The sequence below is a fragment of the Electrophorus electricus genome, chromosome 17 (assembly GCF_013358815.1).
Source record: "Electrophorus electricus isolate fEleEle1 chromosome 17, fEleEle1.pri, whole genome shotgun sequence".
Classification (NCBI taxonomy): Eukaryota; Metazoa; Chordata; class Actinopteri; order Gymnotiformes; family Gymnotidae; genus Electrophorus; species Electrophorus electricus.
Genome location: NC_049551.1, coordinates 4,952,961 through 5,015,413, shown reverse-complemented (window position 1 = coordinate 5,015,413; position 62,453 = coordinate 4,952,961). Strand labels below are relative to the sequence as shown.

Sequence of the window (62,453 nt, the reverse complement as noted above, 5' to 3'; positions counted from 1 at the left end):
GTTCCAAGGGTCCAGACAGTGTTAATCTAAGGGCCTTAACTGCTCCCTCCTCTTCCCTTGGCTTGTTTGTGTCCCAGAAATTTGGGAGACCGGTGTTCCCCCACCCACTGTACCAATTTTTATTCCCTCTGCTGCATGCGTCTTCCACTCTCCTTCACACACACACACACACACACACACACACACACACACACACACACACACACACACACACACTCAATATCAGAATCATCTCATTCTCCACCGATACAAGCCATTTATAATGTAAGTTTAACCATGAAACGAGAGGGAAAGCAGGATGAGAGAGAGAAAGAGCATCACATTCTGACGAGAATGATGAGTTCTGTAACATCCCCTTGGTCCTGCATGGTGCATGACTGCTGACCTACGAAATCTTAGTCAGTCATATTTTTGTCTTTCTGAATGTCATGTGGATGGGCCAAGGGACTAGCCAGTGAATCAGCAGGAACTTTAGCAATGTATACAGCCTGAGACAGAGCTTGAAGTTGAAAGCTCTTGTAGCTCACCTGGAAACACCAAGGTCATGGGTTCAGCTTCCAGGAAGCACATGCACTGTCATACTGATAAACATGTAAGTCACTCTCGATAAATGCCACAATATCTGCCAGTGTGCTGCTAAATGAAAGCTGCTTCTCACTTCCTCCGAGCAATGAACTTTATCTTGTCTGAATTCATCAGAACCTGCCGACTACCTTATGGGCTTGGAGAAGAACCCTACACAAAGAAGGTTATTTGAGCCTGATAATTAAAAGGCCGATGGAGAGGATTGAATAGAACAAGAGTGAAGAAAGCCTTTCATAACTGCTTCTCTTGGAAGTGTCCCAGGGGCAAAAGAACCTCCTGCATCCATAAACACATCGGCTCCAGGTTTTACAGCAGCAGCCGGAGGATTTGTTTCTTGCTCCTCTATCCCAAGGCCCTGAAACTGAAATTCAGTAAATCTTCACAGATGCTGAGAGACCATACAAAGGACAAGGGAGGCCACTGGCTTTTCTACCAGGCTCAAAGAAACAAACCTGTTTTTCACTTATTTGCTTAGCCAGTGACACGCTCACGTAACTCGATAACTTCTCATGGGACTAGAAAGGAGCAGAGGTATAACGTATGCATGACCTGGGCCCCAGGAGCTGCTCCCATTTCTAAAGTCACTCAACTGCCAGTAGACAAAACACTCTGAAACAAGAGGTGATGTATGTGTGTGTGTGTGTGTGTGTGTGTGTGTGTGTGTGTGTGTGTGTTGAGACGGTAGAGTGCCCACTGACTAGACTGTTGCCTGCTGGCATGAAGTGGCATGACATGACCTTGGATCTGTAGGCTGGAGAAGAGCTTTCTTAGAATTCTGCCTTTCACTGTGAGTAGAATTTCATCAAAACAACACAATGTCACAATGATGGGCATCACAGTGGAGACAGTTACCTTCATTTTCTACTTTCTGCTGTCTCCTCACTCCTTTCTGTAGGAAAGAAACATATATTTGTAAATATTCACTATGAAGGCTCTGTGACAAAGGCTGTTAGGTACTCACCATTACCCCACTCTAAGAACATACTGCCAAACTAATTCTTTATTTGAACAAAGGAAAGGTACTGCATCTTCTGTCCCAGGCTGCACTAAGTTCTGCTTTGTGCTGCTCTGCACAGCCTTTTCACTCTATTTGGCTTCTTTGCCCTATTTCATACTTGTCTTGTCTTTCAGGATGCTGTACTGTACTGGTAATGAAGTAAGCACTGAGTGCTGAAGCCCATGTGGGAGGTAAATTTACATTCCAAAGCTTCACTTACAGAACAGCAGAGAACCAGATCCACAGCTGGGAAGTGGGACAAAACCCAGGAGGATGTTGCATTTAATGGTTTAATCTGCTCCATTGGTTCATTTTCAAATGTAGTTGCAGTAAGCAACTACATTAAGTGATTGCATATTACATATTGGGAATATGTGCAAAATCACATAGTGATGCAGATTGTGAGTTGGGTAAATAGACCATTCCTGAACTACATTTACATTTACTGCATTTAGCTGACTTACAATTATGAATGAGTACAACTTAAGTAATTGAGGCTTAAGGGCCTTGCTCAGGGGCTCAACAGTGGCAACTTGGTGGTGGTGGGACTTGAAATGGAAACATTCTGATTACTAGTCTATCACTGAGCAACCACTGCTACCACTATATATGAAATACATGAACTATATATTAAACATTTACAACATGTATCAGATGCTCGTGTCCAGAACAGCTTCTGAAAATGCCTTGCTGTCTCAGTGGAACCTGATGTCCCTAGGTTATTGTAACTAGTCCTGAATCTATGTATACCACTGAGCTAAAGGCAGGAGAATACATACAAAGTACAATGGTTTTGTGTAATACATGAAGTGCAAGACTGTGTGCAAGACCTTATTATTAAAATTCCAAAATTAAAGTCCAATGGCAAGATTATACATTTTTCAAGTTCCTTCTGAAGAGGTGGATCTTCAGTCTGTATTTGAAGATAGCAAGGGCAGTGATGACAGGCAGTGGAGAAAAGTCTTGAAGGTTGCGATTCAAATTGAGCTGTACTGGAGAAATGAAAGGTGTGTGTTGAATAATGCAGGCTGTGACCAGTGCTTTCCTGTCTTTGGGGGCTGGTGCTTGTTTGGCTGTGTAGGTATGCATTAGATTCAGAAAACTGGAAGCCAGTGAAGGGGACAGAACAGTAGAGTGTCCAGTTCTGGTCATTTGTCAAACATCTGACCAGCATTGAGTCAGTAGGAAAATAAAACAAAACAAAAACTCCACACTATTACTCATTGTGCTTTAATTTAATCTTTATTGCTAGTTCTTCCCTGCCCCCATTTACACCTCCATATACTTAAATACTCCGCAGAAGACTCTCATTTTGAGTTTCTGAGAGAAGACAAAACCACATCTCGGATCTCAATATGCCTCACACTTATCTATGACGCCAATGGATCCTTTTCATGTGAACTCTATTGTGGTAAATACAATGGAACTCCCTTTGACTTCTCGGTGGAACAGAACTGAATATACACAAAAATTTATTTTTATATCAGCATCACAATCTAAAAAAACATTTCTCATTTTCACTTGCATTGGATCATTGTGGTATTCACAACTCCAGTGGCATCAGCTTCTGGTTGAGGAGAGTCCATGCTAGTTATGCAGTTCCTTACCGGCCCACACAGCCTATAAGTCTGTGCCAGCACCTGGGCCCTTTCCTTGTTCTCGGGCTCATTAGGAGACATGTACAGTTCTCAAATTGGTTCAGCAGGCTATTTTGAGATCTCTTGAATACTAGATTTCAAGTTCCATGTTTGTCCTTGTTTCTTAGCTGCTGGGGTTTCCTTGTAGTGATCACTGTTGTGTTCTTTATCATGGCACAGTTGGCCTGTAAACTGTTTACTTGCTTTGCATGTTCTTGCTAAGATTCCTGGAAACACCCTAATAAATTTGCTCAGCACTTTCATCCTTGCGCCAAACAGTCCTGCTCAGTTGGATTCTAGATCTTCAGGGCCTCCTGTGAGGTGAACTGTTCAAATCATATAGAAGAAAGATTAAGTGCTCCCAGTGATCCATGTCCCATTGGTTCTGATCTGACAACTGAGGCAGAAACTTTGTAATGCATGTCTCATTCAGCTCTAAATATAAATACTACTTTATCAGAGCAGGCTATTTCATCTGCTATCTGAGAGTGAGAGTGCTTTGCTGTTTGCAGATGAGGTGATGCATCAAGATCTTGTAGGTCTCCTCATGCAGAGTGAGTTTACAAGCACAACTGGTATCAGTTAGGATACCATTCCACTGGAACACATTTGTTTTTCTTCTGTGACATGCACTCAGTGGTGTGGTAGCCAGACAAGCCGACGATAGCAGAGACTTTCTTCTGCTCTTGTGCAGTCAAGACCCCCTCTGTTTAGACAGGCGACCTACTCCAAAAACAACACTTAACACCCAGTCTCCATTTAAATTCACTACTGAAATTTAGTTCCATAAAGGGGGATATTAATTAATCCAAAAAGAGCTTGGAATGTCAGCATGGTCCATAGTGCCTTGCTCCTCAAAGGGTTAGGGAGGAAATCAAACTAACAGAATGTAATAATTTTACATATTAGTGTATTAGAACAAAATTATTTAATGTCATAACTATGTTCTCTTAGTTTCCTTTTTAATGTCCCTTTGCCTGCTTGCTGCCTTTTTGTGGGATGTAAAATGGAGATCCCAGTCAATATAAAAATAACCAACAAACACTAGAGTGCATGTTCAATTATATGAAAATGTCATCAAACTATCAAAGCCTCTCTCTAGGTTTGCCAAGTAAAATATTTCCCACAACCCAAGATTGCTGCAATGTAGTCCCTTTGGAGGTCTGAATCACATTTATGGGTTATACAGAGAGGCAGAGAGAGAGAGAGAGGAAGAGAAAGAGAGACAGAAAGAAAAGGGCAGAGAGAGAGAGAGAGAGAGAGAGAGAGAGAGAGAGAGAGAGAGAGAGAGAGAGAGAGAGAGAGAGAGAGCCCGATCTTTTATTTAACTATGCAGGGCAGTAGAGACCTGTTAGTACAGATATGCATAATGTGCATACTTTTCCCCTTATTTTCTGAACCAAAGATCAAAGTGTGTACACACTTCAAACCAGCCACATATCTCCTGCCCCCAACTGAACCAGCATTCAGCACTTCTGAAACTCACTCTCTTCACACTGTCTTGGTTTTGTGGTTGCTGTCTGGGTGAGCTTATGAGCGCATGACATAGAAAGGGTTTCATATCTTTCAGTTCACCTGGTATGGTAGAACCTTCCCTAGATTTCAGCTCACTCCACTATCCTCCCTATGTAACTTGGGGAGCAGTTTTATAGGCGGATTAATTGATTAGTAGTTTATCATGCGTAAGGTCCTACGTGTTCAGCAGCAAATCTCCTGTAAATCACCTAAAGTCTATTGCTACAGTCCTACAAGACATCCCAAGAGTTGTAGCTATAACATCCTCTGTGAGTGTAGATGTAACACTTGAAGCCAAAAACAAACAGACATGTCTAATGATTAAATGAGCTAAACCCCCAAAGCTCATTAGAGTGACTTACACTCATTTTTACTAGTAAGGGAGGAAACACAGATTCATTACCTACATGCTGAGAACTTCAGAAAACAAGTGGTCCCGACTCTCAATAAAAGGCAGATGTGGAGCATGTTCTTCAAGGCCAACCCTTTCAGTCTGACATCCTGTGTCCTGTGATGCTGGCAGTTGATAAGGGAGGGCTGTCCAGCTTCATGTGGTCCACAGAGTGTAAACAGATTTCACTCACTTACTTTATGATGCACTAATGAGTCAGAAGAGACTGGACTTCTCTGAGTCAAGGAGTAAAGGCAACCTTTAGCATCCTGTCTTTTTTCATAGGGAATGGGGAGATGATCAAGTAGGCTATGCTTTAGTAAGCTATGTTTTTGCTCAAAATTCAGTGAAGTTTTTATGTGTGTGGGTAGATGCACAATCTTTGGTTTGTTTAGTCTGGGTTTTGGAGTGGTCATTGAGTTAATTTTCATCTTCAGATTGTTTTTTTTTGTCACTGTAGTGTTGCCAAACTGGTGTGTTAGATCAGCTCTAAAGAACTGCTTGCAGCCCTAGCCCTGTTCTGTGGCCAGCCTGGGAATCTGGGTTTTCTTGCTGGTAGTTATGCTGAATACACAACTAAACACACAACTACAAAAAATATTTTAGTCAATCCTTTTCCTCCCTTTTCACAAAGCAGATTTTACACAGTTGACATGTCCGTTCATCTGTCTATTTTTCAGACTGCTGAAGTATGATAACTGAAAAGGTTCCATCTTCCGGAAGGTTTTATTTCCCCATCTGAGCATCTCAAGTAGGTCCTTCTTCCTAAACAAGGAGAGGGATAAAGTTAAAGATTACTATGAACCTCTGTAGGACAAGATACAAAAGTGCTTCAGAGTGCCAAAGCCTTGGAACAAGAAGCTGCACGTAATGGGACGATTTCCTGTACAGACCACACCCAGTCTCACAGCAATTTTCTGTTAGAGATTCCCCACCAAGATGGGGTTTTTTTGGCCATTATACATTGAAAACAACACAGGTGACACTAACAGAAATATTGTGACAGTATAAATTCCTTGATCAGAACTTAAGAGTGAATGTTGGGACTGTCTACCGATTACTCACAACACCACTAGTCATCAGTTTGGGTCATGGATTTTCTCTGTGTACTTCCAACAATTGGCCTGGTGTGCATGATGACTGATGGGCCTACTGGGCATACTGGATTCAACCCTTGACTTTGCCAGATGGGCATACTAGATTCAACCCCATAGCTACACCTGATGCCTGGGTTAAACGTAGTAGAATTAATGGGAGGTGAACAACTACCTTAAAATGGACAAGACAGCTAAATATGGAACCCAGCATCCCTAGTGAAGATTTATACAAATCATCAGTGTGATGAATCTGTCTGCATATTGTAGCTGTTGAGGCACTGATTTATTTGATAGTGATGGTAATGAGTAAGAATCGCAAACAGCGTTCAGACATTCCAGACTGCCTCCTTTGAAGCACATGGTCTGGAGACCAGATTCAAAGTTTTGACCCCATGTTCCAGATGCACTTAATTGTTCCATCACAAACATTTATTTCTAGAGAGCTGCCTACCACATGATAAGTTCTAAATCACTTTACATTGTGGTTTTAAATGACATCACGCTCAAGCACAGTTTATCATATGTAACATATAGTCAATGAATATAATCAAATCAAATATGCCTAAACCTTCTAGAGAATAATTCCTGAAAACAGACTCAGCGAGACATGATACAAATACAAATTCCTCTAATAGTACTAAATGCCCTATTAACACCAATCCAGCAAAGCTATTCCTGTTTTCTGCATTTCTCTACCACTACAGCAGCATACTGACCAAAAAGCATAGTGTCTGAGTCCAGCCTTTGAAAAGCCTAGGCTATGAGTGTGTGGAGAGGCGAGGTCCAGATAAGCAGGACCTGGATTCGGGGGAGCGTGTCTTCAACCTAGCAACAACTCTCTCTGTGCACTTATGCATGTTTCTCCTCGTAGTCAGATGACGGCAGGAGCATGAGACAGAATAAGTCCAAAGCCAGGCACCACCAGGACTGCCCTCATAATGGGACACGCATGCATGATGAGAAGATCCAGTCAGATCCAGCGCAATACTCAGAGGTCAAGTAATGCTCTGTCATGCTAGATGCTTAAACACACACACACACACACACACACACATATGCATTTTGGCTAGTCTGTCTCCCTGATTAAATCCAGATGTGCAGGTGTGGCCGGAGGAGGCTTGTTAAAACTCCAACAGCACAAAGACTCATTATGTTACTCAGGGGAAAAGAATGTATTTATTTATGTAAACACTGAAGACGTCTAAGCTTTCAGCCCATTTTTCGTCCTAGGACAAAAATAGAATCCACTCTATGGATTCTTAAATTTCTACCATTGTACAACACTGGAATAGAAGCTTTAAGCTTCAGATAATGCCCTTTCAATCTCATCCTTCTAACTAAAATGTGATTTAGTGCTGACCCATATAGCAAACTGTGTTGAAACTGCATAACCACATAATTAACATTCGGATCATTTCATGTTGTGAATAGATAATTCTCAACATTCAGATTGGTATCAGTCATATAAGGAAATTATTAACATTGAAACTCATTTGTATGTTAAGATTCTACAACACATGGCTGGTGTTTATAATGTTTAACTAGTCTGAGGACTATGCAGTGGCATTTTTTCTAAAGATGTTTTCAGCAAACTGTGAGGTGAAAACCCCACATCAGTTTCTGAAGAATTCTAATTGTGTGTGTATTTACCACTGTCCGGAGTAATTAATCATCAGTGCCAGACAAAAACATCATCATTACATTAGTGAAACTCCCACCCTCGGAGAGCTCTTAAAGGGTGTTACGCAACAACCCGGCGGCGTAACTAAAAGGGCATGAAACCATTTCCTTTCAGAATGAGCCTATTTCCTGTGAATACAGAACGAAGACCTTAGTCAGTTCTTCAAAGATGGTATTAAACACAAGGGAAATGGAAATGACTTCTGCTGAGTCAATTCTCTCTGCTGTTTGAGAGCACTGTACAAAGTGTATAAACTAAATTATGAGAGCAGAATGCGCTTGTTGAGGAATAAGGATGAAAGTCAGGGGAGCCGGAGCCATTTTGTGCTATATGATTCATGGACCCCTTTCCGACCTGGATGAGGTGGAACCTTTTAAAGTGATGCGGTGATAGGTGGGGGGCCTAATACCAAATCAATTCATTTGGACCGATTAGTTTTCCAATGCAACTGGCAGTACATCTTAAAGTGGGAGGAAAATGACTAATTTAAGAAAAGGAGTGAGGAAATGGTGGTTAGACATTCTCGTGGTAATTATAAGCTTAGCGACCTTCAAAAAATTATTTCGTGGCTTCAATAGAACACTACGGCACTCATCTGCTTAATGCTGTAAATATTATAAGGTAGCTAACTGACCAAGCTATCTTATCCATTTGTTAACTCAACTGGCCTTGTTTTCACTGACAAATGTGTATTTCTATATCCTTGTACCATTTGGCTTCATTTTTTGTTTTTTTTAAAAGTCCAAAATATATTTCACGACCATCTTATCTAGATGAAGCATGATTTGTTTCAGGCCTAGATGTCTTCATGAACAGCTGAGAAAGCAGTGTAGATTATACCTGTGATATAAGTGTAAGTAGCTTTTTTATATCTAGCAGAGCAAACATAGCCCCAGCTGGCTAATGTCAGCTCAAATCGGCACAAATGAAATGAAACTGATCTCCATGTAGGTGGGTTGGAAGGGACGCTCCGGTGAAATGCTAGTACGTCGAGCAGTGTGTAGGTCACAATACTCCAGATTTATCGCCTGGCTTCCCTGCTGGGATTCCTCAGAAACCTCTCCCAGGACTGCTGAGTCAGACGTACTTCCCTCACAGCAAAGTCGCTTTACCTTACCTCTGCCTTTTGTACCAAAAGTATTATTTACATTCAATAAGTATATGTCCCAGCGGCAAGCATACTCTGTTGCATTTTTCTGTGAAAATAAATATACATGATGGGCACACAGTTTCTGTTAAGCTCTGCAAATGGTTGAGCTACAAAATAATGAAATCGCCACATGGGCTCTAAATCATGTGAAAGCAGCATTAAGTTCAGACTGATACTATTCTAAATTTACAGGCACCGAGTCCGTCCTCCGAAATGTGCGCGCAGACACTTGACATGTCAATACCCTGGCCCATAAATCCTGGTTTGTGCATGGGAGCACAGACACATTTAGTGTGCTTCTTTCAAGAGACGTATACAAGTCACCCAGGATTTCCAGTGACCACTGGACACAATTCCCTGTTGTCTTCATACCCTTCTACAAGACCTACGGTACATCAGTGGTGTCTGACATGTGTCAAACCCATGGCTACAAGAGCAACAGTGTCTTTGGCATCACTAACCACAATGACCCAAATCAGTAAATTTAGATTATATCATCAACTCGATTTGTATATCTCCTTTAAACAACATGCACTGTTCCAAAACAGCTTCACTGAAACTCCAGGCTTTGGACCCTAATGAGTAAAGTGAATGCTCCTGTTGACAGAAAAACCAACCAGAGATGGCATGAGGAGGAAATCTTGCGAGGAACCAGAGTAAAGTGGGAACCCATCCTCCCCTGGGCCACATGGGACATCATGTTTTGATATGAAAGTCTGAAAACCACAAAACCCCAGTTTCGCAACATTTCTTTCAGCATTGTTGGACCCTGGTTATGAATCTTCCTTAGCCTCTGTCAGACTTCAGCCTGCTGTCAAACCCTGACCCAGTAAGTCTGCTGGCTGTGTAACGGAGCTTTTCTCCATGGAGACACAGACGGCAGTAAGAGCGAAGCCAGGGGAAGGGAGGCCAGTGGGCGTCCAGCTTAGATATTAAATACCACAGCCCATAACTCAGGCATGCTTCCATGAGTCATATTCTTAAAGCAGTAACAGGTAGGTTTAGGTGTCAGGATGAAGCCAGTGAGTTTAAAACATCTCAAGACCTTTCCTGTCTGTTGGGGAAACTGGCGGTGCATAGCTTTTAGTTTGTGATGTTTTACACTTGAATGTGCCCCTGGGGCCCCACAAGGTATAGGAGCCTAGAAAATGTTTGTCCAGTCAGTAAAATCTGATTTTAGTGTGCACACCAGATATAAGTGAAGTCTGAACACATGGAATCAGTTTTGGTCTGGCTAACAGTAAGTCTTTTCACAAAGTTTTCCAAGGTGTAGAATAAATAAAAAACAAACCCAAAACCAGAGTAAATGGTAAATAAATAAAAAATAAATAAGAACAAATCTAACTAGAGCACCACAGCTTGTGACCTAAAGAGTAAGCAGCAGTCTTTTTTTGTGGAGATTTTTTTTTGTGGAAACCTAGAACTTAACAGCTTGGAGGCAAATCTAAATGGAGGCCATCCTAATCCATTTTATTTACACGTCGCACTGTGTTTCCAACTGACACAAAAATATTTTAGGCTTTAGGCTAATTTACATGTCATTAAGAACAAAATCCCCCAGTGAGTTCAGAAGTAAAACATGTAGATAAAGAGTTATGTAGTGTGAATTCAAAAGGGCTAGTCAGTCCAGAACTGGGACAAAACAATGAGACCATAGCTGGGCTTTACATATACAGGATTCTGGCCCCCCGAAAAACAAGGCTGATAATAGCCCCTTTATGGAAGTGTTATGACAAAGGTTATGTAGTCTAGCACCTCAAAGATCCTATAACAACATCTAGCAAATAATGCAGTGTACTGTTACCAAGGGATTCCCCCCCACACATACCTACTAACTGAAACTGAAAGTGTAACTATAGCCATCTGATTATCTGAGAAAGGTGTTATACCAGTTCCTCATGAAAAAGACATTATTCCCCACCTGTAACCCCACACAACTACTATCCTCAGAAACATGTGTAAACCTTCAGTGGTAGCCAGGGAGATGAGCCCCCTGAACTAAAGGTTGAGACAGGGGCTCTGGTCTTCTCAGAGGAGGATACCTGCAGCTCCCGGTGGACCGGGAACCGGGGCGGAAAGTCCCAGCTACCAAACAAGGGGTGGGGGGGGGGGGGGGGGGGGGGGGAATGGAAATATGGCTCTATGGGTATCAAGGGTGGGGGAGGCACAGGGAGAGAGAAAAACAGGAGGAGGAGAGAGAAAGAGAGCAGAAACATAACATAGGTGTGTGTGTGTGTGTGTGTGTGTGTGTGTGCAAATAAGGCATACAGCATCATTAAAAACCCCTTTCTAAGTTTCTCTTGCACCAAAAGCTCCAGGGTTATAAATGCACACAATAAAACATGGAAAGCTTCCCTGCTACCTAACCGCTAAAGGTGCTGGAATCCACCGAGAAGCACACTCGACCATTAATTATATACATCACTCATTCACACACACCTGGCATTGGGACTTTCCACATTTGAATAATCCCCAGCAGAGGCACACCTAATCTTGACAAATAAGTAAGCTGCTATGATGATCACATCAGCATCATGAAAACATCCACCTGTCTGATGGAATACAGGCACACCACAAAATAAGGGGGAGAACATGATGAGGAATTTGGCTTGGAAAATTAAATTTACAAGTGAAATGCAGTACAACACACTACTAGAAGCAGTTGCAGCATGCGGTTTGTCATTTCAGGATTTAAGATTGACCCATCATCAACCAATCTGGTCACATTAAAAACCTTAACATGCACAGGGAAAAGGACTAAGGCACTTGCTTTTTTGACTTCTTTGTTGGAACTGAACATGTCGGTGATTTTTTAATTAATTTTATTTCTTTTTTACATTTGTGTCTATTCTTTCATCAATCAGCAGCTAGCTGGTCATAGCTTTAGAACAGAAACTGAAAGCGCATGATCCTGATTGGTTAACTTTGTTTTGAACCATAACAGCTGTTAGACAATGAAACAAACGTAAGTAAGGAAAGTATGCAGCTTTATGAGCATATCTATAGCCCAACTACTGTGCAAAACAATTTCATTTTACACATATAGTATCAGCTGTACTGCATCTGCGTTTTGTAAATCCCCCCTGTTATTTGGGACTGTCAAAAATATTTCTGGTGGGATTGAAAGCCAAAATCCCCCAGCTACACCAGTGAGGTACACACACACACACACACACACACACACACACACACACACACACACACACACACACACACACACACACACACACACACACACACACACACACACACACACACACACACACACACACACACACACTCCCCCAAGTAAATAAAACAAATCAGAGGAGAAAAAAAAACTAACCTGAAGTAAAAATAAGACCAGACAAAATGTTTCTGTGAGCATCTTGTAGTAAAGTTTATACAAATAAAATGCTAACCTTTATGTCAAGAAAGACAATAAATCAGAACACACTGGATTAAGGGGTGTGGACGTGTTTGCTTTAGCAAATTGGGTAAAACATCACTTTGCAAGTGCATTGTCAGGATGGGAATCTTCTAGAACTATCAGCGTAACCATGATAACATTATTTACATTATCCTGTACACAACTGAGACCCACTTCCAGGAGAAACAGCATAAAATGATGTGCTAACCAAAGAAACAGAATGCCACAATCAAGATTCTAATTCTGTGGTTTGCTTGTAAACCACGAACCTAGGCTTTTCTACACAGGACATCCCCACAAGCTAAGGGGCACCCCAACGTACTCCAGCCGCCGACACCCTGGTAGAACATTGTGTAAATCTAACCAAACCAAACTGTTTTTGGAATTTCAGAAAACAAAAACATCCTCATTTCGGAGCATGGCCTTGTCCTGTTGTGAGGAAAACCAAGACAGCGAAATGTGCTGAGGAGAGGAGGTTGAGAGCAGACACCATGTCTGCGTCAGCTGTAAAATACCGAAGTGTCCCCCACGCTTCTACTTTTCAGTACTGCTACAACACAGGGGGCCGCCACCCACAGTTCCTGGGTCCACCCTCCATGCGCACTCCCACAGACAGATGTCTCCAGTTGCCGTTTAGGAAGCTCCCACCGCCTCCTCAGGGTCAACGTACTGCACACTCCTGCGGTAGGCCTGGAAGCATCAGCTGCGACCCTTGTGCTCACTGCGATTGGTCGGCGCAGGCCTCCGCCGGGCTGGCTGCCACCCCCTCATCGTTGCTGCTGTCCACATCCTGGTCCATGGCGGCTTCCTCGTCCAGCCGCTGGCTGGTGTAGTCTGTGATCTCCAGGAAGCCACTGGGCTCGACCACCACGTTTGACTGGCTGGAGTCGGGCATAATGGAGTACTGGGGGATTACCTGCAGGGTGAGGGGTAGAAAGAGTGAGCGAGAGCAGGAAAGTACGGTTCAGTTAAGAGTGATGTTCCAACAAAAACTGCAGAACATTCCGGAACATACACACGAGGGGAAAACAATTAAATTTTCTACCCAGCTACTAGATCTACTATGGGTCTGAATACATGTGAACACTTGTATTCATTCCTGTGTCCAATCTGATGTCTTTCCAGCTGGTTGTCCATAGCAATCAGCATGCTCAGGGATCAATAAAGTATTTCAGTCTGCCTGTTCGTCTGTGTCTACCTGTTCATCTATCGGCCATCCATGCACCCATTACCACGCAGGCCCGCTTACCTGTATCACGTCCAGGTCTTTACCCTTCTGGATTCGGCTGTAGGTGCTGTGTTTGGAGCTGCTGATGTGGGGCGAGGTGGAGGCCGACTTGCTGAAGGAACCGCGGTCGCTGGATGAGTCCACCACCATGGCTTCGGCACCCGGGTCGATCTCCGCCTCCATCATGGAGATCTTGAGGATGTCGGAGACAGGTTTCTCAGACACGCCCAGCCCCGAGCTGGACTCCGCCTGCAGCTTGGCTGCAGCTTCCCCGCTGCTGGACGTGGGCGGGCACTGGTGGCCACCGAACGTGATCTTGGTCACGGTGGCGCCCTGTGTGATAATCGGCTGTTGCACCTGTGTGTGTTGGTGTGTGTTGGGGGGGAAGAAAGAGAGAGTGGGAGGGGGAAAGAGAGAGATTTTCTTTTGCATCACCTCTCAAACCCAACACATTACCAGAATCAGTGTTGCTGTTGTGAGCCTCTGTGGAATTGTATGTACTTGCATTTGTACTTGAGTTCTTTACTTTATGCCAAAAACTGCTCACTAATAGTTAATCAAATGCTGGTTTGAAAAAAAAGAAAAGAAAAGAAAAAAACACCACAAAACACATTCACTGTGTGCGTACATGTGTGTGCACTCGAACCTGGCTGCTGCTGCTGGCCGTCTTGTCGGAGCCCACGGGATGGTGGGCCTGCAGTGGTGGTGGTTGGGAGAGCTGTGTGTGCGTGTTGGGCCGGTGATGGGAGCTTGGAGCCTGCTGTAGTTTGGGCAGCTGTGGGGTGTGTGGAGGCTTGGCGGCGACGGCTTGCAGAGCTGGCTGAGCTACAGCTCCTGCCGAGGCCGAGGGAGAGGGCGACGGCTTGTCTGCCCTCCCCGAGGCCGCCGGAGCTGGGGGCCTGGGGTGGGGCTGTTCTACTTTCTTGGAGGCCGGCAGTGCTTCAGACTGGCTGGGGGTGGGCTTAGTGGGCGTGGCTGGGACAGAAGCTTTGCCAAGTGTATTTGGAGGGGTGCGGTGTTGTTGGAGAGAGGGAGGGGCAGGCTGCGGCGTGGCCTGAGCGGACCTGTAGAAGAGTCCCGTCTGAGGGTCCAATGTGTCTCCCTCCAAATCACCCTCTTCCACTACCACCTGCTCCTCCAGAGGCCTGCCCTGCTCAAGAGACACATCGGCCTGCAACACACACACACCCTGTCTAGGATCCATCTGTATCACACACATATTTGACAGTCATAACCACACTCCTTCTCCCTCACACACACACACACACACACACACACACACACACACACACACACACACACACACACACACACACACACACACACACACACACACACACACACACAGCATTACCGGTGTGCTCAGGGTGGTTGTGCATGTGGAGGGTGTGGCACAGCTGGAGCTTTTCACTGTGGAGGAGAGAGGAGATGACTGACTGCAGGACACGGATGTCTCACCTCCTGCTACAGCCTTCACGGGTTTACCTGCACACACACACACACACACACACACACACACACACAATTTCACACATGGGCCAATGCTTTTCTCATTTAGTACACAGACACTATTTCACAGGAAATCTCTAAATCGAATTAGTAGCCATATTGAAAACCCGAGTATTGAAACTTGAAATCATAGTGGCTGTTAATGGGACACTGCACGCTTCGCCCTCATTTTATTCCTGAACTCTGGGGGTACTGGTCAATAGCCAGGAAAACATTGGACTCTTTATTTTTGTTCTACTCATGTTCTTAATTTTGTTTACTTGGTCAAAACCACTTGTTTTCCCAACCATTATCAATCTGCATTCTGAGCCATCCAATCTGCTATCCATTAACGATCTGGTTTCTGAAATGTTTGGGCTGCAAAGGGTCCATGTTTCGTTAGGGATGTGAGGGAGGACAACCATACCGACAGTGGTGCTCTCGGCCGGGGCATCAGGTTGGCCTGCTGCCTGGCCCGAGGGCTCGGGAGACTGCCTCCTCTCTGGAGGCATCTGGAGGGGCACTGCCATCTGGCTGAGGTCGATGGTGTGTTGCCGGGGCTTGGTCTCACCCTTCTCCTTAGCTGCACCAAAACAGGCAAAATGCAAAGACACATTATAACCAACTCCGAAGAGGGAGAGATGGGGTAGGGGCAGGTAACACACACACGCACGCACAGACACACACCTGTGGTCTGCTGCAGCTCCAGCAGCGCTTTTATGGTGGATGTGGCAGACTGGGCCTCTCCGCCCACGTCCTGGTAGATGATGGTGGGATTCGTTTCCACGGCGACCTCTTGCTCGGCCCAATCCTGACCCCTGGAGGTTATGACATGCACTACAGCCTGGGTGTCTGGAGATCAGGGAGACACCTGAGCTTAGTAACACTCAGACCTTGAAACCAACACAAAGCATTCCGCTCTGGTTAATCACAGAAGAAAGACTTTCAAGCATTTGCTAATTTCTCATGGAGAGGGATCATTAGGGATAAATGAGGTATAAGAGGCAACGCTTACATAGCTAGTCATATTTGTTTTATAATTCCCCAAATACCCTTCTGATCTTTTTATTTCATAAAGACATACACAAAATAATTGCCACTGATGCAAAGTACTACCCCTACAAAATGTCCATACTTGAGTGCTAATAGCTCCCACTTGTGGAGAATCTCCAGCCAGCTGCACTGCCAGCACTCACCATGTGTACTGTCTGAAGACACTGGGCTGCTTTCCATGTATGAGGGTGAATCGTCCTTCAGCATCCTCTCCTGGCCACAGCCTGCCATTACGCCAGCATCAGCAGCGCGGGACACCTGCTGTAGCGTCTCACTGACCAGCTGCCTCGCCTGCTCACTCACCACGGCTGCCTGGAAGGCCATTGGCTTTGGTTTGATCAGCACCTGCAAGGGAAGATGACCAGTCACATGACACTATGCTACTACAGTCCGACTGTATGGCAAACCTTGTTGGCAAACCTTAAAAAAACTACTGTAATACACATCATGTATCAGGAAAGGTGCAACAAACACCATGATGAAACGTTTTTGATGTATTGTCAAGCCCTAGGTCCAGGTCAGATGTGTGCCAGCTCTACGAGCTGTGCACTAAGTGGATGTGCCCCACCTGGGTTTTGCCCTGCTGCCCATAGACGATCTTTGTGGGGATGATCTTGGTGGTGCTGGAGGCCTGCACTGCTGCGCCCAGCCCCTTTGGCTGAGTCACGATCATCTTGGTGATGGGTCGTGATGCTGCAATGATGGCGGGTTTGGCTCCCGGTACTCCCTGCAGAGCCTTCTCTCCCTGAATCACACATACACCTTTAATAATCAAATCGATGCTTTGACATCAAGCCAGCTCAGGTTACACAAAATATTTATGAGAAAAATTATGCCGATTATTGCTCTGTAACGTGACCCTACCCCAGCGTTCAACAGCGTGGTGACCACATTCTTCCCAGGCAGGCCCTGGATAGTGGCCCCTTTCCCCGTGGTTTTCTGCACCACGATGACATTGGGTTTGGAAGTCATGGGAATGGTGGTGATCTTTGTGGTGGTGCCTGTTTGTTAAAGAGTGTAGATGAGACCACACTAGAAACTGTTCGCGCCTGCGCCACTTACAATCCCCCCCCGCCTTCCCTCCATCCTTGCCTGCCTTTCCCTTCTGAACGCTTCTATCCATCTTCTCTCCCTTCGTTTCTTGCTCGGCCTTCCGTTCCCACCCGCTTACCAGAGACGATGTTGGTGATCTTGCCCCCAAGCGTGGCCAAAGACTTCGGCACCACCGTGATGATGCTGCCGCTGGTTGTTTTGACGTAAGTCGCCCCGGCAGGTGACGTGGCCACCCGTGCTCCGATGGTGGGGCTGACCGAGGGCCGGGTGTAGGTGGCCGGGGTCCCTGCACGCACACAAGTACACACTGCATCTGTAAAAACATCACATGAGCTCCAGAACAGAAGCCCCTGCCTCACCACGGGGTTGTTAAGAGTGGGGAGATTCATAGTCCAGGTCCGGATCCGGTGCGCTTCAGTGGGGACGGGGTATGGGTGAATTTAGAGATCAGGCTTGGCTTTCAAGGTTTCAGCTAGAGGGCAACGGAGAGTTGGCGACCGAATTAAAATATTCGATACCTGTAGGGGCGGAGACTAGTTTAGTGGTCATAATGGCCCCGTTGCTGCTGACCACCATGATGGGGGCAGAGCTGCTGCTGGGGACAGCTGCACTGGAGGGCTTTGGCAAGATCTTACTGGGCTGCATTTGCTGTGTGATGATCTTCACTCCTACACACAAACACACAATTAAGTATAACTGACAAATATGAATAAGACATTTTAAGGTATACAAAACGAACAGGGATCATTTTATATGTTCTCTGAGCTGAGGGTCCTGACCTGACTCCTGCTTGATCTGGATGGTGGGTTTGGAACCTGAGGGTGTGGCGGTGCTCTGGGGTGAGGAGGAGAGAGACGAGCCCTGCAGCCCTTTGGGTGACTGTTGCTGCTGCTGTTTGGGGAACTGCAGGATCTGGGAGGGAGAGCCGACCAGAGCCTTGGGAGAGGGCAGCCTTGCTGTGGCCACCTTCACCGCTGCAGAGGATCCAGCTGAGGATCCAGCTGAACACACACAAACACATGATCCAAAAGAAAATCCATCCATGAAATCAATGGATACACAGGATAGAAGGACTATGAACACACACACACACACACACACACACACACACACACACACACTTACTTTGAGCCATTGTGGACATCACCACAGCAGGGGTGGAGGACACTACAGTGGTCACAGCCACAGGGCTGGGTCCCGGGGCAGCGCTAGCACCGGCCGAAATCACCATGGTCTGCTTCTGGCTAGATGACGTCAGCGCTGAGCTGGACACCAGCTTCGACATGGCTGCATAGTTGTGCGACTTTGAGAGAATGTTCGGCACAAAGTTGGAGCTTGGCGACGTCGTGACAATAATCACCTGGAGGGGTAGCGGGGGGACGGGGGTGTACCCAAGTGAGTCGAACCATACCAGGGCCCTGGTAACACAGGCAGACTAGCGGAGAATTGGGGCGAAACACACCACCGCTCACTAACCTTCTGGGTGGTGGTGTTGGTGGTCTGCGTGGTGGGCTTGGTGAAGGTGATCTTCACCGGGGACATGTGGGCGGGCAGGGAGTTGGCGATGCTCTGCATCAGGTTGCTCATCTTCGGGCTGCCGCTCACCGGCACCGTGATCGTCTTAGATACAGGCGGCGCCACTTTAGGCACCTCCTTCAGCAGCACAGGGGAGGAGCCAGAGGAGTTCGTGCGCCGGCGCTTACGAGGCTTTTCGTCCTCGTCGGAACAACTCACGCCTGAGAGATGGAGAGAAAAATGACAAGAATATTAAATATCCACATTATTCGGTGAGCAATTTGCAAGCCAAATCATCTTTAAAATGACACACACTAACACACCTTTCAGAGAGAGAGAGAACAAAAGTTTCAACCTGTGTGTTTCTGAGGTCACTGACTTACTCTTAACATAGACAGTACTCCCACTGGGCAGCACCACCACGTTGGAGGCGGGGCTTGCAGGCCGGGGTGATTTGACGGCAGCTGCCATGCTGCCGCTGGGAGCAGAGACACTGGGGGGCGTGGCAGTAGTGCTGGTGTATGAGTAACACACCACCACTACACACACACACACACACAAAAAAATACCATCAAAAATCAGTGGAATGTAAAACATTCCCAAAATGATCTTTGATTAAAAAATAGCAAGAAAAACAAAACAAAAACCCATATTACACAGAGGAAAATATGTCTATCCAAGTATATCCACCCAAGAATATTTTACCTTCCTTGTTGCCGGTCTCTGTGGGCAGCAGCAGCGAGGCATTCTGGTGGGCTGTGGTGTTGGCCACAGCATTGGCAGTCACAGTGAATGCCGTCTGAGGCACCAGCCTGGGCATCAGAGGGACCAGCCTACGCCCCTCGATAGACCACTCAGAGGAGCTGTTTGGCCCCGACATGCTATTAAATATAAAACAGGAATGCAAAAAGGAAACCAATAAATAATAAGCAACAGTGAATATAAAGTTTACTTGATGTTAAGTTGCAGGTGTGTCCAGCCGCATGGATGTGCAGCGCAGGGATGGCCTTGCTGTCTTACTGGTACGCAATGGTAGTCAGACGCTCATCATTGACCGCCCGCCGCACCTCTGCCCGATGACGCTCAGTTGAGATGCTGGCAGAAACACATCAGGTCCACAAACAATGTTTTGTATGTGCTGTTCCAGGATCAGGCTTTCCACTAAACTGTGAGCACCACTGGGCAGCATTCAGTGATGCTGTTTGAACATGACTCCTATCTATACCCGGAAAGGCACTGAAAGCCTACACAAAAAGGTCACCGAGTTTGATCCATCTCACTGTGGCCAGCACAGTTCAGCATTATACAGTGATTCTTCTCCTCAAACACCATTCAGCTCAATAGTTAACTACCAAGTCTAGCATGTGCGACTTTGACCAGTGCCAAACTGTGCTCGGCTCTGACACTTGATCTAACTGGTTTTCAATAACTTTTGTATCGGTCTATCAGAACCTACCTGAGTACTTTGGTAAGCTCCCCAAGGAGATCTTTCTTGTCCTTGGTCAGATCGCCCTGGGCACGAAGGGCACTGATCACACCCGCGTACGCCTCCAGCTCTGCGCGCACGCACACGCACGCACGCACACAATAACCAATCTTATAAACTCATCATTAACACCAATACATTTCTTTATTTCTCTGCTTTACAGGCCTTGCAGAGACATATCTGGGTACAGGGACCAACAGTGTGCAGTCCTCACAACATATGTCCTCACTGATGACTCTGAAACCCAAATTAGTCCTGGCTGCATTCAGCTCTCCAGCTTTTAGCACTGCGATAACTTTACATTTAAAAAGCTGACACTTATCCAAAGTGAAATACAATTATGACTGAATTGTTAAGGGCCTTGCTCAGTTAAGGACAGTGCTTAAGCTACCCGACTTATAATCAGAAGGTTGCTAGTTCAAAGCCCCACTGCCACCAATTTTCCACTGTTGGGCCCCTGAGCAAGGCCCTTAACCCTCAATTGTACAAATTGTACTCAGTCATAATTGTAAGTTGCTTTTGATAAATGCTTCAGCTAAATGCCTTGCTCAGGGGCCCAGCAATGGTGGGGCTTGAATTGGCAACCTTCTGATTACTAGTCAAGTACTTTTAACCACTGAAATACCATTGTGATACCCCTTGTGATGAACTTGTGTCGTATGATCATAGGTTATGTTGAAGTCAGTCTGACTGTGGGCGATCACTATGGACACTGGAAAAATGCTTGACTGACAGCAAAGGATCCCACCCCTCACACCTGTAGGTACATGTTCTGGAAACATGCTCCCACTCTGGGGCAGCAAGTTCTGCTGCGGGCTTTAACTACAACCACAACTACAACTACAACACAATCAGACAGTCAAATGCAGCAAAGGAACCTGGAAAATAAAGGTCTCTCACCGAGCTTGCGTAGGATTCTTTTACATTCGTCTCTGCTGAGGTCAAGAAGAGTAGGCCACACGACCGGCATGGTGCCAGCCACCTGTGGCTTCTCCTGCTGAATCATCCACTTCTCAGACACACAGGTATATAATCAAAACCAAATCAAACCTTTGACCGAAGGCTGCTTGACTGCCAAACCTTCTGAACTATCAGAATCGTAACTCAAGCAAACAAAACAATGCACAGACAAATAAAATAATAAATTAAAAAAGCTTGTTTTTTTTTTAAAAACATATTACTCGTTTTGTTTTACATATTACTTATTTTGTATTACTCATTTGTCTAAGTCACAGCAATAAACAAATATCAACTCACCGTTTGAGAGACAGTGACCTTTGCCTGAAATGTTTGTTCTCTAATGTACAATAATCTTCCAGAGAACCATACCCTTCAAGAAAACCATAATGGGAACAATTATAATAGCAAATGTTTTGGATTCCATTAATCGACCAACAGCTGGTCACTGTGCATCTGCTCTCCAGGAACAGTGTTCTGAGATGCTGCTTTATAAAGGGTTTATAAAAAGTTACTCTCAGATTCCACTTCTTATATGATTAAAAATTAAAATGACTCGGGACGTTATAGTAATTAATGCAAATACCGATTTTGTGAAAGCTGTCGTCATTCAAGGTTTAATGTTAGACATTAAGGTATTTCACAAGATATTACATTTATTGTACAACAGTTTGTTTCTAGACCTAAAAAGAGGCAAACCGATGTGTTGTTGCTTGACGAAAATTAACGACATTATGCCAAAGATGACGCAAACACACACGGAAAAATAAAATTTCAATAACAATTTCCGGTAGCCTACATAAAGCTAGCTAGATAACGTTAGGGATGCACAGCTAGTTAACCTTCCGAAAATGTGTACTACCTAAACACACCAGTTATTGTTTGCTATTTTTCGTCTGAAATCAGTAGCTATCCGTTCCTTAAAGAACATTACGTGGGTTACAGTGTTTTACGTGCAAAATGTGAATCATAAGCGAGGCAAACAGAAAGTGAGCTACGTGAAGGCTCAAGTTTGCACCAAACTAGACCAGTGGCTAAGCTAACATAGCTAGCTAAGAGCAGCCAGCAAGTCCGTTTAGCTGCGGTACAACCCAACTAGCTAGCTATAATGAAGAACGAGGGGAAAGAAAAGACAGCAAAGTAAGTATTTAGAATTACAAAGTATTAATAAATAGCGGCCCTCGTCATCTACCTAGGATAGATAGAGATAGAGAGAGACAGCTAACTAGGACTGCAGACATATCTTTTATTTCAAAACTAGCTAGCTAGCCACTGTTGCATAAATAAAAAAACAAATGAAACGGATACGTGCTCTGTTAATGATTATGGCACCATAAAATTAATCCGATCGTCTTATGTTACATCTGCTATTACAAAATATAGACTAATGCATAAGCGAAGATGCAAACACAAACACCAACCTTTGCTAGATAACATTCCTCCCAGTCCTTCATCTCCGCCATGGCTAGTCGACGCCAAAACACTCGGGCCGCGGTTAAAGCTGCCCGTAGAAAAAGCCTTAATGAATTTTAAATGTGCTTTAAAGTGAAATAAAAGTGGTGTCAATTGCTACAACACAAATGGTTCTATACCTTCCTATACTATTATCTTGGTATTCATATTAATGACAGCAGATGTTAAGGTTGCTCATCAATCATTTATTATCGCAGCAGGCAGATTTTTCTGTAATTCCAATCAGGACCCACGTAGCTACTGTTTTGTCGTGAATTTTATTTTTTTTATTTTTAATTTTTTTTTAAAGAAAGCACATAGCTAAATCCGAGTTGTAAGGTGGATTTTTACCACATATTAATATATCACTTATAATTGTTTAGCATGAAAAATGCAGCCATTCTGTGCCGAGAATAAAAACGACATGGCCGAGACAGAATACCTTGCAAGACATTGTTTACACGTGTAAAATAAATGAGCAACATCTAACCGCGTAGACTAGAGAAAGTAACTCTAAAACTGTCAGTGTTAAAATATACAGTGCAATATAGTAAAGTAGTCATCGAATGTTCTCACCTTTTAAAATGCATTTTACAGCAGTTCTGGATAAATGCTACTTGTATTGCTAATTGTACTTGCTTTTCACCTGTCACGCACACATCTCTATGTGCTGTGAGCATCTTTGGGTCAACTACAGGCAATTAAATAGATCTAGGAAATGACATCTTATTCCCCATTTTATTTCGCTTTCGTTCCAACCTGACAAAGTTGGCAATGTTTACATTTTATGACACTGGGCAAAACAATCCGAATACGTAATATTGTATTTAGACACTTGCCATAACATGGACAGCAAAAATATTTTATGATTGAAATGATACAGCTTTACTTTTTGTTCTTCATATTATTAAAACATGGTGAAAACAGTAATAGTCATACAAATAACAATTAGCTAGACATTGAAATGTGAATACCAATAACCTCAAAACATCTGATGTGGCATCTGACGACTACAGGTGGACTTTCATCATAAACAAGTCACTCGGCAGTTTTTAGGAACACAATGGAGTAGGAACATAATCACAATAGTACCAGACTGTCCTAAAAATGCATCGCTGTAATTCTAAATACAGCTGCCAGGGCTTATTGTGATCAAGATCACTTTGCTGTTTTGTTCCCCCCCCTCCTCATTCTTGATTATCGCTGGGTTGTACTGAAGCTAACTTTGCTAGTTAGCTGAATGGTCTGAGATATTACAGGTGGGAGGATACAAGTTAATAAGTAAGGCTGGCATGCTCAGTGGATTCCTATTATCTTACAAACAAACAAAATCAATTAAAAACACCCATAGAGAAGGCATCCACATATGCTGACCACTGAAATTTGGCACTTTAACATTCATTTTTAGCATCATAAAGTTACATTATTACATAATAGCACATAGAGACAACACCTATTAGAATAACAATAAAAAGGCAACCACCTATGGTCAAGAGTACATAATTCACATAATATACAATTGAGTGTAAAAATTAAGTTCCCATCTTCTGACTTTAAAACACATTTGATGTCAGAAACAGCATATTTTACTTTCAGCCTAATGGGCAGCTTATATTGCACATATACATCTGAGAGCAGCGTTCTGATTACAGTTTGCACTGCTTAGCATTTTCACATCAAAATGGACATATGGAAATGTAAGTACAGACGTCCTTACTCAAGTAAAAACCTTTCGGTTTAACCCAAAAATATTTTATACATTTATACTGCTTTGAAAAGTTAATGGCAACAATGTTGTGTGAGATGTCTAAATCATTGTGTCTTACTAAAAATTCCCACCTAGAATAGCTCATAATTATAAGATTCTAACCAGTGATAGTCATATATTTAGAGGAAGTTTCCCAGTGTAAAGGGGGTGAACTTTTGAGCCTGCTGTGCCCCAATCTCTGCCACATAAAGCGCACCGTTCCTCTGGTCCAGGTCCACCAGGTGCGGCTTGATGTCTTCGGCCAGCTGAATGGAGCTCACCACCCGACACTGCCCGATGATACCCACGGGCGGAGCATCCAGCAAGGAGACCTGATTAGTGTTTAGCTGCACAACCACCAGGTACTTCTGGTCTGGTGTGAGCCTGCAGGGTGAAAATAACAGCAATGGAAGAAAATGGATGTCGGCGTTTGCCTCTCTAAGCAAAGCAAAAGGACCAAAACTCCTGAATATGTGAGTGCGGAGGATATGAGAATATTACGACAGTTTCTTATGACAGTATTCAATGCCTAAATTACACCAAAGAATGTCTAAAGGCATAGTCTGACAAATGGTGTAGAATGTCTTTTCAAATATGACCACATACTGAACACGTTCATATTAAGTTTGGAAAAGAAGTTCATGATGAACTCCCCCCCCACCCCTTACCTGACAGAATAAGGTGCATCCTCCATAAAGCAACTTCCCCATGATCCCAGCCAGTCACCCGTCACTGAGTTGAACACCTGGATCCGCTTATTACGTCTGTCTGCAACCCACACCTGATCGACCACACAAGCACATGCACCTCCGATGCACTATTACGGTAGCTTTTCCTAGTATTTTTAAGAGTTTAAGAACAAGAAAACTCATTTGGATGTAAAGGGGGAACAATAGTAAAAGAAAAAAAAAAGAGACATAAGGCCAGAGGCTGTATTCTGCTGGGGCTTTTCCAAACGCACCCTCTGTGAGTTATCCACGGCCACGCTGTGGGGGATGTCAAACTGCGCCAGTCCCTGCCCTTTCTCCCCATGCATCCACAGCATCTGCAAGTCTACACACACCCACCCACCCACCCACACACACACACACACACACACACACACACACACACACACACACACACACACACACACACACACACCACCTACTTTGAGCGTGCCCGTCCAATAGAAACCTCAGTATGGTCTATTTTCCCATTTTCCTTATTGAGAAATATTAAATATAACATATTTGTCTGTTCAGAGAGGTCGTTCATAGTGCAAATGCAGAAATTCAGAAAAGGTGACAAGGGATGAGCTGAAGAGTACCTCGAGACAACTTGATCAGGCGATTGTTCATGCCTCCATCGCCGTCCACAATGTAGATCTCTCCAGTAGGGTCGTGAACAAAAATCTCAGAAGGCTGGTCAAACTGCAGTGGGCTGAGGCCAGAGCCAGCCTTTCCTGGCGAGCCCAACACCTGCAGCAGCTTCCCTGAAGGAGAGTACTGCTTTATAGTGTGACCATATGGCCCTGAAAACATAAGAACATGTCCACCCGTCAGTGTATGAACACGGGGCATATAACCAGTGCCAGTAATAAACAAAGTTATGAATGGACCTTGTACTCCTGGCTGTCAATGGTTTCATAAAGGAAGATATGACGTAAACAAGATCATATGAAAGGTGTATATTTACTCACATCACTGGCCAAAACTCATGTTCTTGTTTCATTAGTAATTATGCCTGTGCTCTTCTAAGTACGGTAACTAGCATATTAGGCTGGATGGGTCCCTGCAGTTAGTCTCAACATTGCTAACGTTCTTTGCACTTTGAGATATCTGTTACATACCCAACAGTCTATATGAACTCACCATTTCCCACATCAGTTACCCACACTGTGGGATCACTGGAAGCGTTGGCCAGGAAAATTCCATGTGGCATTTCCAATGTAGTGGTGTTCCAAGCTTGCATGAAGTCTCCATCTGTGGTGAACACCAATACTTTTGGCACATCGTCCCCTCTCTGCATGAACAGAATATTAAAGATTTGTCACATTTATGCTGTATATTAATAGCCATATGTGCGTGTTAGTGGTGGGGGATCTTGAAGCCCACCTGTGCAACGTACACCAGGCCTGCGAGATGATTGACAGCCACCCCGAATACGTCTCCAGTGAAATACTCTGAAGATTTGGGCCAGGAGGCATCCAGTTTGTAGAGGGGTCTTCCCAAAATATGAAAATCCTTTCTACGTTCTGACGCTGCTGACTTTTCAAAAGTGATGACAGGGAAATGAAAAAAAGCTCAAAATGTAGGTGAAATAGCATGCTTACTAAACGCATGATCGACTGTATCTGCCGAAAACACAGATATGCAGGGCACATCCATACCGGATCAGTTATTATTTTAGATACCTCGACTGTTTGAAGTTATTCATTCATGAACATGGCTGGCTTTAAGGTCAAAAGGTCGCTAGCTAGCCATCTACCCTGACTAAGCCTAAACCTTGCCGTTTCTTCTGTGCGCTCTTGAAAAACCTCATCGCTCTGCAGACCTGGCTAGAGTAGCAAACCTAGCTAACGCTAGCTGTCTAGCGGATGTTAAATATGAAATTTAAAAAAAAACTTACGTGCGCAGTCATGGTGCTATACATCACGAACATTAGGAGGAAAATGACAGCCATTGTTATAGTAAGGAAACACAAATAACTCTTCCTTCTCATATAGGAAATGTACACAGTACAGACGGGCGAAATTATAAGACGAATGGGCGAGATTGCGCTTCCTATTTTGATCACATGACAAAACACACTGGGTGGGACTGCATTTGGAGTACGTACGAAACAGCACAAGCAGAGAATATTTCAGGCTGCATTAGAAAATATTCTGTATCATAAAACTGACCCCCTTCCCTAGACTTTTAGAATTAAGTCCCCTGATTAATCAAACGCAGAGGGATAAGCAAGGACAAACCACTTTATTTTTTATCTTCCTTTCGTAAACGTCTGATGAATAAAATATAAACAGCCCAAATCTCCAAAATAAGACAAACATAAGACCCCACAGTTTATTTAAAAAATATCAGAAACCGAAAACATATGACCTTTCCTCGTTAGAGGAAAAAGTATCTATCTATCTTTCTCCATGGTATAATTTTGCGCTAGAGAGTTCAATTTAAAAAATTGCAATGCATTTAAAATCATTGTTTGGAACATTATATTTTCTTCTCTCTGGCTCTTATTACAGATTGACAAGCTGGCAACAGACTCCAGTAAAAGCAAGGAAAGCATAGTTTATAGATGCAGTGTTAGCAAAAGGCTATAGTAGAGCATTCATGGGTTGTCGCATTCCCTCCCCCCACCATGTTCAAAACATACACGTATACAGTATACAACGGCTTAGGACATTACATTTTAGCACATACCACAGCCAGTGTACATTAGGGGACATGAGCATGTTAGTGGAACAGTAAGAAGTAGCTGTTAGCAGGGCATAAACCATACTTCTATAGCAGAGTTACAGAGCACAAGTTCATCTCCTCCAATGGGACATTTGCAGCAAGAAAACGCCTCTTTCAACCGCATCCAGGGGAATAACCACTACCTGAAATCCATAGAAACCCCAACACTGATGTAAATGTGGTGATTCTATAATAAAAGTTTAACAAGATGCTGAGGGCACTTCACCATTTGGCAACTAGTTGCACAATAGGGCATACAACATATTAGCTATTCCATTTTGTCTTTTAGCATACAAGAAACCTAACATACATAGGTTTGGACAAAACCATTTCACATCCACAGCTGTTAATATCCTGGATGACCGCTAAAAGCAGAGAGAAAGGCCAGCACGGCAGCTTTGATCAGTGACTGTTAATATTCATTGCATGTATAATTCTCTCTTTTACAGTTACTACAGGAGCAGTCCATTTGCAGCTTAAGCTCAGGAAACATTCAAGATCACAAAGCTTTCAAACCCCCACAATTTAAATAGTTTGAGTTACAGACAAGACGAGCACAGGCGATCCTAGTGAACTATGGCTCCGTGTAAGGCATATGATGACGACGAACAATGAAATGGACGGACTAGTGGTTGGGTGTCGGACTTTGGAGGCTACAGTACATTCACCGTGTCACATGCTCATCAGCACCAGCACACACTGATTAATGGCTGTAGACAGGCATTGATATAACTTGGGCATCGAAACCCCTTTACCTTGAGCAAAAACACAGGCTGACAGACACACTAACTCACATGCACACACACATACACAGAATCATTCACTAATTGCATAATCATAAAGCACAGTACAAGATAAGTTGGGAGGATAAGGTTAAAACTGTCCAATGATGTATGAAGTATAATGGCTTTCTCATGGCTGAAAGGTTACAGCGGCACACAGCACTTTGGTGAAGGCCGAGTTTAAGGCAATACTGGTGAGCTTAGTATTTGTGGAGCGTGTTGTGGTGGTGGGGCTGGGAGTTTAGGATGAGCAGGGGAGGTGTGGGAGTGGGGGTGTGGGTGGGGCGGTGGGGATGGGGGGGGCTGGAAGGGCTGTTTATTTGTCCTGCATCTTCTCCAGGATGGGCACGATCATGTCAAATTTGGGCCTCTTAGCAGGATCCTCATTCATGCAGATTCTCATAAGTTTGCAGATGTGGGGCGAGATACCAGGTGGGATGGTTGGACGCAAACCTTCTAGTGCCACCTAGTGCAGAGGAAAACAAACAAACAATAAAGACCATGTCATGTCTAGGACAGAAAAATAAACATGCCTTTAAAGAACACCTGAGTAGGTTACACATGGCAGCTGTACCTTCATGCCAATCTCCATGTTGGAGAGATCAGCAAACGGCACCTCTCTGGTGACAAGTTCCCAGAGCAGAACGGCAAAGCTCCACATATCTGCAGAGCGCCTGTTTATCTCCTCAGGCTTCTTTTGCAGGGCTAGAGAGGGAGCGAGAGAGAGAGAGAGAGAGGGTCAAAAGGGGACACCAGATTGTAAAAGAAGTGTCCCAGTGAAAGGGAGGTACCTTCAGGGGCCATCCATGCTGGAGAGTACATCCTGCCAGGGCACTGGAAAGAGAACTTGACGTCCGCCATGCTTATCCTGGCTGTCATGTCTTCATCAATCTAGCCACCGTATCAAGTACAAAAAGGGCCTTAGGAAATATTTAATACAGGGATGCAAGAAGTATTAAGACAATACTAAATTTAGAGAGGAAATAAGAGGTGTTGGCAATACAAACAAAATAAGTGTGGAATTGTGGGATTGTTTGTGATGTTTGATAGGCTAGTATATATGCTATATATGGCATGTTTCAGCTGTACACATTTCCTTCTTTGTGATTTTACAGACATCAGTTCTAATGAATATACTGGCACTTTTAAGATCAGGAAATCATTTAGGAAGTTGTGCAGCCTCTGCGACTCCTACCATAATGCTCCTGCTGTTGAGATAGTGACGTGGGATCATGGGTTCCAGTGTGTGCAGGAAGGCCATACCACACGCAATATCCAGTGCAAACTTCACGGCCTGCATCTGATCCACCACAAAGTCTAAACAAAGTGAGTGTGTGTGTGGGAGAGTGAAAGGTTTGAAGTTGCAACCATTTATTTATATCAACAGTACAAAAAAAATCTTCAAAGAAAAACAACAGCAGAAAGGTTGACAGTAAATAGAAAAGTGTCATAAAAAAAACCCCAAAACAAAAAAAAACAGGACAGCCTTAATGAAAACAGAAAATGGGACACGGTGGTTTTTATATGGGCTTGTGTGGAGCTGTGCCTGTCTGAGCACCCGTGTTTGTAGCGTTACTCACTGGTGCCCTCGTGGAGCACGTTGTACAGGGAGCCATAGGGCATCCAGTGTGTGATGATAACAGGGTGGGGAGCAGGGGGTGCCTGGCATGCCCCCAACATGGGCAACACGTTTGGGTGGGAGAAGATTCTGCAACATGGTATAAAAAAAACCAAAACCAAAAAACCATACACGCGCACACACACACACACGCACGAGAAAGCTTCAGGGCAAGTGTCTAAAAAGCTTTTTAAAGTCTAGACTTCACTTTTTGGTTCAAGAGCCACCTGTGGCAAACTGGCCCAGAGCACAAGGCACAAAACTATAATAAAGGGTGCTTTAATCCACTAATGATACTTGTTAACCATTACGTGATTTTGAAGTTTTCCCTCTTCAGGAGCTTTCTGCCTTGTGTGAAGTCCCACACACTTGAACTTGTTTTGTGCATTTTCTGCTTTATCTTCACTCTCCAGCATTTAGGTTACACCACAACCCCTTTATCAAATTCAGGTGGTCCAGCCCTACCTATTCTACTATAAGAATATTTCTGAGTACATTGTCCAAACCCAAGATCTGAGGTCCATGTGCGCGCATACCTCAGTTTGGGGTATTCCTCATTAAAGTCCCGGCTCTTTCTCGTGGTCCAATCCCGGATGTGGAACACCTTCACCACGATCTCCGTGCCTTGCCAACGGCCTTTCCACAGCTGCCACCGCGGGGAGAGAGCGAGGCACGTTAAGGGAAACACACAGAAGCTGTCGCTACTAAGGTTTCAGCCTGACGAACATGGAGCTCACCTCTCCTGAGTGGTTCTCGTTGATCTTGGCCATAAATGATAGCTGCTTGTAGTCTATGCCAGCGTGCTTGTTTAGTGTGCCATTGCCTATGTTCCATAACACCGAAAGGACACAGACAAATTAAAATATGGCGTGCATTTTTTCCCCCTATAATAGAAATAAATCAGTGGACAGGAAGAAACCTTGAATCAAGATTACAATGTCTTACTCTTTTTCATAAATGTTTTAAGCCCTTATACAAGCACAGAAAAAGAACACTTACCACAAAAACGTTGCACATGTACACTACATTCCACACAAGTACAGACTGCAAGTGCTTACGTGGTCGTGTCCGGGTCGTGCCCTTCCAGAAGGTGTCCTTAAAGGGCACTTTGGTCAGACTCTGGCCCAGCTTCTCAGCTAATTCTACACAAACAACCAAACACACAAACATGTTTATGCAATAAATAGCACAGGCAACTAGACAGCAGTTATTTGACTACTAGAGTCACTGATATTTCAATGCTTTCAGTGTCTGTTCCACGCAGGTCATATTTTGATCGGTCACCTTTTAGGTGGTCACGCAGGTGGGGCTTGGCCTTGTCCAGTGGCATTTCTCCATATTTGTTGCAGATGCTCACCTGAGCGCCATTACTGACCAGGTCCTGGAGGGGAGAACAGGGGTGGGAAGTTGGCTTTTGGAGTGAAAACCTTAAAATATTTTCAATTTAGGAGCAACAAAATACATAAATAAAACTCCTAAATGAATATATATTAATAACAAACCATAAATTCCATTAAAACAAGCCATAAAATTGAACTTTTGAAAATGAGCAATATTTTGCTGAAAGGCACGAGCCCTTCCAGTTGCTAAATTACTGCAGTAGTAACTTTTGGACAGCAGAGGGAGTGTGAAGCTCACCTCAGCTACCAGGTCGTGGCCCCAGAAGCAGGCGTAATGGAGCGGCGTGTTGCCGTGCTCGTTAGCTGCATTGGTGTCGGCTTTGCACTGGATCAGCTGGACAAGGCAAGTGTTGGCACATATGTTGAAGAAAGATATGGTAATGGATTTGGATTACATCATTAGCTCTTCTGTGAAATACATGCTTCTAAGATGCGATACAGATTTAACACACACCCCCACAACCTCCTTTGGGAATAAAATTAAAATAAAATTGCTTTTGTAAACAACCTAATATATAGCACAAAGGCTGAAATACAATATTATCCAACATGTGGGCTATTATGGGCATTCTATGGTAAAACCTCATGATTCGTAAAATCACCAAATAGGTGCAGTGTACCTTTAAGTCCAATCCTAATAAATACCTCTTAAATCACTTTTTGCTGTCAAAAAGAACAACATGGGGAACTACACCTAGTACAACCGGTTCTAACAGTTATCAGGCGAAGGAGCAACTCATTTTATGATACATTTTGTCTGCGATTATATCAAACAGTATCTTATAATTCACCCAGTAACCTGAGGATATGGTGTTGAGCTGTCTTTTTCATGCTTGCGGTTACATAAAGCTAGTATGAGCATGAAACTGGATGCAGCTCCTGTGGGTGCATTTTGTAGTAAAGAAATCTATGAACATGTTTAAAAACGTTTTTTCCTCCCATTACAATGTCCCTTGTGTGGGTTTCTACCTTGCTGAGACCATGGTGGCCAACAGGTGCCTGGCTGCTTGTTCACACTCCAGCCAGAATTTCAGGCTAGCAGCTTCAAGTGTTTGTGTGTGAGAGAACCCTCTTTGCACCTTGCCCAGAATGTCGCGGTGTCCGTGGCTGGCGGCCAGGTGCAGGGGCGTGTCATCTCCGCGGTTCATCACGTTGATGCGTGCTCCTCTCATAATGAGCATGTCCACCACGTTGGAGCGGCCCTCCCGACATGCCCAGTGTAGTGGACTGAAACCATGGTCATCTCTGAGACACACACACACACACACCATGGAATTAAGCAAGATCCCTAATGAAACTTAATGCTGTAAAAGTCAACTGAGATGTTTTAAACCTCCACCCCCCCCACACTTATATTGAGGTCCAAAAAGTATCCTTCAGTCCCTCTGATTCAACTATTTTGGTTTGAACAAAGACATCTCACTTGCAGCTGTCTACAGGCAGTGTGTTATCTACCACTGTCAGTGCTAACCTGAGTTTGACTTATGCTACCATGTACTGTTATGGCAATGTTTTACACATTGTGAAAAGTTAGGTAAATGTCCAATTTGATTATCCTCACTTTTGTTAAATGTTAAGTTTGTTAATCTTAAGAAAAAAAAAAAAAAAGTCCAACAAGAGGCAGTGGCATGAGGAGTTCAGCGACACACCCGACATCTATGGAGAGTTCTTGCCTCTCGCCACACACAGACTGCAGCCTCAGCTGTCTGTATCTAAGGCTCTCCTTGACAGGTTAAATATAAACAGCAGTTAACCGGCCATTCTGTCCACAGCGCATCCCCCTCCATTTGTGTGAGCGTGCGCGTACGTGCGTACGTGCGTGCGTGTAAAAGACACGTTCCCTCACGTGGCACCAGGCTTTATTTATACTTGAGTAGAGGATTCTTTTGCCAGCCACCCGTTTCCTTTTTACAGTCACTAATGACACACAGTCGCTAGGGCTGGTGCGGCAGCAGACGCCAGTACCTCAGCCAACAAGATGCAATCTATACAGCTACATTTAAGCATAACGAATAAAGCCAACTCCAAACATCAGAGAGAGACTTCAGAAACTGCTACTTTCATGAAAGATGAGCACCTGGTCCTATTTTTGCCATTTGTAGAGACCCAGGATATTTCCTCCAACACTGTCATTCCATTATTATAGGTGGGGCATCATAATGAAAGCAATTAATGAAAGTAAACCTAAATAATGAAAATACAGGAGCTTGCAAGTTCATCCTACTTAGCGTCCTCACTGTTGGAACCCTGTCTATAAATGCAGATAACGTCAAGGCAGCTGCTACTACTTTTCACACTGCACTCTCACATGACCACAACTGACCAGACCACACACAGAGAAAGACAGACAGAAAGAGAGACATGCGGGTTTGGCTATAGTTAGCGAAGTTTAAGTTCTCTGAATACAATGCTACCATATGAGATGTCAAACACATTTGCCACAGTTCAACTTACTTCCTTTGTCACAAAAGAAATAAACAGGATATAGATTAAAACAAAAAGAAGAAAAACTGTAAAATGATGGAAAAAACCCCCCAAAAAACATCCCAGTGGGAATTTGAGAATGCCATTTATTTATGGTTTTCCAAATGGCTATATTTGTTCATATACTCAGAACAACAAAGTTTTGGAGTATGTGCTTTCTGGCATCTCTACTTCATATCGAAGAGTAAGAAAGAAAAATAAAAAGGGAGATGAAAAGCAGTGAAGGGTTTTTTCCAGTTGCTCTCCTACAAGCTGAACATGAATTATCAGAAAGGAAAATGAACGGTTATTATGCAGTTATCTGAAGTTCTGCAAAAGAGAACAGAGTGACACTGTCAGTGTGCGCAGGGAACAGACTGGGGAAACAAGAGCGGGAAAAGAGGAAATGATATTCCCCTCCCTCTCTCTCTCCCTCGCTCTCTCTCCCTCCCTCACACACACACACACACACACACACACACACACACACACACACACACACACACACACACACACACACACACACACACACACCTCCCCTTGCCTTCTGAGTACTTGTGGGCGTTGTGGTCTGTTCGAAGAACGAGTTTCTCTTGTCCATCTAAGGATGTGGAGTCCAAAGGCCCACATCATTTACACCCATACCAAACTGCGCAAAAGCACACCAACTGACATGATGCACAAATATTAGTTTGAGAGACATAAAGCAGGCCAATCAAAGTTAATGCACACTTGTCTGTTTAAACTAAAAAAAAAGAAGGAAATTTTTTTTTAAAAAGGAGACATAAAAAAAAGGAGACATCTTTAGAAACATCTTTTTTGTCTTGTTTTCCATAGTATCCATTTCTGGAATTGTTTTTCATCTAGTTGGTTCTGTAACTATTTCTATATGAGGATTCACTGAAAAACACAGCTCTGTTTATAAATAGACATATACAAGAGTATGAACAATCAAAAAACACATTTTAAGAAGAATAAAACAGGTTTATGGTCCCTCTAACAGGCTGGAGTAGGAAAGTGAGTTATAGATAAGTTTATACGTGATGCAGCACATATGGAGCGATACAGAAAACCCCCAAAACAAACCACCTTGAATGCTTCTTGAATGCCCATCCAGTGACTATGAACTGAACTCTTGAGTTGAATGTTAGCGGGTTCAAAGACAAACATGCACAATTAAATAAATAAAACAAAAAATAGGTAAGTCTAATTTTAATGTCTTTAATTAACTTTCTTATTTTATGAAATAAACCACCTCCTCAGCCTCAGCATGTTATGAGTTCTAAACATTAAAGTTCTCTCACAGGACCATTCAAAAGAAAGGATCTTGTTCCCATCGCTTCCACCAAGAGCAAAACTAAGTGCACTTTGACACAGCCAAAGCTACCTACATGGACAGCAGGTGGCAGATGCTATCTGAACCAGAGGACTCGCGAACGCAATCTGAACCGGAGTACTCACGAACGCGTCCTGAATAAGCAATAAAAGGGTCCTTAATACAAGAAAGGCATCCTAAATCACAGCAAACATGTGGCAGGCTCCAAGTCAATGTCATTGGCTATAACTGCATCTACAAATGCATAAGCCTCTAACATGCTTGTAATATAAACTGTTAACAGAGTTGGGAGTCGCTAGGATCCTATTTGGGGGCAGATAAAAATTATTCAAACATGTTTACTGCCTGAATTGTTGTACTAGCTAAGAAATAAGTCACTGTAGCCCCGATTATAAAGCAAGAAAGTAAAAGTGAAACAGACGTGGCACTAAATGCAACCCAGAAGCTTATGACAGCTGCCGCAGCCACGCCCGACCTACCCTGAAAGGAGACAGGAGGCGAAGCCACACTACTCGCAGTCACTGCAGACAAACCCAAACAGCATCTCTGCTTAAGATCCAGTCATTCCGTTGTTTACAGGTCGTTACTGACAGAGCTGCTCTGAGCAAGTGTACATAAGTCCTATACAAATCAAGGTCCTATACAAAACAAGCTGCTTTACTGCTTCATGGTAGAACAACAAACAGATGACAATTAAAAATGTATTTATTTTTTTGGGGGTGGGGAAAGCCATGCGCCAATCACCGGAATGCTAATTACAGCACGAATGATTGTAATTAGTTTCAGAGTTTCAGGTTTTTCACTTGAGAACCATTTAAGTAGTGCAGGCCCAAAGATAAGACCAGTCTATAGATTAGATATGTCCAGTCAAGTTGTCTTGAAGTCTCATAGCAGCTATGGCTATAAACACAGTCTGTTATGGCCATTTCCTGTTCCCTCCCACAACAACTTGGGGTCATGACATCTAGATGCCTGCTAAAGCCCAGCATGCTACAGAAGGAAAAATTCACATTTAGGACCATTTTCTGTGAACCCGTCTAACACAGCAGAATGTAATGTATCATTATGCCTGACCAAAGCCTTTGGCTGAAATTTCATAAAGAGAGAGAAAGAGAACTCACACAAGACGTGTGAAAAGATTGAGAGAATGTGTGAAAGAAACAAAGAAATAAATGAGAGCGGGGCAGAGAAACAGACAAAGAGGCAGAGAAAAAGAAATGACAGAAAGCCTGGTACAGCTCAAGTCAGCGCGTGCTGGTTAGTGAGCTCATAGTATGGAAACTATTTGTCCCTGCCATTCCTACACAGTTCAGCTTCTCCTCTCTCTCGCGCGCGCGCTCTCAGCTCTGACTCAGTACAGCGCAAAGCGACACATCCCTTACATTATTCACACTAAAACACACAGCTGGATTCTTGAGAGCATAGCTGCCATGTTTCGACCCGAGAGGTTTCTGGTATGCCACTAGAGCTAGCTCGACAATTTAATAACTCAGTGACTTCTGACCATTTATAGTCTACGGGAAATGTCTAGATAAAATCGACATTGTGACGTTTCCCTAAACCCATGTGGTTGTGGTCTTACTCAACCCCTGCCCCCAAACATTTACGTTGCCTGCTACGGATGTTGCCTATGATTCACCGATCAGATGGTGAATATGCTCCAGCATGTTAACATTCCCAGTGGGGAGTGTGCTAATGACACATTTCTTTCCTGCAATAAAGAGCCTAATTAAAAGCAGAAGAAACATTTGGGTGAGACCACAAACACCACCACCAATAATAATCTAGCTTCGATTCAGTTTTGCAATGCTGAAATCAGAATAACGTTGTTAAAGCATGAACCTTTGTCAGTTTCGTATAAGTGACAGAAGGGATTCCACTACCTATTTCAATGGAACTACAGTTGTTCTCCTACAGCTGTCTGGAATACATTACTAGCATGCAGAAGTCTGAAGGCCAAGGATGCTATGAGCAACAGTCTGGCAGAGGGGAGGCATTTCAGGAGAAAGTCATTGATCAACACTGCAACTCTGTACCAAATAGGGACGCATTTTCAATTCTCTTCTGTAGATACACATACAGACATTTTCCATTATGTCACCTTTTGAAATGCTACCAGTTATGATCTCTCGGTGGTTTGCAGCTCAACTACAAATTATTTGAAGAACCCCACTGCGTGGTTTTCACTTGCTGACAGTAAACTTCATCATGGATGGTTGTAAATAAAAGTGGACAGAACTGGCAGCCATAGCACACTGTGTTATCCAGCCATTTGTAGTTTTGTAATTTATGTCGTGTGTGCTTACGTTAATATACATCACTAGAACTCACATCAAACAAGGCTTGAAAAACCTTTGTGGTAAGTGACAGCATACCTACCAAATTAAAGCTATACTGTCAATCTGTTGAGTTAAAACCAAGTGGCATAAGCTTCAAAATGTGAAATGCACAAAGAACTAGTATGAATAAGACTTAAAGAAAACAGTGAAGATAAAATCATATTAAAAACCACAACAACAAGATCATTTGGTGGATGCTCTTATCCAGAACGACTTACAAAAGACTTAACATCAACAAAACTGCCTGTACAGGATGTCAAGCCACAAAACATGAAAAAAATCTCTGCGAGAACAGAACTGCTCTTAGACAAGTGTAGTGATCTTGCAGGACATAAGAATCAATTGATTGGTCAATTGGTTGTAATTGTAACCGCTGGTGCACTCACCCCTGGTTTAGGTCATTCTCTGTGTTGTCCAACCAAAGGCGGACGGCTACAGCATTGCCCTCTCTGCACTGGGTGAAGATGTCATCCATCACGGCACCCCGTCTCTCCTTGGACTGGTCAAACCCTTCGTCCCCTACCAGGATCGCCCTGGGAGAGGGGTATGATGCAGCGGTACCTGAATGCCATAAGTGAGGTCAGGGGGGCATTTCGTAAGGGACTGACAGGCATGGGGGACAGCGTCACTTGTTTAAGAGGTCTACAGTGTCAGGAAACATACAGCTCCTCTGTAGGCGTACCACCAGAAATTAAATGTTAAAGGAAGCAATAACAGTTGAACAACCAACATTTTACTGTCTTGACACTTCTTTAGGGTCATGACCACCCTCCTCAAAAAAAAACCCCACAACAAAATAGCCAACAGAAAAAAACCTAACAAGACAAAACAAAACTGACTTAAAAGCCTTAAAAGGCATTTGTGATCTAAACTTCTATCCTGTGGAAGTGAAAAGGGTCCAAATGGCAACTGAGAACATTTTTCAGAACTTTCCTCATTAAAGCAGCCTCCAGAAGTCACAGGCCTCATCCTGCCACTACACATATATCTATCGCTTAGAGCCCCAAATATTGCAGCCTTGGCAAACTCTCACTTAACACACACACCCTGGCAGCGGTCCATCACACATACCTATGTTCCAAAAGATTGTGCTAAGACCTGCCAGTGCATATGCTGTTATAGCCACGAACGCAAATTATTGCACAAAAAGCAAAGCGATTTTCTGATAACAGCATTTTTACTTTTAGCGGCATTAAACTGGACAATCAATACATTTGAATAAAGCACCGACACGTCACCTCACAATTCAGAGACACATTTCTTCACATTAAAAAAAAAAAAAAAATTCTAAAAGTATAGATGAGATGTTTTTTTCTACCTTTGCGGTTTTATTTAAAGAGGGGAAACGTCACTGGATCTACAGTCAGGAATGTGAGTCAGGACTAGTGGAGACGTGAGATATTGGTTAAAGAGAGGGGTAAGAGGGCCGTGCTAAGCTGTTGCTGTAATATACAGAATACTTTGTAAATCGTTATAAAAACAAACCGCTGCATCGTTAACGTATAGTTCTCAATGAAAAGTGCATATTCTAAGTTTTTATTACGCAACTGCGAGGTAGCGTTTTTTTCTCTGGGTTAGCCAGTTAGCCTACAACGCTAGTTAGCCAGCTAGCTATCTGACACCGTATCTAAGCAGGAACAGCAACTGGCTACACCTTACTACGCGAAAAGTTGCGAATGATACTTATTTCAGTCAAGCATTAAAATAGTAATCATGCATATTACCTGTTGAACTGGCAACTTAAGCTGAAGCGAGCAAACGGTGATGGTAAGGTCAGTCTGACGGACACTACCGATGTCCACACCCAAGTCGGAGGTTCTGCGGCTAGGACCAACCTTTCCGTGTGGTGGCCAGGATTTATCATTAAAAAAAACGTAACAGCAACGCCCTCTGTTGGAAATCTAAAAACCTTGCCCTCTGAACATGCATTTCAGGCAATTTTGTTAGCTGCATTTGCAGATCTTAGGAAAAACGGCTCTATTTTGTTTTTAAAAAAAAGCAGTTGTCGATTAGGATAATTAGAAATATTTAGCAATGATGTTACTGGAATATGAAATGCACATAGTCAGCAGTCATAAAACCTATTATCTGTTCAACCTTTCATTACCACAGTACAGTCTGTAACATGAATTTAATTTATTTTCCTTCTGATTAGAAATTAAAAATAGAACAGAATTCAATATAAGAAGTACTTTATAAATTAATCCCCAATGGGAAATGGAGTCTCTGCATTCATGGTAGTGAACACACACACACCCTGGAGGCTGTGAGCACACATGCCCAGAGCAGTTGGCAGCTACCACTCTCGGCACTTGGGGGTACAGTTGCTGGTTGAGTACCTTGCTCAGGGGTACTTCAGCTGTAAATGTTGAAGGAGGTGAGGGGCTCCTTCACTTCACCCACACCCAATTTTCCCTTCCATTCCAGGGGGGTCAGGACGGTGACCTTCTGCTCCCAAGCCTGCTTCTCTAACATTTGAGCCACAGCTTCCCTATAAGATTTATATAAAGTTTATATTTCAGTGCATTCACAATACTGGCTTTTAGCATGGTCAACATCAAGCCTAAAGAAACAAGGTCAAGACCTTAGAATTGGGATATTGTGGCAAGACTACTTTGAAATTCATCATCATTTTTAAAATTTAGATGATAACTTGTTTATTACCAAACAAAATAAAATGCCAAAGTGTGAGGTCACAGAAAATAAGAATCAAAACATCAATATATGGTTTTCATTTTAATTCTGTATTCAAGTTAAGGTAAGAAACAGCTTTTACCCATGTAGACATAATGATACAATGCTTAAGGAAAAGACACTCAGTATTAACACTATAGTTGACCACAATCCCCTCTTGACAGCTATTTCAAAGGCTACCAAGCCCCCTTCACTCCCATCTCTGGACAGGACAAGCAGACATTGAAAATGCATTGTAGTAACCTATAACTTCTGTTATCTTTGCAGATCAAAGCATACATCTTCTAAATGCATTTTGTAATGGAATACTACCTTTTTACTTTTTGCTTGTCCTTCCAGACACATGTAATGTCCATCAAGTCAACAACTGTCAAAAGGGTTTTCCCTGACACCATGTCCTACTATTAGTCAGCAATCATTTTTCGATATCTATGGATTACCTTTTCTCAATGCATTGGTACATGGTACTAGGAAAATACAAACCTTTCAGCAGTTTCAGATTCATTTTTAAGCAGTGAGGTTCAATTTGTCCAATAATAAATGACATCATCAAGATGGCAGCTTGTTTCAACTTGCACCTTCAATGGATTGAGGTTCTCGGAGCCCTGTGCTACTTCAGTCTATACTGGCCTGTTTAAGAGCAAGTGGTTCTATTGGGATGGCTGCCACCATGTTTGAGAGGGATGGCTATTTTAGGTCCATTTTAAAAGTGGAAGTGTCACATTTGTATATCCCTGGGTAGATGGTGCAACTGTTGGTATTTCTACAGGTGTGTGTACACATTCTGTCTGGACAGGTGCTTTGTTTACATTTAGGAGTAGTATGAATGAAATGGCTGCATCTTGTGCTGCTGCGGCACTGGAAGCCTGCGCTGCGACAGATGCCAGGCCACTTGGCACAGAATGCACATGCAGTGTCAACACCCAGTGGTGGAAACGCCACTAACCCAGCAGGCACTTCAATCGTCACCGCACCGGAGAACCTGCTGACGGTGCGGCAGGAGCTGCTGAAGACGACATTACTGGGGGTGACTCTGTTGTAATTGCGGAGGGGCCCTCCGATGTAGCTAATGTTCCAGCCAGAGGCTGCACTGGGGCTGCTGCCTCAGCTGTTTCCGCTGCCTTGCTCTCCATCTCTTCCATGCGCCGCTTCACTATCCCTGGCATTAGCTTCACGTACGTGCCCATGAGGCGGTGGTTGGAACGGATCAGTTTGCCCGCGCAGCTGTCCACGCATCGCTCCTGGAGAGATCGAGAAATCACAGCAACGAGTCGTCGCTAGCTAGTAGTCCTTGTCAGTTTTCCGATTACTTGCATGTTTCATCGGAGTCCAAACAATATTTTAACGACGAAACTATTGTAAGCATTAGCTTCTTATCACGTATTAAGATATACACTGACTAAACATACCTACAAGAAAACGGAGTACATCTCTACAAATGAGCTACTGGACGATAGCATGTAGCGGTCTAATATTATCCATCTAGCTTACCAGGTTAGCTACCTAAGGTTATCATGCTAGCTAGCTCTAACGCGTGGTAAAACGCCGAGCTGGCGTCAACTTACTTCATCCATGGTAAGACTCCTGTAGTTGAAATTACTCGTGCATCGCTGAAAACAGATCTCCGTCATTCGGTTGTAAACCAGGAGGAAATCGCGCAGCTAGGAAGCACAAATGCAGCGAAAAAAAAATAGTGATATATTTCAGAGCTTCAGATTCGGTGCTAATTTGGCTAACAATGGTCAGCTGGCACACATTCGCGTCCACTTACATTTCGTAGTTGTCCGTCGGTGTCCATGGCAATATTGACTATACGATCTGTAAAATCAAATATAGGGAATGGCAGCTACTGTTTCCCACAGATTCACTGGCTATAACTACATTCATACACTCTGAATCTTAATGCTGACACCTGTAGCATGACTTTCACAAGCGCGAAGCCATATTGATATCAGGTGACTAGAGTTCGCGTCATACTCGCGTCCACTCCACTGCGGAAGTCGTCTTGCAGAGAGAGAAACGCATTCAAATCACGTTTGAATGTTTTCTTCTTTACCACAAAACTATCCACTCTGATTTGTACTCGTCTGCAAGCGCGACCCCAAGGTGGGGCTGTTGCCACACTACTAAAATTACTGCCGCCTGCACAACAGTCAGTGTTTCCAACATCTTGAGAATTTATTGGTGGTAATATTAAACATAAACATAGCTATAGTTTATTGGTGAATTTGTGTGCTTGGTAAGTCACATTAACCTCCTTTTTGTTTAAATTAGCATTTAGAAGTGAATTACCCTGTCTAACAGCTTAATGGGTGCCACGTACCAATGGCCAACTATGCAGAGAGGCCTCCAGAAAATTTGCAAAACCATAATTTATAGTTTTACATTTAAGAAATAAGTTATAAACAATTTCTAGCCATTTGCATTCCTAATTTTGCTTTTTAAAAGTAAAAACAGCCTCAAACGTGCTGCTTTCAAAGATTCCACCGCTTTGCTAAGGCTTAAGGCATCCGTAGAATCAGGCAGTGGATTTTCAAGAGTCAATCAAAATGTCTGATACATTAAACTCATCCAACTACTATTTGTTGTCGCATTAAACACATTTTGGTTGACAAAATTTAATGAATACATTAATGTTTATATACTCACGTTGTTGCATTTCACAAAGTAGTGACAATTTGTACTACATTATTTCTCAGATATTTAGTTAGTGTAGCTTTATGGAATTTTTGTAGGCTGCACCCAGGCCATTTTGCTTGCACCCATATACTGAAAATCCGTGCCCTGCTCCTGTTAGTAATGTTATACTTGCCAAGTTATAGACGATCCTTGTAAATAATATATGCTGGACATAAATGAAAGCTTTGATTTCAGTTAATCATTAATATTTATGTTTAAAGAACCTACACCCTTGATTTTTTGGTGATGATGAATTGAAATCGGAATGTGAAATTAATTACTTAGCATAATCTGATATTCACATGAGCTCATCTAAGGAATTAAACACAACAGGGTAACAGCTGTGGCGTATAATGGGTGCTTGTAAGCCCATTTGATCGGCAACATAAGAAAAGGTTACAGCCTTTGGCGTCGCAGTCCTTACATGCACGCGCGTTTGCGGAGTGTGGGACCAGGGTTTGGGACCATGTTCTGGCTGTAGTTTTATTTGTACAGAAGAATTGGGAAACGGATGAGGTGCCACTGAAAATGCAACACTCACTGTGTATCAGGGTTTTTTTTTTTTGTTTGGTTTTTTTTTTTTTTTTCTGTCATTATTAAGTTAAAAGCTTCACATTTTGGCCCACACACAACTAAACATTTGTGCAGACTTGGCTACATACAACCAAAATACCCATTTGTGTCCTTATTACATTAATTTCACCAGCAAATACTGTATTTAGTATAAGCAAGCGTCGAAGCTTTTGTAGGCTTTGCTTAGTGCAATTCTCCTGCGTCAAAATCGAAATCAACGAGGTTACATAAATGTCAAGAAGCCCGATTCCATGGTCACGTGTCGATGTCGGTCTACGTACCTTTTATTAATTGATTTTCCGTTTCTAATCTTTTAACTTTGATTCATATACTGAATCAAGAAACGGCTCACTTTTTTTTCTTTTATGCACAAGAAAGCAAAAACAAGGATTTTGTCAAATTTTCGTTAAGGCGTTTACGTCTACAAAACCAATGCACGGTTCATTTTCTGATTGGGAAATGTGGGCCTAAAGCGCTGGTTGTATGCCATTGGCCAGCCTGACTAAAATAAGAGTCCCTCACTTAGCGCTGTCTCCAGGTATGAAGGAACGTTAGCATTGATTATCAACACTAGAAAAAATCGTACATATTATGAAAATGGTAAGTAATTTGTGTCCTGTGAAATGCTAGTGTGTACATATGCAGTTATCACTATGTCTGTAAGTGCAAAAAATTAAACAAAATCATCATCATCGTTTCCTATATTATGTGCAGCACACGCAACAAATAATCAATATTAGCAGTCACCCGCACCTTTCATTTAGGATAGGCGGGACAGTTATTAATTTAAAAATGCTTAATGTACATTAAATCGCACAGTTGCACCGGGGGAAGCAAATCCAGCTATTGCTTCAGATGTTGACGGGAGTGTAAAATATTAAACTGTGCTTAAGTAAAGTCATATGGGTAGCCTATTGTAGTATATCTCAAGTCTACATATTTAAGTAACATATTTAAAAGAAGAAAGAAAACATTTTTAATAAATACATTCTTTAGCGAACTAGCAGTGTTTTTTCTATGCCAATAATGGCCAATAGTCTTGTTCCTGGATATTTCCCTTCCTGCTGCAAGGAAGAAGGAAGGCTTATCTCTGAAGGAAAGAACCATATTCTAAAGAGGCATAGCTTTTCTTGGCCCTTTTTAGTCAAAACTGACTCATCTTGTTTTAACAGCATGTTTGGACAGTTGGAAGACAGATTATCATTGGTTTGCATTTTTAATAATTAACCTTTTCAGTACAAACTAGCTAAATATTTGAAAGGCTGTGACATTTTTTTTTCTTTCTCTCATGCCAATCATTTGACTTCTCATCCACTGTAATTTGTTTTATTCTTATTAAAACACCCAGCCAAATTAATATCAGTGAGAAATTAAACTGCCATTTATGTAGTTTTATTATTTTATACAGAACAGTAATCCTAGCTACCATTCGTCACCACATCACACACCCCAAAAAGAAAAGTTTAAATTTAATACAGTGTTTGCCTTTTACTTATAATGCTTACATTTTATATTTAAATACTATGTAAAAATCGGATAGAGTTAAAGTGGAGAGATAAAATTAACTCAAATAGTTTCCTTTTACGTTTTACATTCCTGTCAGTATCTGACTATCTGAGCAATTGTCTCAGACGAACAATAGCTCGATAAGCTTCCCCTCTTTGATGCTACTGTTTGATCAATGTATTAAAACCACTCAAAATCAACAAATGCCCCGTCTACCCTGAAAGAAAGATGCAGGTGATTATGAATTTTTCTTACGCTACTTGGCACTTTTGCAGCAACTAGTTCAAGAAACGATGGGTGTTCCTCATTGACAGGTTTGATGTCAGTCCCCTATACTTGGGGATCCTGAACTTGACTGAGTTTACCAATGGTACTTTATATTTGTCCTTCTACCTCAGACGTATGTGTGCAAATCGATGACGGTAATATCAAACGTTTTTGTTTTTAAAAAAAAAAATAATTTTATGACATGACTAGGATCGGTCGAATGCGGCAGACATTTGGGTTATTTGTTTATGGCAATTACATTTTTATTAGCAGATATAGGCATATTGATAATTGCATATGAACACATTAGAGTTCCAGATATAATGACGTAAATATCTTGCAGCTTGTATATGATTTCTTCTTGCTAAGAAATGCTAGATTATATCTACACAGCACAAGTTGAAGGACTCTTATTTTGGATGGCGGGCTTTGTGGGAAAATAAGTGGACCTCGTAATTGCGTTTCACACTTAAAACAGTTCGTTTTGTAGATATAATGGAAATTCGGACGAAGTCTTGTTTCTGCTTTTTTGAGCACAAAAGGAAACAATGAATCAACAGTGCATGAATCAAAGATAAAGGTTCGTTTTTTTGTTTACCTACTTTAGGATTATTAATGGAAAACCAATTAACGAAAGGTACACGGACCTCTACGCCAGTTTTAGTACATTTAACCACGCAAAGCTTGTTTCTTTTATAACGTTAATATTAAGGGGGGAAATAAGCTTAACGTAAATATTACTTATTTATTCTTAGGTTAGAGGTAAATGTTTTGGTAGTAGCGTACTCATGACGTCATTGTTTTAGTACGTAAACCCACGTTAAAGGTTTTAGAACCGTCCTCCTTACGGATAATTATTTTTGCTTCCTATAATAAGAACATAAAAGGCATAGTCATACATTGTGATTAAAAACTCTTATCAATTTTTGTCTAATCAGGGGCGGCGCCAGAGATTTTCTTTTGCTAGTGTTATAGGGTCGACTTGACTTTTCAGCGATGGTGCTCTGTGATTGAGATTTTCCCATTCATGTGCCGGTCGCACTCGCCACAGTTGGCAACGCCCCTGGCTCATCTTACCCTACTCTCCACTACTACGTTGTGCGTATGAATTAGTTTAACATACTGAAGTCTGTGGGCATGTTTTCTGGCCACGAGAAATATAGCTCACCAACTGGCAAATGAAGCGCACCAATTTACTTTTTTCATGAAGTCATTCTTTGTGGGCTATTTTGCGTACTCGAATCAAATTGTGCCCACGTTCTGGTTCATTTTATCACATCACACAACAGGTGAACGCCGCTGGGTTATTGGATTTTTATTTATTTTTTTGTTAGGGAAATCACCAAACCTTGGGCTCTCATCCTCCAGGAGTTGGTCAACCTTACTGGTCCAACTCAAGTACCTTGGTGGTACATCCCTGACCTAGGCCATATTTTGCACTCAGATGACTGAGCCAATTTTGTTCTCATGGAATTCTGAAAACAGACCATATTTTGCCGATGATAGTTCTAAAGCTTAGGCAACCTGTAGCCATAATTGATTATTTATATACTAGAAAAAAAAATTTGGGTCACAGCTTGTAAAACACATAGACAAAAAGAAACGATACAAACTAATTTCATTTGAGGTAAACTTTAACATTTATTTTTAAATATAACAAACATATGAATTTCAAATATGCATTAGAATGACATGATTGAAAACTATGTAGTAAATTAAATATAAAAGTAGACTATTTCAAACTTAATCTGTACTCTGCACTGTCTTGAACCCATTCACAAATTCTCTTTTAACATCAGACTTTACCAGTTCCACCAGCACGTGTTCAAATATAGCCTTGGAATGATGTATATATTTTCATAGGCCCACTCACAAACATGTCAATACACTTTGTTCATTTAATAATGACTGTGTGCAACCCTTATTATTACAGGGACCAATTTGTTTATGGAAAATATGCATTTCAAGGTGATTTCCACGGTATAATCAAGGCGGACAACAAGCTTATGCAATATCCTCTTATTGCCATTTAGTGCATAATATTGTGCAAGCTCTTTTTCGAGATCACAAAAAGCTGATGGCAGAGACACAAAGGAGCTGCAGAAACCCATTCACTTAATTTATATATGAATTGTATGCTGTGCTATTTGTATTTACTTGTTTCGATCACTTTAAATGTTTAAATAATAAAAGAAATTAATGGCTTATTCAAATTATTTTTGCATAATATTTTCACTCACCTCCGACATCCAAAAATAGGACAGATTTTCACTTTTACGCTTATTTTTGTCTTTAGCTGTCTTGTTCATGGCTTGGATCCGATTGGCCAAAGCCAAGCTCAAAGTCGTAAGGCAAATTCATTGCCTCCATCCCTCTCACGCGATTGTGTTTTCTTTCTCTCATTCGTTCCCTCTGTCGTTCTCGATCTTCTGTTTCCAGGGCTACCTGATGGCTGTTGAGGTAGATGCTGTGGCGGGATGCCATTAGGCTGGCCGTGCGTGAAGGGAGGGTTGCCTCGGTGTCCGTGCCCATCTCCAGGCTGCTTTGCTGGGCTATGGGTTGAGAATGTGTCTGGGCCTGATGTGTTAAGTTCTGTTTCTGCGGGTACTTCCTCTTTTTCTTCTGCTTCTGATTGACACTTAAGTCCAGAGAGGCATATGAGATGTCTGTTAGCTCAGCCTGGGAGAAATAGACAGTGGACATGAGAATAGATAAAACATTATTATTTGCATTAATATTATACTTTAGCATTATTACAATAATTAACACTCTGGATTCATCTTTGCTATAATTATTATGCAGTTTTCTGTATATAGTTGACTATTATATATTTTATTTTAATTACTATAGTATTGCAACATGCTTTTTCATTGTTACCAATGACTTGATAGAGCTCAGAGGTCTTTATTAACTGCTGTGGTAAAAGTAGATGTGTTATCTGATAAAATAGGTAATGATTGTGGTACATAAAGTGGAGTGACAATACAATTCTATCTGACTTCTGTTTGAGAAAAATAGCTTAATGAAAAATGAGGAAAGTGATATTTTTTCCCCACTCAGAGTATGTTATTGCCTTACTATTGACAGGTTTCTCATGTAGAGAACAGAGAACACAATCTTTATTTTACAGTTTGGAGGCAAATTTTAATCTTGACTAAAGTTTTTTTCTGAACTCTCAAGCATTGCATGAAATTGTTTACAGAGATTCAGATGTCAGTAAAATATAAACTCAGATGTATTCCAATATCATATGAGCATATTTCCAGCATCTAAAACAAATAAACAACTATTTGTCTGAGTTTTAAATGTTTATTATTATTATTATTATTATTATTTTTATTATTATTATTAATAATAATAATAATAATTAATAATAATAATAATAATAATAATAATTAATAATAATAATAATAATAATAATAATAATAATAATAATAATAAATGTCAACCAAGTAAAATGTATATTACTTTTTGATACGGTTTTTATAAAGGTTGAAATAAAAACACAGGACTTAAACTTCTGGAACTTACTTTATAGTATTTAAATGTACTATTCCTACAGGTATAACTACTAGTACTACAAGTACTTTTTAAAGCTTCAAAACACTATCATTACAAAGTGTCACTCATAAACTGAATACAAACACTATGATAGATGCTTTGTGTAATTGATCAGAGACCTGATAAACAGCTCTATGTATCTACAGAGCTGTTTCACATAGAAACACAGTATTGTAACCTTTAGCTTTGATGGCCTCGTGCATGGTGTTTATAGCCTTTCTTTTTGTTGCACGGTGGTCTACGATCAATACCACAGCAATGGTGTGAAATCGAAGAGCTATGGTATTTCTGTGCATGTGGCTGCCTGCTCAAAATAGTCATGCTACATTTGTGACAACAAAGAACACTAAAAGAGTGCATAAGACCTGAATAGCTCTAATATAACAAAACTGCGGGGCACTTGGTCTCAGTGTGAAAATAAGCAAAAGAGGAAATTATTGAGCCATTTGTTTTCATGAACAACAGGAGTCTGACAGAGTGTGCACCCAAACCTATCAGTTCTATCAACGTACCAATATAGATGACAAAGTGTGAGAGCATTATGTTACAGTAGTTATGTATTTTTAATAATAAAGAATTTGCTATAAGTGTTCATGATTGTTCTACGGGATTAGTTATTAGAGCATATTATTTGAGAGTGTGTACCTTCTCATCTTGTCTCATGCATTGCTTTGTCATACGTTCATAGCAGACATCTGCAACCATCCTCAAAGGTCCTGTAGCAAAGAAAAAAGATCACCATTCTGCCCATTGTACAGGCTTTTAAATGATGGATTTTGTTAAGATATGGATTCTGAATTTTGCAATATTTGATTGTCCTTTACATATTTTACTGCATAGCATAGTTATTTGCGAACAACTTATCTGAATATGGAGTGATATATAGATTTTCTGAAAACCATTTAGTCACCACTAAATCTGGATACTATAGTAGCAAAATATTTAATAAAACGTTTTTGTTGTTATTGTTTTCATAATTTGCATGGTTGTGTTGTGGAATGCACAAGGTCACAAATGGCCGTGCAAATTTTATTTCATCCCAAGTGTCAACATGTTTCAGTTGTTGGGGGGGACTGCAAAAAGAATAGCAATTATAAGAAGCTACTTGTATATGTCAAACCAAATTCACCTGCTCCATCTACATGGATGTTCCCATAAATAGGATTGTCTTGATTTAACTCTTCTTCCTCATTCTCATACCTGTGGAACAGTTGAGAATTATTCCGCATTTTATATTATGTATGGTTGTATATTTTATTCTTCTTTTAACTTCAGCATGAGTCATGAGGCATGTTTCACATCAACACCAAGATTATAAGATATATATAAGATATATATCTTTTATATATATATATATATATATATATATATATATATATATATAATATATATATATATATATATATATATTATATATATAAGATTATATATATCTTTTTTATATATATATATATATATATATATATATATATATATATATATATATATATATATATATATATATATATATAAAATGTTACATGGATAACCCCACCTGTCACTTAGACAGAAATCTTGGAAAACTGGCTCTTCCACAGCTGTAAAGAAAGAAAGATAAATAACATTTATAAGGATTCATCTAATTTGGTCTGTAAACTTTATATAATAATTGACGTTGATTTAATTTAAGAATGAGCTCAATTAAACAGATTAAAATTAGTTTCCAGACTGCTGTGTGTTATCAAATTCGTCTCCATTACACTATTCATAGGCCTATTAAAAAGTCCAGGTTCTAAGAAACATCACAGTATAACAGACATTGTTACACCCTGGAGAAAACCTGTGTTCAATGTATTTGTCTTTGACATAACAATGCTGCAATGCTTTCTGGGAAATTTAATCATGATTACTGCTTTGAGGAAAAAACAAAAACAAACCTGACATTTAAAATACCTTTGTTTTGTCTCTCTCTTCTTCTCAGCAAATACAGAAGGATATTTAAACACATAGATATAAGCAATGCTAGCGATGTCAGTGACAATCCTATGAATGGGCCGTGGCAATCTAGAGATAAAGCAAAAATTCGATTTCTCATGTTACAAAAAGTAAATTCCACCCACTTCATTAACTTAAATAAGTACCAATGTCAACTAAAAATATCGGAAATATGCCAGGGGGATGGACACCTTTACTAATGTTTTAATGAGCCATGCTTTCTCATTCAGACGGTTTTCACTTATAAAACTGATTTTCACTTATATGTATAAATTGTATCTTTCTTCCAAATTATTTTTCTTTCATAAAAAAATAAAACAATGAAAAACCCTCTGGAATGTGCCCCTGCAATGCAACTAGCATTACCACTGATATGTTGTGATACTGTAGTTCCGTCCATATTAGAAATGAGTTGATTTATGATTTTGTCTCAGGCTAAAAGAAATTACCACCTATCCATTTTTTTCAAAAAAAGAATCATTTACTTACGTTCTACCATTGCTGATGGTCTGCTGCTAACCTGGCCGTTTGTGAGGAAGCTTTAGTTGTGTCTGTGTGCATTCTCCATGGGGTGCACCATATCTGCATCTATTTTTACTGTCTTGTATCTTTTTCAGTTACAAACAGGAAATGTGGCAAATACTTAATCCACTGCAAGTGTTCACATCACCTTAACGCAGAGAACAGTGAACGTCACTTAGTGTGATGAGCCACAATACGTTTAGAATCTATACATTTAGAATCTATAGCTTTCTTCATTTACTGCAAAATAAATATACCCTGGCTTTCTCATTTTTAAGACCTTAATTTTCCTGATGGGGTATCCAGATATATGTTTTACATTTTCTTTGCTCAGTTTATTTAATTTAAAGCCTGAAACTAAGAAACTACAATCTCAATTGACAAAAAAAACCCATTTAAGTAGATTTATGCTTAATGGGCTTTTTACACTGATAGCTGTTTTTTTTTCTTTTTTATCTGCAAGATTCACAAATCACATTAAAAAAAGAAAGACACTATAGGAAATAGCTGTAGACTGAAAAACACTATATACGTGGACCTGTGCTCTGTGGTAATTAGGTTTGGTTTAATCAAATTTGCAAAGGTCTCCCACAGCTGTCCACAATGTACAACATAACTCATAAGGTTACCGAGTGCAAGCCTTGTTACATGAGGTGAAGACTCTCTAGCCTAATAGTCTACATTTCCATATCCAGCTCTCATATAAGTGCATTCCATATAACAGCTCTATCAGCCCAACAGAGAATTCCGATCATGCAAAGTTACATTTTCATATGGAGTATCCAGGCTGTTGGATGTTAAATGTTTGCAGAGTGTATGTACTGTCTGGAGTTTTTTGAGTATATTTTTTTTCTTTGTTTCTTACTTTTTTTTCCATTTCCGACCACAAGGGTTAGGGCAGGAAACGTCCTTCTTGTTAAACTTCTGTCTCCTCTTTTAGTTCTGAGCCACAAGGTACAAGTTCTCACATTTTCTAACAATACAGGCTAGTAGAGATGCACGCACACTAACTTTCACTCACACACACTCACTCTCGCTATTTCAAACGCAGCCGCTTACATGCGCTTCATTATGTATTTATTCCTACACCTAAAGCTAACCCTAACTGCAACCTGAGTAACCAAATGGCACTGAGTTGGTTCTTTTAGTCTTTTCGTCATGCATAGAGAATATTCTCTGTCATCCAAACTTCCACTGGCTGTCCAGACAACTGAGTCCCTCGCAGTCCTCAAACACAAACTGAAGTGGAATATTTCAGTGACCACTGATCCTGCACCTATGTTGAAAAACTCAAACTCTGGTACTTATTGTTTGGTGTTGTTTGTTATTGTACTTATCATTGCCTGATATAGCGCTTATGCTTATTTTGCACTTCTTCTATCACCACTGATTAATATATTTCAGCAGTATCTTGAACTCTAACCTACTGTAATGACTAGGATACAATCTATGATTAGAGGACAAAGCACTTTTGTAAGTTGCTCTGGATACGATCGTCTGCTAAATGCCAAAAATGTAAATGTTTTAGTGTTTTAAATGATTTGTGTAAAAACAGTCCTCAAGGTAAATGACCATGCATTGTCAATAGCATTGTCCGTGTTCGTGCTTCTCACTAAATCTCCATTATTGTCATCAGGATCATTGAAACACTTGGCCTGATCAACATGAGTTTCAGTACTGGTCAGCTTCAGTACTTGTCAGTGAAAATGCTAGTATTCAGTACTGGGAAATGTCAGATCAGAAGGATAGGAAAGTGTTTTGTATCATTCTTTGATGGTTAAGTACAGGGACCTGAATAATGTGCAGCTGACCTGTTGTGTGAAGAAAGGAAACCTGTATCTGTGGGTCACTAGGTTTGGTGTGGTTTACATGGTTGGTTTTTTTTTAGACAATGACTTTCTGAGGTGAGGCCTGAGGTTTTAATGTTGACATCTGTGACAGATCCTGGCCGTGCAAGGACACTTCAAGTTCTCCATTTGTGTGACGGGCACACCCATTACATACACATTGTTACATGTGTTTCTCACATTTTGGTTGGGTTCTGATTTCTTCCTGAAACTCAGTTAATTTGATTTCTCTCAAACTTTCTGAATTCTTCCTGAAAGATTTCTCAAATCACCCTGCATTGTCCAGGTTTTTGCCATATTACTTTCAAGATTACCAGATGCTGTACATGGTTACCAGATGCTGTAAGATATGGCTGTTTTAGTCCAGCTTAAGTATATGTTATCACACTTTACAATATAAGTGGCAAGATCTGTGCCCATTATCTCTAACCTAACTTTAATATGATGGGCTACTCTGGTTACTCAGTCAGCATGTTGGTGAAGTGCCTCCAATTTTTTTTTTGCCCTATAACTGTGACTAAGTGGTAAAGGTAATAAATCTTCAGAACATCTCCAGTTCTGGCTTCTCTCGAACACTGGAACATATCTGCAATATGTAACAGCTTTCTGGTTTGCGCAGTGTACTGTAAGCACACACTTATTGCAGTGTGCATTTATATTGTGAAGTTGCTGGTTTTGCTGTATGAAATCTTTCTAAAAACTCATGTCTGCTGTTTATCAAATTACTACATAGTACAATGCCTACAATGTTTTTCTTTCACTCTGCTGAGGTAAAAGCGCCTTTCTCCTAATTTTTCTTCTAAAGACAATATATTTCCTTGTTGTTTACTCATTGACTTTTCATACATAAACCCAGACAGAGTGTGGGAGTGCCCAGCTGTCAGAAAAGGAAATGGTATTAATAGAAATATAATAATTAAAAAGCATTTAATAAAACAACAAAATGACATCAAAATTATATATATATATATATATATATATATATATATATATATATATATATATATATATATATATATATATATATATATATATATATAGTCAAAATGTACAGGATATCAAAGCAATTTTTATCAAAGAGATATGTACACATGGAAAAAAAAAATCACACCAGAGTAGGAAGGCTCTGTTTTGATGCATGGAGCCATCACACTAATATATCAGTCATACGTAGGTTATGATCTCTTACTGACGTATATTTCACTGGTGGTGGAGGAGGCTTGAATGGGGGTGGCTTATCCATTCTGAGAGAGAGAGAGAAATGCAGAAAGAGTTTAACAGACCGAGAGAAGGCAGACGAAGCGCGGTGGCTTTGATGTGTGTTTCACCTTTTTTGGATGATGTATCTCCTGTACAGAAACCCGATCAGTACCAACAAAAGAAAGAGAGGTATAAGAATATAAACCTCATGTGTCTGCTTCAGTTCTGTAACAAACACACATGACAGGTTAGTAAGGAGCTAAAAGGTCTAATGGGAAAATAATAATAATAAAATTATAACTATATATTCGTTCATATTGACAAAACGTTTCTGTTACCACTTAAGGCCCTGGGTGCCAAAGCAGAAACAGAAACTTTATCTAACAAAACCCAAACTACATAAAAACGTAACGTTAAATCACAATGGTAAATAGGATCGACTAATTGCATCCACCTACTTTTGGTGCCTTCCGATGTGAAAATAATCTTGCTCACGGAAGCGGATGTGACTGTACTGGTGTTAAAGTGTGCACTGCGGGGAGACACTGGGCTGGATGTAGCGTTCTGCCATTTACAGCATCCCTCTCTTGAAACGTCTGCAGAGGTTGTGGCTGTGTTTGTCAAATCCGAGCCCAGTGTTGTGACGTGTGCCTGTAGCGTGGTGATGTTTCCAGCAGGGGGAGAAGTGGTCTTGATAGAAGCGCCTTTCATCGTGGAGGTGCTGTAGGAAGGGCTGCTGACGTGACCTGACTGTGATGTCATGATCGTAGTTCCTGCTGTTGTCAAAGTTGTGCGACTGGTCTGTGATGTTTCCATGTGCGCTTTGGTTTGATGGACAGACAAACCACATTGTATGTGAACATTTAAGGAGTTTTAAACATATGATAAAGTTAGACACTCAAGCTAACTAAGATTTATTTACAGATTGAGAGTATATCTCTAAAACACATCAATTGTTCCATTTGTAGTGAACACATGGTGCAGGGAGTGATTCGAGTATTGATGTTTTGTCACAGGCCATGTGCAAAACTGAAATTGTGCACCTATCTATCCCTGTCAATTAGGAGGCTTCAAAGAGATGAGCAGTATTCAGCCGAGATGTGTCACAGCTCAGATAGGGACACCGAGTGCAGGAAATATATGGTTGGTAAACACTGCTGTCAGCATGGCATGATAGCATGCATGGATGTTAAGGACCTTGAACACAGCAGACCGCCCATGAGATGAATGTCAAGCCTCTGTTTTTTTGTTTGTTTTTTTGTTTGTTTGTTTTTTAAGTTATGCAAATATGAATATCAACCAATATATGAATAATAAGTGATGGAGCTTAATTTGATTGGATGCTCCTTTCCACCTAACAGCTCATTCACACTTTGCTTACTCACCTGTGTGAGTCCTGTTGAGCACAGTGACAGTAAAATTCCTCTGCCTGTAGAGGCGACTATGGTTTTCTGCATTAACGGTCAGAGTGTATATCCCTGAGCAGCTAATGTTTACTGACCACAGTCTTAGAGTGACATCAGAGGACACTATCAAATTACCCTGTAAGGAAAAAAAACCCCAATATACATTAAGAAGGATTTTTAGATAACAAACAAAACTGTTTATATAATTTTTGCAACAGTAAGTCTTTAGCATAGTTACAGTCACAGCAATTGGCAGATACTCTTACACAGAGTGGGTTACATTGTAATTAATATGGCAGCACACGGGCTCCCTTGGAAATTGAACCCACAACCTTGGTGTTGCTTAATTACCTTCTTCCAGACGTATTGTAGGGACTTGGAGGACATTGCCTCACAAGTTATTATCAGATTTGTCCCAGTCTCAACCTGTATCTGGCTGCTGGAATTGCACTCAATGCTGTCAAGGACTGTTTGTAAGAAGAAGAAGAAAAAAAAAGATTTATTTATTTGTGTGATTTTCCCAAATTAAAAGGCATAAAGACTCATGTTTTGTTACTTTCACTCCCTTGGCACCTGACCTCGATTGACTATGACTGTGAAGCATGTACAGGCAAACGTTACTGATGGAGACTCTGTGTGGGTGTAGGACACTCACAGTCCACGGTCAGTTGCTTGGATGACCGCAGGCCTTGTAAGTGTGGATTTGATGAGTTCCAGAGGGGCTGACACATTAGGTCATCGCTGTGACGAGTAATGTTTTGTATTGTGAAATCTCCATTCTGGCTTTTCAGTGACAAATTACTCTGCAGTGAGGGAAGGGAACCAAAGGGTATGCTGGAATGATCTCATGGTTGAGGTCACACAGATGATGGCGGCCCGGTAAAGAAGCTCATAGTGCATGACCTCACTGCTGCCGTTCCCTTCGCTCACCTGCGAGTGCCATAACGTGTAACTGTCGGCTGGGGGATTGCTACCACATGTTATGTTCACCATGTCCCCCTCTATCAGAATACCAGTTGATGGCATGACCTCCATGAAGACCTTTGGATCTGGGAGGCAAGTAAACGTTCAGGTGAAGACATCGACTTCAGCATCAGCAACTTTATTTTCTCCCCTTCTTTGCTTTTTTTTGTCCAAAGTATGAAAACATAAAACATTTTAAAAAATTCAACGCATCGTGACTTACCCATGACTTGAACGGATATTATTCTTTTGATGGAGCCATTGGGAAAGGTGGTGATATCGCAGACATAGTCTCCAGTATCATTCTTCTTAACATTATTCAGAATCAAGACGGAACCTTGTAGTTTAGCTGTGTCTGTCCTGTTTATTAGCCGCAATGTGACATTTGCGTCATAGTGAATTGGGTAGGCAGGATTAAACACCACCAGTTTTTGGTTTGCTCTACTCCATTCCAGCTGGTTGATGTTTATTTCATGCTCCTCTGATGTGATGCAGCGCAGTGTGAGGTTCTGTCCCACTGCCGCTTTCAATATCTTCTCATGTTCTTTGAAGACATTCTGGGTTCCTGTTTATTCATTAAAAAAAAAAAATACTAATCAGGGTTTTTCTCTCATGTTTCTACACACATCTCAACATTTTTCAAATGTTTAAAATGTATTTCACACCTGAAATAAATACAGTATCTAACAAGTTTATAGGCAATGTATAATTTATAATAGAGCACTGTACTAAACTATGCGAATATTAAACTAATTTATCCTCCTTGTTAATGTCTAATGAGAACCATTATGTGTTTGAAAAAAAATACATATAAGAATGTAATCCAAAATACTAATGACATACTTTATAGAGAAGTAATAGAACTCTCTGAAGGACAAAAGTCTCGTAAATGTTATTAAGCCACTGGCCACTTTAAACCATTGACCATTGATTGATTTTTTAATCAATCAATAAAGAAGCGAAAGTTGTAAATGTAGTTATTGAAACTTTGGGGGAAATAAGCATAAAGTTTTGCTTACCTTGCTTACCTTGAATGATGCATATAAAAAAGAGAAGCTTGGTAGTTATCGCAGTCATGATGGAAGACATATCTGTACGCACACCAGTTACTTTGGCAGGAAGAACTGAAAATGACTAGCACAGGAAGTGGGCTCTACTGCTGAAACAGAAACAAGAATGTCTTCACAAATCTTGCTTCTCTCACAGATTATACCTCATATTAAGACTGACATCTGCATATATAATACAATTAAAAAATTTTTTTGTTTTTGTTTAAATCAATGTCAAGTACTGCATAAAATACTCAAATTTAGAAGGTAAAAAATTTTTTTTTTCCAATCAGCCTTTGCCTTTTAGTTGTATTACTGAGATGTCCTGTGGTCTTTATGTAGAATTCTGTGGTTTTTTTTATAGTAAATTTTCTCTCTAAGTGTTTTTAGCAGGAATTTAGATGTTTTAAATCAGATGCTGTTCTGAGGCACTGCTCAGGATCACACACTAGTATGACCTACTGCTAACTTCCTTCTGTGGTACTCTGCGTGCAAGAAAATGAAACCACATAGGCAAGCAGACACAAGCACAATCTAAACACACACACACACACACACACACACACACACACACACACACACACACACACACACACACACACACACACACACACACACACACACACACACACATAAATAAATCTATTTGGTTATTGGAGCACTATTTATGTCCATTGACTGACTATTCTTTTATTGGGACTGTAATAAATGTTTTAAACCCCTACAGGCAATAACAATCTGGTTTCATGCGTTATATGTACCTCTGACCACTTTTTTGCACGGCCAGAAATATTTACCGTCGAGTACACTTTGACACAGTTTTGAGAAACAAAAGTCTGGCTAGAGGTACATATAATCCATGGGACCAGGTTGGGTGCAAAAATATTTTAGTTAGGAATATAAAATAAGCAATATTAAATTCTATACACTTTAGGACACTGTCCCAGCTGACTGTGGATCAGCTGCTGAGAGGTTTAGTGTGGCAAAGACTAACTGTTTAGAACTCCTGATGAGACTGAAGCTGATAGATGCTTCTTAAGAGTAGCATCACAGCGAACTTTGAACAGGGCTCTTTGCAGCTCTGAGGATTCATGATGAGCTTCCTTCTGAATGAAAGTGGCTCGACATGGTGCCTTAATTGTATTTGCTTGTGCCATTCCAATGCTGTGTGGCCTATGCACGCCTGAAGCACCTACAGTCCTTATATGTAATCTAGGAGAAGTTCAGTTTCCTCTGATGTCTTATCAGTTGCCTGTGAGCTGCTCTAATTTACTTAAACATCTTAAATATAAATTACACAAATAAATATCAAGGAAATCAGAGGACTGTGTAATCTCATTCCCCACATCACTGGTGTAGACTGAGTTTACATTTTGCTTTGTGGTAAAATAAGTTTAGAATCAGGTAATATCCAAAACAAAGCAAACAACAACAACAACAAAATGCATATAGTCCTGTTTGATACGATTTCATTTAGCATAATTTTTTTTTTTTTTTGCTTTTCAGAGTTGACCTAGGCTTAAATTTGCTCTTTGGTGTGCTTGGGGCAAATTGGTATGTATGAGGTGGTCAGCTCAAGGGCCCAGCTTCTGTAGCAGGGTATTGTCTGTGTCACGTTTGTCCCTCACTGGTGTCATGTTTCCCACAGCTACCCTACCATGTTTTGTTTACTTCCTGGTTTTGGTTTCCACGTGGTTTCTTGTTTTGGTTTCTCTTGGTCCCACTCCCTAACTAGTTAATTGCCTACCCGATTGTACCCACCTGTATCGTATTAGTTTTTGGATTTAAACCACAGGTGCCTTCACCCTCCACATCTTTTCTAGCTCCTCCTTCTTCTTCCTCTTCCTCTTCCTACCTTTTGCTTTCATTCCGGGTGTGGTTGACTAGCAGGTGCAGTCAAATTAAATTAGGAAAGGTTCTAAAACTAAGGTCCAAATAACCACAAGGTTATAACAGCATGTTGGGCTACATATGATCCATTCTGCCATTTGAATCACAGTCAATATGCAGAAAGTATCAAGACCATAATGAAACATGTGAATAAAAGAGTGCAAGGAAAGGAGTATCAGATCAGTAGTTCAACTTGGTTACTGTCTTTCATTTCACTCCTGAGCACAAATGTCACGACTTTCCTTTTCATTGACTTTTTATTTTAAACACAGCACTTCTAATGGTGCCTATTACCTGTGTTAATTATCTTGGTACTCGAGTCTACACTATGATCCCCAATCTGTTCACCACGCCCTTCTTCTCATTGTATCATTTACCGCACCTCCTGGCACCTGCTCATTACTGACCTGAGCCACCTGCTCTCCCTGTGCATCACCAACCCCATCCAATCAGTCAGACGGGTCCATGGACTGTTCAAAGTAATGTTGGAGTTTATAACTACCCGTTGTTTGGAGAAAACAAATGTTTAGGAGGATGGATGTTTTCTTTCCCATATGTCAAAGATGATTATCATACTTCAAAATGCGTTTATAACAGGATAGAGTTCAGAGTAAACACTTGATAAGTGTGGCTGACAACACTCAGTTATTGGGTTTAAGCCTTTCTTAATTTGTTAACCTATATTTTAGATGAGTAGTTGTTTCAGCTGAAAAATATAGTTGGGAGCATGTCCATAGGTGGAGGAACCATGATGGAATTGTTCTTGTAGTCGGGTTGTTATTATTGGAGACACACTTTGTATCGCCATAAGGAGCAGAGCATAGTTTGTGTGGTTTGGTGAAGAAAAATGTAAGTTAATCTAAAGCTTGAAGATTTGTAGAGCCTGCGGTTTCCCTTCTTTTCCCCTTTTTAGTTAATGCGACCAATGAGGTAGGGAAGTTTATATGTTTTATGTTATACTTATTACATATGCTAGTGAGCTGGCTAATAACTAATATGTTGGCTGAAGTTTTGGTGAACATTCAAGATAATTGTCGGTTAACAGCCTGCTGTAATCTGTATGTTGTCTTGTGTGATCTGATTTCCTAATTATTCTCTGAGAGGATGTGTTTGTAATGCATTAAATCACTATGATTTATTCATTATATTTACATAGATCTCACGGCATGTTTGAAGTGCAAAATAAACGCCTGTAATCAAGAACGCCTTGTGTTCATGACTTAACTGGAGGGGATCTAGAGGAAGCTACAATAAGGAAGGTTTTTCCCATATGCCAAAGATGTTTAGCATACTTCAAAGTGCGTTTAACAGGGTAACAGGAGAAAAACAAAGAAAGTTTTATGCAAGTTAGAAACTGATTAACGCATCAAAGATATGATACCCCTAAAAGCTTGACAACGTGTATGGACTTGTACAAACCTTTCTTACGACCCCCCTAATAAAGAACAGGTGTCTGGCTATGGTGAGTGGGGTCTTGTGGGCACAGGCGCAATAAAACTGTCAAAACATTTTTTTTAATGGGGAGCCCATTAGTCTTTCTCTCATAGCAGACATCCAATGAGTTGAATGTGATGCCTGTGGGTTTTTTTTGTTTGTTTGTTTTTTTTTGGGGGGGGGGGGGGTTGGTTATGAATATCAACAAAGGGATAAGTGATGGATCTTAATTTGATTGGATGCTCCTTTCCACCTAACAGCTCATTCACACTTTGCTTACTCACCTGTGTGAGTCCTGTTGAGCACAGTGACAGTAAAATTCCTCTGCCTGTAGAGGCGACTATGGTTTTCTGCATTAACGGTCAGAGTGTATATCCCTGAGCAGCTAATGTTTACTGACCACAGTCTTAGAGTGACATCAAATTTTATATCAAATTACCATGTAGGAAAAAACACAATATACATTAAGAAAGATTTTTAGATAACATACATAAACCTCTAACATCTCATTTTTTGCCAAAGTTAGTCTTTAACATAGTTACATTCAGAGCAATTGGCGGATACTCCATTACAATTATATTACAATTAATATGGCATGACACGGGCTCTTGGGAATTGAACCCATTACCTTCTACCAGACATACTGTAGGGACTTGGAGGACATTGCCTCACAAGTTATTGTCAGATTTGTCCCAGTCTCAACCTGTATCTGGCTGCTGGAATTGCACTCAATGCTGTCAAGGACTGTTTGTAAGAAGAAGAAAAAACATATTTATTTATTTGTGTGATTTTCCCAAATTAAAGGCATAAAGACTCATGTTTTGTTACTTTCACTTCCTTGGCATCTGACCTCGATTGACTATGACTGTGAAGCATGTACAGGCAAATGTTACTGATGGAGACTCTGTGTGGGTGTAGGACACTCACAATCCACGGTCAGTTGCTTGGTTGCAGGCCTTGTAAGTGTTGATTTGATTATTTCCAGAGGGGCTGACAGATTTGGTCACCACTGTGTTGAGTAATCTTTTTGTATTGTGAAATCTCCATCTTGGCTTTTCAGAGACAAATT

The 62,453-nt window shown here is 41.3% G+C and overlaps 6 protein-coding genes across 9 annotated transcripts; all 6 read right to left on the bottom strand.

Annotated features, from left to right (window-relative positions):
* Positions 1-12,407: 12,407 nt before the first annotated feature.
* On the bottom strand, positions 12,408-23,288 carry emsy (EMSY transcriptional repressor, BRCA2 interacting). 2 transcript variants are annotated; one of them, XM_035535826.1, is made up of 22 exons: positions 23,271-23,288; positions 22,664-22,743; positions 21,543-21,615; positions 21,186-21,294; positions 20,256-20,355; positions 19,820-19,894; positions 19,505-19,680; positions 19,183-19,338; positions 18,761-19,020; positions 18,410-18,644; positions 18,064-18,285; positions 17,803-17,952; positions 17,403-17,570; positions 17,096-17,232; positions 16,800-16,976; positions 16,375-16,576; positions 15,866-16,030; positions 15,606-15,761; positions 15,045-15,175; positions 14,337-14,861; positions 13,712-14,047; positions 12,408-13,378 (listed from the first exon to the last, which is right to left on the bottom strand). In XM_035535826.1, the coding sequence occupies exons 4-22, from the start codon at positions 21,289-21,291 to the stop codon at positions 13,181-13,183; spliced, it is 3,675 nt and encodes a 1,224-aa protein (XP_035391719.1). In that variant the 5' UTR covers positions 21,292-21,294; positions 21,543-21,615; positions 22,664-22,743; positions 23,271-23,288; the 3' UTR covers positions 12,408-13,180. The 2 variants fall into 2 exon arrangements, with proteins under 2 accessions (XP_035391719.1, XP_035391720.1); XM_035535827.1 differs by lacking the exon at positions 23,271-23,288 and having other exon boundaries at positions 22,664-22,842.
* Positions 23,289-23,413: 125 nt separating this feature from the next.
* LOC113581673 (NHL repeat-containing protein 3) lies at positions 23,414-27,271 on the bottom strand. Its single transcript, XM_027016987.2, has 7 exons — positions 27,052-27,271; positions 26,538-26,690; positions 26,295-26,445; positions 25,751-25,954; positions 25,403-25,494; positions 25,110-25,222; positions 23,414-24,825 (listed from the first exon to the last, which is right to left on the bottom strand). Exons 1-7 carry the CDS (start codon positions 27,142-27,144, stop codon positions 24,582-24,584), a joined length of 1,050 nt encoding a protein of 349 aa, XP_026872788.1. The 5' UTR covers positions 27,145-27,271; the 3' UTR covers positions 23,414-24,581.
* Positions 27,272-27,379: 108 nt separating this feature from the next.
* On the bottom strand, positions 27,380-39,669 carry ilk (integrin-linked kinase). The gene is made up of 13 exons (XM_027016986.2): positions 39,544-39,669; positions 38,206-38,380; positions 32,761-32,926; positions 31,920-32,015; positions 31,566-31,662; positions 31,340-31,423; positions 31,019-31,104; positions 30,818-30,927; positions 30,244-30,371; positions 29,859-29,980; positions 29,455-29,554; positions 29,238-29,368; positions 27,380-29,129 (listed from the first exon to the last, which is right to left on the bottom strand). Exons 2-13 carry the CDS (start codon positions 38,292-38,294, stop codon positions 28,980-28,982), a joined length of 1,359 nt encoding a protein of 452 aa, XP_026872787.1. The 5' UTR covers positions 38,295-38,380; positions 39,544-39,669; the 3' UTR covers positions 27,380-28,979.
* Positions 39,670-40,542: 873 nt separating this feature from the next.
* Positions 40,543-42,477, bottom strand: timm10b (translocase of inner mitochondrial membrane 10 homolog B (yeast)). The gene is made up of 3 exons (XM_027016988.2): positions 42,285-42,477; positions 42,079-42,174; positions 40,543-41,754 (listed from the first exon to the last, which is right to left on the bottom strand). Exons 1-3 carry the CDS (start codon positions 42,309-42,311, stop codon positions 41,479-41,481), a joined length of 399 nt encoding a protein of 132 aa, XP_026872789.2. The 5' UTR covers positions 42,312-42,477; the 3' UTR covers positions 40,543-41,478.
* Positions 42,478-47,173: 4,696 nt separating this feature from the next.
* On the bottom strand, positions 47,174-51,680 carry LOC113581685. 2 transcript variants are annotated; one of them, XM_027017000.2, is made up of 6 exons: positions 51,563-51,680; positions 51,032-51,142; positions 50,634-50,676; positions 50,229-50,299; positions 49,745-49,815; positions 47,177-48,217 (listed from the first exon to the last, which is right to left on the bottom strand). In XM_027017000.2, exons 1-6 carry the CDS (start codon positions 51,570-51,572, stop codon positions 47,831-47,833), a joined length of 693 nt encoding a protein of 230 aa, XP_026872801.1. In that variant the 5' UTR covers positions 51,573-51,680; the 3' UTR covers positions 47,177-47,830. The 2 variants fall into 2 exon arrangements, with proteins under 2 accessions (XP_026872802.1, XP_026872801.1); XM_027017001.2 differs by lacking the exon at positions 51,032-51,142 and having other exon boundaries at positions 47,174-48,217.
* Positions 51,681-54,490: 2,810 nt separating this feature from the next.
* Positions 54,491-58,213, bottom strand: si:ch1073-15f19.2 (serine/threonine-rich protein adg2). 2 transcript variants are annotated; one of them, XM_035535720.1, is made up of 9 exons: positions 58,040-58,213; positions 57,235-57,576; positions 56,979-57,097; positions 56,704-56,851; positions 56,400-56,515; positions 56,028-56,184; positions 55,101-55,463; positions 54,771-54,867; positions 54,491-54,686 (listed from the first exon to the last, which is right to left on the bottom strand). In XM_035535720.1, the coding sequence occupies exons 1-9, from the start codon at positions 58,098-58,100 to the stop codon at positions 54,590-54,592; spliced, it is 1,500 nt and encodes a 499-aa protein (XP_035391613.1). In that variant the 5' UTR covers positions 58,101-58,213; the 3' UTR covers positions 54,491-54,589. The 2 variants fall into 2 exon arrangements, with proteins under 2 accessions (XP_035391613.1, XP_035391612.1); XM_035535719.1 differs by having other exon boundaries at positions 58,031-58,212.
* Positions 58,214-62,453: the final 4,240 nt, after the last annotated feature.

What these genes read in the sequence shown, in the direction of transcription:
- ilk (XM_027016986.2), bottom strand. Translation starts at nt 38,294, where the DNA reads ATGGATGACATCTTCACCCAGTGCAGAGAGGGCAATGCTGTAGCCGTC. An exon ending in ACCGCGACATTCTGGGCAAG is followed by an intron (nt 32,016 to 32,760) that starts GTGCAAAGAGGG and finishes TGCCTTGTCCAG; the next exon opens with CTGATCCAGTGCAAAGCCGA. An exon ending in AGCATGGATGGCCCCTGAAG is followed by an intron (nt 29,369 to 29,454) that starts GTACCTCCCTTT and finishes CTCCCTCTCTAG; the next exon opens with CCCTGCAAAAGAAGCCTGAG.
- emsy (XM_035535826.1), bottom strand. Translation starts at nt 21,291, where the DNA reads ATGATTCAGCAGGAGAAGCCACAGGTGGCTGGCACCATGCCGGTCGTG. An exon ending in AGAGACCGGCAACAAGGAAG is followed by an intron (nt 19,339 to 19,504) that starts GTAAAATATTCT and finishes GTGTGTGTGTAG; the next exon opens with TGGTGGTGTGTTACTCATAC. An exon ending in GAGTACTGTCTATGTTAAGA is followed by an intron (nt 19,021 to 19,182) that starts GTAAGTCAGTGA and finishes TCCATCTCTCAG; the next exon opens with GCGTGAGTTGTTCCGACGAG.
- LOC113581673 (XM_027016987.2), bottom strand. Translation starts at nt 27,144, where the DNA reads ATGAGAAGGAAGAGTTATTTGTGTTTCCTTACTATAACAATGGCTGTC. An exon ending in GCCTGGTGTACGTTGCACAG is followed by an intron (nt 26,446 to 26,537) that starts GTGGGCTTCAAG and finishes CTGTTCATGCAG; the next exon opens with AGAGGGGACGATGTGCCAAA. An exon ending in GATGCACCTTATTCTGTCAG is followed by an intron (nt 24,826 to 25,109) that starts GTAAGGGGTGGG and finishes TTCACCCTGCAG; the next exon opens with GCTCACACCAGACCAGAAGT.
- timm10b (XM_027016988.2), bottom strand. Translation starts at nt 42,311, where the DNA reads ATGGACACCGACGGACAACTACGAAAT. An exon ending in CCGACGGACAACTACGAAAT is followed by an intron (nt 42,175 to 42,284) that starts GTAAGTGGACGC and finishes TGTGCTTCCTAG; the next exon opens with CTGCGCGATTTCCTCCTGGT. An exon ending in GGAGTCTTACCATGGATGAA is followed by an intron (nt 41,755 to 42,078) that starts GTAAGTTGACGC and finishes CGATCTCTCCAG; the next exon opens with GAGCGATGCGTGGACAGCTG.
- si:ch1073-15f19.2 (XM_035535719.1), bottom strand. Translation starts at nt 58,100, where the DNA reads ATGTCTTCCATCATGACTGCGATAACTACCAAGCTTCTCTTTTTTATA. An exon ending in TACAATACGTCTGGAAGAAG is followed by an intron (nt 56,185 to 56,399) that starts GTAATTAAGCAA and finishes TTTTCCTTACAG; the next exon opens with GGTAATTTGATAGTGTCCTC. An exon ending in GCTCAACAGGACTCACACAG is followed by an intron (nt 55,464 to 56,027) that starts GTGAGTAAGCAA and finishes ATCAAACCAAAG; the next exon opens with CGCACATGGAAACATCACAG.
- LOC113581685 (XM_027017000.2), bottom strand. An exon ending in AAGAGAGAGACAAAACAAAG is followed by an intron (nt 50,677 to 51,031) that starts GTATTTTAAATG and finishes CTTTCTTTACAG; the next exon opens with CTGTGGAAGAGCCAGTTTTC. An exon ending in GATTTCTGTCTAAGTGACAG is followed by an intron (nt 50,300 to 50,633) that starts GTGGGGTTATCC and finishes ACTGTTCCACAG; the next exon opens with GTATGAGAATGAGGAAGAAG.